Here is a 72,089-nt window from a genome sequence, read left to right as displayed (position 1 = left end):
TAAATAGGTTGAAAATATCTCACAGTTGATTCTGATATATATATATCCCAACTTCCTAAGCTCTATCAACACACACACTGCACACAAAAAAGTGAGAGGAATTCTGATATGAATCAATGATATATTTCATTAATATTTCCATTTTTGCCTCCTTCTATGAATTGCTTACACACACACACACACACACACACATTCATGTGCATGCTCTCCTTCTCTTTCTTTCTCTCTCTCTATCTCTCTCTCTCGCTCTCTCTCTCTCTCTCTCACACACACACACACACACACACACACGCACCATAAAGGCATTTTTCTTTGGGAAGAAAAGCAATAGTGAAATAGTGAGCCATTCAAATGGTGGTGGTTGATCTTAGATGAACCCAACCATCCAAATGCCCCCCTTGTAGTCCAACAAAGCTCTGAAGAAAGATGATGCTACATTAAGTCTATAATTTTATTTATGTATTCTTTTTTCATTATGAAACATTATCATAAGGGATGTTCTACAGATATGTTAGTAATATACTTATGGAAAACATCTTTATATTTCTCCTTTTGCCTTCACAATCCTCTATTATATAAATAATAAAGATTATGTAGCACAGTTATTGTGTCAGCTCCAAAGGGACATGGTGGTTTCATGTGGGATGTAGCAAACTCCCAGGGCCACTAAATGGACTACTTGAGAAAGCCCAAGCTTTCTTATTGAGAACTGAATTCGTCTGATGTCTGTCATTCCTTATTACTGTAATCTTAAGAAGAATAAGGATGTCTTTGGTTATTTGAGGCAGTAATTTCTAAACCTATTGCTTGCTTTATTTGATTCAAAATAAACATTTTTCTCTATTCCCCAGCACCCATCCTTTCTGAAAACAAGAATGTAAAAAGAGATGATCTGAAGCACACCAGTGGAGATAGCTGAAATCCCTGACATCCATTGCTTGATTATTGATGGGTAATCCGTGTGCTAGCTGGTCATCTAAAAGGCTAAGAGGATTGAAAAGAACCTCAAAATAGTTTTAAAGGTTCACCAGACTTAATGGTGTATTTCTCAAGGTCGTCACAAGCCGTAGGATGATAATTATCTTGTTCTCAAACACTCAAGTGGTATTATCAATATCTAAGTAACAAGTAACACTGGCAGAAGGGTAACAGTTCGATATTCTTAATAAAGGATCATTACTCTAAATTTCCTAATAAAGAATTTGTGGTAGTCCAGACAGAGACTAAGTTGAACTTACCTTTGTGCTGTAAATGAAAACTGAAAAGATGTTTAAAATATTAACCTATTTAAAATGACTACAAACAGTTTAAACACTATTGATAAACTCATAAAGACAGAGTAGAATAGGGTTAGGGAGTAGAATAGAGGCTGGGAGGACAGGGAGGAGAGTAACTATTTAATCCATTAAATTTTAGTTTGCAATGATGAAAACATTCTGGAGATAGACAGTGGTGATGTTTGCACAACAATGTGAATATGCTTAATGTCACCCAAGTGTCTATTTAAAAAAGGCTAAGATGGTTCAAAATGGTATTGAATGCAAAAAAAGGTCTTTCTAATCTTAGTTCAGCTATTATGTTTTCTGAAATAGAACATGTGAGCTTTTAAAAAATATACTTTAATTGTGGAATATTCTCTAATTCAATTTTACCCACCACAAACATTCATTCCAGATAATGAATAGATAGAAGACATGGTGGTCAAAAGGCCTGAGTATTCCGACTACCAGGACTGAGTTCTCACTTTATCAGTTTCCAGCTCTGGATGTTGGGCAAGTTTTCTAATTTCTCAATATCATATCATTTCTTTGGATAAAATGATGTTTATAATGGTAATTTACCTCATGAGATCTTTGTGAGATTTAAGCGAGTTAGTATATAGAAAGCTTTCTGAATAGTGCTTTATATATAAAGCACTTTGAATAGCTCCTGGCATACAGAAAACTTTCAAATAAATGTCGGCTTACACGTTCTATAATGGTAGAACAACAACTAAAAAAAAAAAAAAAACAAAAACAAAAAACCCTAAACTTTCTAACTGCGTAAGACAATTTTACTGACAAAGTATGAATGGTTATTTTTTTTTAAATAACCTACAAAAAGTAATGTTAATAACTAGCAAAGAAATATGCCAAAGAATTTACAAAAAAATAATAAAAACCATTTTAGTTATGTGTGTTTTAAAGTTTTATAGGTGATTTATTTTTCCATTGTGTGATGATTCTGTAACACAGGAATAATATTTATTTATGTATGTCCTCTAAGCAGTAGACCACGTAGGATATCAGCCGTTGCCACTTTTCATTTGCAGATTATTAATAGGCAACCATTTTAATTGTTATTTATTTATTTTTAAAATTTAATGAAGATATGAATAATTTACAATTTTTGCTATATATACAAAAATGGAATATTTAACTTGCAATGTATCTAGCCATCTCATTTTCAAAAGCATATCCAAGGGACTTTATCACAGGAAATATTTATGTAAAATGTGAATGAGTATGAATATGAATATTGGGAGTAGCCATTACCTATTAGAACCATAATTTTTTACAAAAAAAAGGAAATACTATATTAGCATCACCACAGGTGCCCTCATTCAACTGACAGTAAGTCAACTTATCAGACCAAAATAAGGAACAAGGTGGGGCTGGAATCCCATGAGAATAGAAGGGTGATCACTGGTGCAGAGGAAGGGGACTCAGGGGAAGGGAGGAGGGACGGGAAGAGGGAGAAACTGTGGAATGAAATTGACCAAATTATGCTGTGTACATATATAAATATACCACACTGAATTTCAGTTTTATGTGTATCTATAAAGCACTAATTTCTAAAGACTATAAATAAAACAGAAGGAAGACCAGTAGAAGAAAGGGAATGGGTGAAAGGAGGAGGGGAAAGAAGGGGGAGTACTGGGAACTGAAATGGAACAAATATATTCCATGCCAGAATGATTATGTCAAAATGAATCCCACTATTATGTAATACAGTAAAAAAGTTAAAATAAAAAATTAAAAAAAAAAAAAACACTAAAATCCAGGTGTAGTGGCACACACCTATAATCCCAGCAGCTCGGGAGGCTGAGACAGGAAGATTGCAAGTTCAAAGCCATCTTCAGCAACTTAGCAGGCCCTAAGCAACTCAGCAAGACCCTGTCTCCAAATAAAATACAAAAGAGGGCTGGGGATGTGGTTCAGTAGGTAAGCAATCCTGAGTTCAATATTTATTTTACTTTACAATGATGCAAAAGCAATTGCATTCAATACAAATTGTACTTTGAATATCAATCTTTACCTGAAGTAGTTATATGTGGCATGGTAGCCTCTCCTGATGCAGGGCAGTGACAGGGATCCATAGTTCTCAGTCAGCAACGTGATCATTATAGAAAACAACCTATGCTTTACAGTTACTGTGTTGCCAGTATTTTTTAATACAAGTATTCAATAAGTTACACGAGATATTCGACAGTTATTATAAAATAGGTTTTGTGAAGATTTTGGCCAACTGTAGGTTAAGTGTTCTGAGTGCATTTAAGGTAGGCTAGGTTAAGCTATGATATTCAGTAGGTTAAGTGTATTAAATGCAGTTTTTACTTTAAATATTTTACATTCATCATGAGTTTATCTGGATATCACTGTAATGTAAGTTGAGGATTGACTGTCATTCGAGATCCATAAATATTATTGAGGGGACTAGCTTTCCTTTGAACTGACACTAATTGCTTATTGCCTATACCAAAATTTTCTGCAACTGTTGACAAACCAATAACAAGGGTACACAACAAGGAATGAGACCATTTCTTCTACTAATCTTTTAAGCAATTTCTCCTACATATCTTGGCAGGAAGCCTGTAACAGTTTGAACAGAATTGTGCACAATATGGGCAGCACAGCCAAAACTCATTAAGTGTCTTTGTCTCTTGCATCCTGTGAAACACAATATTGCACCCCTGATGAGCAATGCCTCCAAATGTTATGTTAACATTAAGATCACCAGAAACCATTAATTTACCAGTCAAATTACATCTCTCAGAAGCATTTAGACAATGTTCCAGGGAATGATTTGCCTATCACCAAGTATAAATGAAATTTCAATGAATGCTTTCCAGGTGGACAGACACAGGTTAGGAGACGATTCTAGAATATGCCTAATGAGTTTATTACAGGATGGAATCTTTTAATTTAAACTAACACATTTTATGCACATCTTATGCATTTTTCCAGGTGCAAACAGGGTTTTCATAGCATTCTACCTTCATTCAAAGACTACTGTATTTCAGAGAATAAAGGTAAGGCTTTGATGTTTAGTTCCACCGCCTGATTATTTATGCTTAGTGCTGGCTCCATACTTTACTCTGTTCCAGTGCTAGCATTCCACATCTGTATTTTCCCATGCAGTAGGTTAGTGGTAGAATGCCTTTCTTATCTTAGATAAAGCCTACTACCAGCCATTTCCTTCTCTTTCTAACTGTTCTTGAAAATATACCCATCAATGAATTATCTCTGACTAGCTGGAAGGCAGGATGACCTCCTCCTAACATCCTTTCTTAAACACTCTAAAATGGTTCTTAACACAACATGCAGGTATCTGTCTTTATCTACATGTAAATATATTTATTATCTAAATTTATATTTTAAATTGTACTTTCTAGTCTGTCCCTGATTATAAACCAAAAGTTATGAGACTCTTTGCCTGACTTGGCATGGAAGGTAGATTATTACCATATAGCAAAAGTCATGTAAGAATTAGCATGGCAAATCATAGTCTATGAAATTTAATAAGCATAATAGTCAATCTTATTCAGGAAAATACAAACATGTTGTTTTTCTCAACATTAGTGATTTCTTCAACTAAATTATCTAGTGTCCTTATTACCTATATTTATCTCAGACACATTTTGGCTAATAATTATACAATTCTTTATCCTTCAGTGACAAAATTAAAAAAAAAAACAAACTACATGACAACCTGAGAAATAAGGCAAAAATTGATCCTCAAGTCAGGGGGAAAAAAAAACCAAATCAACAAAAAATTAGATCAATTTAGTCACTGACAATGGACAAGGCCGACACATACAGGTCAAAATTCAACTGCATTTGATCTAACAATCAAGAGGTCAAGTTTTCCCTTTGCCAATTACTAAATTCTAAATATATCCGGGATCCCTTAACTCAATTTTTATAAATATATATATATATTTTTTTAAGGTAGACCATTAAAACAGTATTTATTGATTTGGAAAATAATTCCAATTTAGAAAATAGTGATAAAGTGGCAAATTTTTATTGGTTTTGTTTTTATAGACAATGTGCTAAGATATAAACACATTTTGCATGTACAAAGTCTGCTCATTATGAGCAACACCGTAAAAAATATAGTCTTTTTTGATTTGCCAATAAACAGCATTAAAGAAGGCAACAAATAAAATGATTTATACAAGCAACTGAGCCCATCCTTCAAAGGAATCCATAAGAAGAATAGGCTGTGTCCTACAATGGTTAGTTTTGAAGACCTGGGAAATGGCAATATTATAAGATCAGCATTCTTTAGATTTTGTGACTCATGATTCAGAATAAAGTCTGAAACAAAGGAAGGCTTGGAAGAGCTTCTCAGAAGCCAGATGTTATGGGAATTTTGTAGCAACTGCAACTTTACATTATTAAAAAATGTTTTTAAAGTCCCAATAAAGATCAAAAAATACAAAAGTTCATATAAATGTTTGCCCCCAAAATAACAAAGTTAGACAAAACAATCAAATAAAAAGCCTGGAGGAAAGACACCATAGCTTGAAGTCTGAGATAAAACATGATTGAGGATTGATGATAAAATATGACTGAGGATTGATCTTCAAACCAGACTGCCCGGGGCCAAGTTCTAACTCCAGTGCCTTCTAGCTAGATGATTACAGAAATTTTCTTAACCTCCCTCTCCTCTCTCTCAACTGAATAACAGAGATTAATAATTGCACCTACTTCCAAAGCTTCTGTGTTAAAATCTATGTAGCCCTTAGAACAGTGCCAGGCACATAGGAAGTATTGTATAGTTAATATTATTATTACTGATAAGCATTCATGTCACTAATGCATTTCCAAAAGCAAGAACACATTTGCGTTTATTTCTGCTTGTTTCTGGCATCCTTGATAAAATGAGACCTCTTCTGGGGAAGAATTCTTATTATTAGAGAAGCAATTGAAAATCTCCAACATGGTTAGTCCTCAGGTAAATAATGGTATCACACTGAAAGTTAAAGTTAACAAAAGAAATGTGGAAATATTCAAAGTGCTGAGACAATAATTTTGAAAGTTATCTGCAAAAGACGGGGGTGACGATATCTAATATGTCAATTATTGTTTCAGTGCCAATTAAAGGTCACAGAAACCTACAAAAGGCTATGAATAGTCCACTATATATTACTAATCTCGATAAATAGAGATGGCATTATTTGTATGCAAATTGTGCAAACAGACTATATTACAAATACATTTCTATAGCTTAATTACCCATTTTACTGCTGCCTGTCTAATGAACAAGGGAACACCAATCTTTATTATTATCCTACAGGATTGGCATTTGCTTTAGAAAGTAGTTGTCAATAGAGGAAAGGAGAGCTCACAGAAGCTAGCCACTCTACTAATCAACTCATTTTCTACTGACACCAGGACTTCAAAATTGCCCAACATGGAATCAGAAACTGGTATCACAGTTTTTTAAATACTCCAGGCATGGGATATAAAATGGCTAGCTAGGAATGTGCTGGCAACAAATGTATTTTGAGCAAAAAATATTTCAAAACCAGTTTTATTTTGTCCTAATATTTCAAACTCTGCCCAAATACTTCTGCCATGTAAGTACTCCCACTGGAATGAGCAGGGTCAAAGATATTTCAAAACAGTGGTATGATTACAAGGAACCTTTTGCAGTTGTTCCCTAAGGGGAAAGTTTGTGTGCAGATTTTTCACCAAAGATCATTGACTACAGGTGCTAATAAGGTAACTGCCATCACCATTGACTACTGTTCATGTATACTTAACACCAAGTGTGGGTAACAAAGTGATAAAGTATAGAACATGCCATCATCACTATAAATTTTCAATTCTTTCCTAAGGGGTCAGTTGGCATTAGGAAAGAGTTGGCATACTATCCCATCTACGTATGATATATCAAAGTGCATAAATGTACTCTACTGTCATATGTAACTAATTAAAACGAATTAAAAATTTAAAATAAATAAATAAATAAAGGAATCAGCTAGCAAACTCCACAGTCCCCTCCAGCACCTCTTCTGCTGTAGCTTCTAGAAACAACAAATGCCACAAGGTTCCTGGAGATGAAAAGGGTATTGCAAGTTGGATGAGTGCCTCCTTTGATGTCTCTTCATGCAACAGGCCTCAACAGAACCATTTCTTACACTGATTATTTTTGATGCTATTCTATTTTGAAAAGACTTCTCTGACCAAAATTTATGTTGAAAATCACAAAGATAAGGTAGATATTTATCTGTTCCCTTAACACATTATTTATCTGCATTTCCTTCAAGGGATAGACCAATTGTTTTTCCTTACAGAACATTCGTTCTGTGAAAAAAAAATATATATTTTAGACATGCAAAGGTATTATTTTCCAGATGAATTATGACAGGATTTTTGTGAAAACAGTATATTGTATACATGTAGAACACTGATTTTGCAGGGATTTGGGAATCTTACCTTGAAGAGAAATTCCACAGAAGACCTTATGTTCAAGATCACTCTAGATAAATGAAAAATTGATGCAGTTATCTCCTAGAGACAGCTTTTTTAAAAAATCACCTTTAGTCATTTCTTCAGATAACTTATATAAAATGACATGTGGAGTTTGATTCAACTAGAAAACCTCATTTTCCCGAAGTGTTTGACAATACAAATAACTTTAAATAAACATAGAAGAAATATGAAATATTTCTACATGAAAATAAATTATATAATATTAGAACATTTAGTGTTTTCAATTCTAATGATTTTTTAGATAGATGGGTTTTATTTCACTTTCTGTGTTATTGAGAAAAATAATTATTAGTGATAGATTAATAAAACAACTTTGAAATCATGCATCTGACAGTTTAAGATAAAGTTTATGCTACACAAATTCAAATTTTATTGCCTTTTTAATAATTTGTAAATCATGTTGACACTTTTAAGGAAAATGTCCCTGCTATCTAAGTCCAAATTTTACTGCTTTTTTATTTCTATTATGTATTTTTGGAAATGGAAATCTTTTGACCTTAAAATAACCAAGTAATAAAATAAAGTAGTAAAAGAAATTGAAAAGCTATGCATCTGACTCTTTATTTCAAACCATTAAGATGAAAGTTAGGAAAAAAAAATGTGATGACTTATATTCATTACCAATAGAAAAAGGGAGTAAATCCCTCTTTTCACACAAAGTGCACTAGAACAGTGAATGAAAAATGGATAAGCTCTGACTGGTCCAATAACTGGATAGTTATCATTGTACTGGTATTTTTAATAGCTTAGCCCAGATGTCACTAACTTTATCTATTTTATGTGAGAATTAATTGACTATTCCCTAAACCTATTTCCCAAAAGAGTGCTTACTACTTTAGGAACACTACAATACAAACATTGTATCATAAAGAAAAATAGGAAAAGATAATGTCCTCCACCTTTGAAATCTCAATAACACTTCAACGTTAACAATGACCTATTTCTTATATTGGGGGCAACATAAATATTGAAAAATCTTGCTTTGGAAACAAATGCAGCAACGTAGCTGAAGAAATAGGCCACAGATGTGTCAAATGCCTTATAGAAAGAAAATTACAATAGAATATGTAGAAACCCTTTATATAATAAATTCTTTAACATTTTTAAAGAAGGCTTTATTATTGGTACTCAGTATTTCTGTAATTGGCATGCCATTTGCTAATCACCAAGGACAAAAAAAAAAAAAAAAAAAAACATGCTCATTTCTATGACAACATTATGTTAAGAGGCTGGAAGTATAAAACCTTTACTCTTAATATTACTTACTACATATATCAAATGAAGTAGAATTCTGAGAAGTAACTACTTAAAATCTGTTTCCGCTCTGGGCTTTATTCCTTGTAGAGGAGTTAGACTTTATTCCTCTTTAAGCTCAGTCTATGTTCAAACCTACTTAGACATATCAGACTTCTCAGAACTTAAATAGGAGATGGCATTATAAAGCTTTCCTAGTAGCAAATATGGCTTCAAGAAGATCCCAAAGGAAAATCCTGTCAGAGGAGGATTCTCTAGGCCACCCTCTTCTAATTCCCTCTCCTTCCAGTAACCAAACCAAAAAAGAAAGGTCACATTCCTTCCACTTACTTAGCCTTTGGGTTAGACTATTGGAGATAACTGTTATCTTTTCAGAGTTGCACTTTGGGTTTCTCCCCATATCAATTTGCATTATTACAGCTATTATTTTCTATTTCTTTAAAACTTATTTTAAAGGAAAATGTGAAGTCCTCACCTATTGAGCAGATCCAACTCCTAAGCTCAATATATTTTTATATTCTGTGTATTTATGATCAAAGACTGACCTTCAGTTAAACAGTACAAGAATTGAATAAAGCAAAGCATAAAAATATACATTGCAATTTTATTTAGATTTTAATGTAGAAGGCCAAAGATTGTCACGTCACGTAAGGGAGAATTTCTGCCTGTTGACAGATCAAAGTGTATTTTCTCTGACTAGTTCCTTAACTGAATTGAAAATATAATTTGGATCATTTCTTGAATGTACCAAAGCAACTAGTAAATTCAGCCAATCAGCCATAAGCAGTAAAACACGAAATTAATATAATTTGCATTAATCATATCTATTGCAATTATGTAAATGTGGCTGAGAGAGTTCTGTGTCATTTTACTATGCTACTTTTGCTTTTAGAGAACCCATGGATTTCTAAACTCAAAGGCACTAGGAAAGAATGCCTGAAAGAACTTGACCCTGTCATCAGCTATGTTCCCAAATGACTTGGATATTAACAGACTAAAAGCCACATCTTGCCTCACCTCACAAATAAAGCTGTCGTTTGACTCTAGTATAATACTCTGGTTAAGCACAATTAGATAAACAAGCATAATTTATCCCTTATATTACATTATATTAAGAGTCAGTGAACTGCAGCTCTTCATTTATGTACAGGGGCATGAAAAGACAGGAAGTATTGAATTGTCTTTCAGAGTGATTGGCCCTCGAATCTATTTTTGCAGATGAGTTCTTTGAGATGGCTTTTGGATAAGGGCTCAAATTATTAAACCAAAGTGCAATAGCCCATGGCGAAGAAAGACTGTGACTATGTGAATGAAACAAAAAACCTTGGGGGCGAGAAGAATGCCTTAAAACGAGGATAAGAAAATTGTGTGGCTGTCACTATAAAAATACAACATCAGGAACATCTATCTCTTATTGGCTTTGCAATTTTAAGTTTTACTCAAAAACTATTGCTCAGCCATGCCTTCCTGTCTCCTTATTGCAGAGATATATCTCATGTGATGTAACAAGAGGAACACTATTAAGGAAGCTACTCAAAATAAAAGGTCTCTAAAAAAATAATAGTTTCATCTGTATCAAGCCTTCCCTGTGGAGCCATAGTCAGACATGAGCCAAAGGCATATCATGTGTCTTCTTTCTCTTGTACAAACTGAAAAAGCAAAAACATTGGAGAAAAGGACAACAAAATCAACACTGACTCTGTCAAGAAAACATCATTATTTCAGGACAATTATCAAATTTTACCAAATGGATTCACCCCAAACTTTGTATTCTTGTAAAATGATCATCTTTGAGACTAGATGTTACTATTCAACTTGTGACTTGTGTTCAGTTTAGACTCTCTGGCTATTTTATGTCACACATTTGAGACAACCAATGGACTCCTTCATATCAGTACAAAGCATCAAAACCATAACTGGTTGTTCTTCTAATCAGAGGTAGCTCAACTGTGAAGTGATCAAAGCAGCCACCAAAGACTCTACCAATGAAGATATGATCAATTTCAATTTCACCTTACGGAGTGAAGGATAAAATTTAACTTTCCCAAGGTTTTCTAAAACAAAACTTTGCCTTTATAAGAATTCTAAATAAGAAGAAAACTATTATACTGCTCAAGCAAGAGCATTATGAAGGCAAGTAATAAACTTTCACTTGAAATCTCATTAACTCTAGAACCACCTTCATTTCAGGTAGATGATATTAGAGAAAAGGATTAGCATCAGACCAAATGAATTATATCCAACCATTTTCAGTTCAAAATTCTGTTATTTTATTTCACTCACCAGATTTAAGATTAAATCAATTTCTTGACGTATGTAAATGATGATAAATGACTTAGGAAAAAAATTCATATTCTCAATTCTTAAGAATTTAGCCTACAGAAATAATACAAAAAACAACAGCATCAAAACAAACATGTAAAATTGTGTCCTGTACATTACTATTTTAAGGGGTAAATACTTCTACATGCTTGTCAAGCTATGCTATATTCATTACAGGGCATATGACATTGCTTTTAAAACTATGGAAAGGTATATGTTGTTATATGAAACAAGAAAAAGACAACATTCAAAGTTGTTGCTTCTATTTGTTCACCTCAAGGTGCTGTTAGGGGACAGACAGATGAGGGTGGAGGGAAAACGAAGTTAAGAATAATTCTAACCAGGTGTGGTGGTGCATGCCTGTAATCCCAGCGGCTCAGGAGGGTAAGGCAGGAGGATAGAGAGTTCAAAGCCAGCCTCAGCAGAAGCAAAGTACTAAGCAACTCAATGAGACCTTGTCTCTAAATAAAATACAAAATAGGTCAGGGGATGTGGCTCAGTGGTGGAGTGCCCTTGAGTTTAACCCAAAGTACCCCCAAAAAAGAATAAGAATTCCATAAAATGGGCCCACTGCACTGACCCCCACATGCTTTCTTCACTCCCACATGCTTTCTTTGCCAAACAGAAATTTGGCTGCACCCCTGCCTGGCCTAAATGGGCAGGATATGTCACATTCCTTAGCAAACTACCTGTTATCTACAAGGAAGTCCAGGCAGGAAATAACATTGATAAAAGAGATAATTTGAACGGAGAGACATTTGTGATTCTTCACAGACAAGATTCTGGAAGATAAGGATAATGCCTTCTAACCACAAAACCTGTAAAAATGATTAGCAATCCATTTGGAACTGCTCAGCATGGGCTAAGGGAACCTAGTATTGTCAAGGTAAAAGGTATTTGAAAGTCAGATGCCACCCTGCTGTCCATCAAAAGGCAAGAAAGAGGTGGACCTGGGCAGGACTCTCTGGAAACCTCCCTGGGATACCTAATAAAACTGGAGTGCAGGAGAGGCATGTTGTCCCTCTTCTCTCTCCAAGGACTCATTCTCTCCACTGAGAGTGTCCCCTTTCCTTTTCCTATCCCTTCAACAAACTTATTCTTTTTTTTTTTTTTTCCAACAAACTTATTCCTGTGACTCTGAGTGACGTGTCTGAAATCTTTCTGACTGGAGCACAAGAATCAGGGTTTGAAGAGAGGGCCTCAGTTTCTCAAAGGCCCCAGCTCTGCAACAGTTCTATCTGGTGTTCTCCAGCTAATTCTTAGAAACTACTCACACTCTGGCCACGCATTGTTCCCTAATTTGTCAATTTTGTGCTACTGTTAACTTATGACTTCAATCGATTTCCAGTAAGAGGCAAAATAACTTCCTCTGCTATCACCCACCATTTTCTCACTTCTTCCCTATCATTCTTCTAATCCCACTCACACAAAATACATCCCACATACTTTGTTCCTCTTCTTGTATTCTGAGGTCAGAAATTTGGGAGTCTTTTCTTGGCCCCTAAAATTGTTTAAATTTTAAAAATAAAATATATGTCAAAATCCTGAGTACCCCTCTATTCCCTGCACCAGGCCTTTACACAACTAAAATTGCCTCCCTACTCATTTCTCTGTCTCAGTCCCTCCCCAAAGTAACTTATGCTCAACTTTCCCACAATATGCTCTTTCAATATGTTTCTGATTGTGCAATGTTCTCTCACCAGGGAAATAAATTGTGCTCTATATATGTACTATGAATTGAAATGCATTCTGCTATCATGTATAACAAATTAGAATAAATAAATAAATTTCTTAACAGATACAACTAAAAAAAATATTTTTTTTAGTAAGAGAAGTTTAAATAGTTTGTGTAGAGGCAAGAACTTCCTTGTACTGTTCATTTTCTCAACCACCTCAGTCCTCACTGTGATGCATGATGGTCTGTGCTGTCACTCACTCCAACCTACTCTTCTCTCTCCTAGATTCTGCACTCACCAGAATCCCTGCCTGCTAGGGCTTTCTTATTTCATTTGTTTCACTCTCCTGTGTCCCCTTTTAATTTAAGATCTCAATTTACCAACATCTAATTTCATTTATATGTGCATCTATTTTACTATATCATGATCTACTCTGGTCAGACAATGTGGTATAGTGTATATTTTTTGTAACCCCAACTATATTACAGTACCTGGTAATTAGTAAAACTTAAGTAAAATATTGAATTAACAAATGAACTAATAAATAAATGAAAGTCTGAAATGATGTAATATATGCATCCATGTGGGCAAAGCTTGGAAGTAAATGTGAGGAAATGAAAATAATTAAGTTGTGGTAAGTAGATTAAAAACTTTTCTTTCTTTCTTTTTTTTTTTTGGTGATTTTTTTAAAAATCACAATTAAAAAGGAAAAATCTTTAAAATTTATAGTAAATGCATACTATAGAAATTTCTATTGATAAATGAATGCTGATTAGCAATGCTGTTATTGTTCACAGTATTGCCAACTTTAGCATATACTAGTGCAATACTAGTAGAAGTTTGGTTTGATTTCTTTTTTATTTTGTTTTGCTTTAAAAAAAAAAAAACTTTAAACCAAATAGATTTCGTGTATAAAGAATGGCCCAAAGTCACACTTTCAAAATCATTCAAGATTTTTCCTTGTTTAAAATGGACAGGCAATCTCTAAAAGGTTGGCTTAAGGTTCTATCCTAAGTGACAACCTTTGCTAGTTCACATATGCTATTCTGTCTATACACAGAATCTGAAATTACAAATGGGAATGAATCACTCATCAATCAAACATCAAATACTAACAGAATCCAGGAAATGTTATGCATTTCCAAATTTATTATATCACTTTACATATCCCAAGATTCCTAGCATATAAAACACCATCTAGTGAGAGACAATAAAATCATGGTTTCTTAGATTTGAAATTAATGTATATATGTGTGCATAGATATAAAGAATAACAAAAACATTCTATCAGAAACACTCTTTTTAATCCTAATAATTAGTCATGTAGCTCAACTGATTCTACTTTCCGTAAGAATATCTTTTGCTCTTGACTTAATCATTAGCTAAAGTTATAATAGGGGAGAAAATTCTATTACTATTGATACATCAATCAATATAGCAGAAGATATCTAAATATTTTTAGAGCTTATTTAAACTGTATCATAGTAGTAAGTTTCCACTCTGCTGGATGAAATGCTCCCAATAGGGTCTAAGAAGGTACAAAAGATCATAGAGATCATTTAGTCCGGGGCTTCTAATTTTTTGCACATCTTGTTACACATAAAGTAGAAATAGTTATGCAGGATACTACAGGAAGGGAGTGAATACATGGTGAACCACTAAAGGGACAATACTCTTAAATAAATCTTAGACATCAATATTTGGAAGAGTTTGTAAAACAAGCCATACAAATTGCAAGTATGTTAAAAGCTGTGGGGGGAAAAAAGGCATATATTCACATATTAAGAGAATATTTCCCTAGACTGTTTATTTACAGAAATTTAAATTTATTAACAAATTCTACCTCATAACATTTTAAATATCACACTTCATTTCTTTTTTTTTTCATTGATTCTTCTTAGTTACACATCATAATTCATTTCAAAATATGAGTATCTGAGCAGACTTCAGCCTCAAATGAACTTTTCCTCTCCTAAAATTTTTCTGATCACATCTTTCGGTCACAGCACCAAAAAAAAAACTAACGAAAACACCTTCTCCCAGAGCTTTCTGGTGCAAATATCCCAAGGAGAGCAGTAGTTGCTTATAAGATTAACTTGGATAGTTAATCCCTTGATCTTGATTTCATTAAAATTGTCAGTTGTCAAAACTGTACTCCTCTGGTCTGCATCGTTGATAAAACAGAATCTGTTAGACTTCCCTGTCTACCTGTCCTGTACGAAATTAATGTGAATAATCTCTTCATATTGGAAGAATACACAAAGGATATTTCCTTCTGTCAGTTCAGCCCTCCCAGAAAGACCCACATACTGTCATTGTACACAGAGTTTCAGGATGTGTTAGGCACCACTACACTAACAGCCTCTTTCATTCAGCTGGCTGACCAGCTTCTCATTAAGGAGGATATTGTAGTGGGGTGGAGCACGACACAATGGCTCCTGGGTCTGCAAAACTACCCTTTCCAGATACAAGGGGCATTGCTTCCAGGGGAGACTTAGAGCAGTGCCTGGGCCCTGCCTACCCCATATAAACTCTTCTGCCATTTCTATAATTAGATTAAAAGATATAAAAGCTGCCACATAATGGGAAAGCTGAGTACAATGGAGAAGCCCCTTGCATTCCACCATTTACCATTCAACATTTTATAGTAGCCCACTTATTTACAGAAGTGTGCTACTGCTCACTGCTTGAAAGTTCCAAGCTACTCCAGTCTCAGAATAACGAGATGGGAATAAAATAATTTGTTCTGGAAAAAAATACCTCCTAGCAGAAATCATAACTTTATTATTTGTTATTTCATACTTTTCTTACCTTGCAACAAATCCTTTTGAGAGCCTACAATGTGCTAGTTTCAATTTGGCTAACTTATCTCTAAAACGTAAATATTTGATATTACAAAGGAGGAACTTGGAGCTGTGCTGGGAGCCATTAGCCAAGTAGGTATGACAATTTCCTTGCCAGCGTACCCCATATTGCTTAGTGGAAGGACTCGTGGAAATAGGACATTTTGCAGTGACATTGCACGTAGGTGACCTTGCTCAAGGACCAGGGCGGATTAGGGTGTTCCCGGTTTAGGATAATCGGGTTTAGGGCGTTCCTGGTTTAGGTTCCAGGTTTAAGGTTTAAGATTATTCCTGCTGGGAATAGGGCGTATCCTGCTGCCTGAGTTCCCCTTGGAGCTGTACTTAATATTAGGTTCTCCAGAGAAAAAGAACCAACAAAATGTCTGTACAGATTAAAAGAATCGAGTCACTGTTTATGGAGGCTATGTCCCAAAATCTGCAGTGAGAAAGTTGGAGACTCAGGAAAGCAAATGTGTGTGCCAGTCTGAAAGCCAAAAGGCTTTGAGATCCAAGAAAAGCCTGTGTTTTTTAGTTTAAGTCGAAAGGCTAGAGGAGGCAAAGGTCCCAGCTCAAAACATTCCAATCAAAGGAGCGTCACCTGTTTTGTTTGCTCTATTCAGGACTTCAACTGATTGGATGAGGGCCAACCCTCACTGGGGAGAGTAATGGACTCAGTCACCCAATTCAAATGATAATTTCATCCAAAAACACCCTCACAAACACAGCCAATATAATGTTGGACGGAATATCTGGGCATTCTGTGGCCTAATCAAATCGTTAACTAAAATTAACCATCACACCCATCAGGTTTCCAGACTGAATGAGTCCCACACCAGTGACAGTCCTATCCCACCATTTCATATATTTCATTGATGTAGAAAGGGAACCCTTGCTCTCAAAGATGGCATTTCTCAGAGTAAATATAATGCACATTTTCGTGCATAGCCCAAAACGTTATGAAGAAATAATGGGCATTAGCATAGCCCATGAGTATAGGGCCCAACCTGTAACTTGCAGTGTCATTATTCAAAGCCTTATTTTGCTTTGATTCCTCAAAATAAGCCACCCAATTTCTTGTGAAACTACTGTTATTTCTGCAACCTATAAGTCTACATATTGTGATTCTTCCCCAAAGGTATGCTTACTTGGTAAATCATATGACAGCAACCCCATTTGAAAGTGCCCTGAAATAGTCACTTGGTGTAATGCTTATACTCAATATAATTACATGTCCAACCTATTAGATTTGAAACTCAGGAAATTGTTGCAGACTTGTCATTTTTCCCTTGCTGTCTCATTTCTATCATTATTGCTAGCTCAGATTAAAGGTGACAAAAGTGCCAAATAATGTGGAAGCTGAGTAAGTCTGAGAAGTCCCTTACACGTCCCTAGAACAGGAAATACAACCCCCATCATTGTTTATTTTGACCTACAAATTTATTCTTAAATAAATTTATTCTTGAAAGCAAGATACATGTAAGAAGGACATCCTGATTTATTTTACTTATGAAAAAATAGACTAATGGCATAAATTTCTGTGAGAAATTATCACAAATATAATGTTGCATTATTTCAGAAATGATTTGGAAAAATACTCCGCTTTGTCCAGGAGCTGAAATAAGTTATCCCAAGCCTTTTCCATAACATGCATCCAAGTTATTCTATAACCTTGAGACCATATGGGAATCCGACAATGGAAGTCAACAATTTTATGTTAAAAATATGAGAGGTGTTTAGACAGAGAACAGATAAGTCTTCTCTCTGGCACCAATATTATTTATATCATGATTGAGAACATAAGCTATCAGTGTCTCATGGAAAAAATGTATAAACAAGGGTTTTGAAAGCCTAACTAATAGAAATGTGTAGCTATCCTGGCAAATTCTCTTTCTCTAAAAAGTCCACTTGGCCAAAAACGCCACATTAAGCACAATAGAAGGACCAGTGCATAGACCATACTACTTTTACTTTCTTTAAAATAAAAAGAAAAAAGTAAAATAAATATTCATGTAAAAAAATGTTTTAATATATTAATCTTTTTATCAATGCAACCATACATACTCTGGTTTCTCTTCAGATCGTACAAATCTTTCGCCTTTTCAATGCAACCATACAGTCTAATTTTTAGGTTTTTGTTGGTTGGTTGGTTGATTTTTTTTTCTTTTCTTTTTTTTCCCTTAGGAAGGATGGCACCCATTTTAGTCAGCTTTTTCGCTGCTGTGACTAAAAGATCTGACCACAATAATTAAGGGGAAGAAAAGTTTATTTGAGGGTTCGTGGTTTCAGAGGTCTTAGGCCATAGAATGCAGGCTCCATTCCTCAGGGTTCAAGGTGAGGCAGAACATCAGGAGGAAGAGTATGGCAGAGAGAAGCAGCTCACGTAGTGATTAGAAAGCAGAGAAAGATTCCACTTGCCAAATTCAAATACATACCCCAAAGCCACGCCCGAATTCCCACCTCCTCCAGCCACACCCTACCTCTTCAGTTACCACTCAGTTAATCCCTAACAGGGGATTAATTCACCGATTGGGTTAAGACTGTCACAACATGAGAAGGTACTCTTGTACTTTCTTGCATTGTCTCACACATGAGCTTTTGGGGGACACCTCACATCCAACCATAACAAGACCTAAGCAAACAGAAGTATCAAGGGACCATAAAATTCATAATGTGTTCCTGCTTCTAGCACCATGTGTGCCCTATGTGGCCCTGACTCCCCAGCCAGATGACTGCAATAGGGGTAGACTTTTGACCTAAGTCTGGCTCATCAGATTCTGTCTTATATGAACTTGAAACCCAGTGTTCAACTTGTTAGTAAATATTTGTTAGTTTGTAGGGACCTTTACCCTTGAAGGCCTTGGTACAGTCACATGAATGAAAAATTGAAGACAGACTGCAAGAGAAAGAAAAAAAATAAGAAGAGATAATGTAGCTAGAGAATGAAGACAATGAGAGAGACTTGGAAATGTTGAGTTGCTGGCACTCTCCAGTTCTGCATAGGACTTCAGGTTAATCATCCAGACCTTACCAGATTCTGTAAGGTGTCCCAGTGTTCTTCCATTTTTAAAAAAATTGATTTGTCTATGATGTTTGAAATTAAATTTCTGTAATTTTCATATACCAAGTACTGCATTAGTTTGCTAGGGCTGCTATAGTAAAGTACCGTAAACTGGGTCACTTAAAAATAGAAATTTGTTGTTTCACATTTCTAGAGGCTGGAAATCTGAAATAAAAATCTCAGCAAGGTTTATGGTTTCTGAGGGCTGTGAGGGAAAGAGTTCTTGAAGCTGTTTTAGTTTAGATCTCAAATGTATCCCAAAGGTCACGTATTGGGGCCCAGCCTCTTTCTTTCCCCACCCACCCACTTCCTGGCGACCACAAGGTGAGCAACTTTGCTCCAACACACACTCCTACCATAATGTTCTGTGTTTTAGTCAGTTTTTTCACTGCTGTGACTAAAAGATCTGACCAGAACAGTTTTAGGGGAGGAAAGTTTATTTGAGGACTCACAGTTTCAGAGGTCTTAGACCATAGGAGGCAGACTCCTTTCCTTGGGGCTCATGGTGAGGCTGATCATCACAGTGGAAGAGTGTGGCAGACGGAAGCAGCTCACATGATGATCAGTAAGCAGAGAGAGACTCCACTTACCAGATACAAAATATATACCCCAAATTTATGCCTCCAATGAGCAACTTCCTCCAACCACATCACACCTGCCTCCAGACACCACTCAGTTAATCCCATCAGGGATTAATTCACTGATTCGGTTAAGGCTAAAGTCCAACCACTTCTCCTCTGATCCTTCTTGCATTTCCTCACACACGAGCTTTTGGGGACACCTCATATACAAACCATAACATTCTGCTTCTCCATAGGATCAAAAAGCAACAGAGCCAAGCAACCTTGGACTGCCTCTTAAAGCACAAGCCAAAATAAATTTTCCTCCTTTTAAGTTGATTACCTCATGTAGTGTTTCAAAACAAGAGAAAGCTGACTAACACAGGCCATTCTCTCTGGGTTGTAATTGGCCTTCTCCCTACATCTCTTGACATCCCTCTATGCCTGTGTCCAAAGTTCTCCTTTTTGTAAGCACACCAGTCCTACTGCATTCAGATGTTCCCTAATGATCTCACTTTAACTTAATTGCCTCTGTAAAGACTATCCCCCAAATAAGAGTCTATTCTGAGGTATTATGGCTAGAACTTCAAAGATTGTGTGAGATAGTGGTACAATTTAATCTTTAACAAGCAATACCTTAAACAAGAGGATGAATATAGGTTACTGTAAAATGGTCATTTACAGTATGTGTGTATGTATATGAAAAACTTGAAAACTGAGTGTCATTTTAATTGTAAGTTAGAAAACAAATAAAGAGATATAGATATAGATATAGATACCCCCTTAGTCTGAGTTTGCCTATAAATTACTTTAGGTCTTAAGTTTATGTAACAGGACAAAATATCTCATAAAAACAAAAAACACAGACTCTAGAGTCATACTGCCTGAATTCAACACCTGTCACTGTTACTATAATAGTCACAGGCAAGTTACTTAATTTCCTTGTATCTCATTTTCCACAACAGTAAGTTGAAATAAAAAGAGCGCCTATCTTTCAGGTGTCTTATGAAGATTGAATTAGTTGATATGTGTGAAGTGCTTGGCATAAGGCAAGAACTATTTAAGGGCTTGCTGTTAATTTTGGACAGTCTGAGTTTCAATTATGCACTTGCCTTTCTTGATAAAGTTTGTCCTTTAAGATAGTCACAAGGTAAACCTCAGATGATGTCTGCCTCCTCTGTTGAAGTCAGGAGTACAGACTTATCTTGAGGCCAGGTTGTCTGGGTTTAGATCTACTACTTACTTCCCTGGGACCATAGAATATCTTGCTTCAATTTCCTCTCCTGTGAAATGGAGACAAATGGTACCTACTATAAGGAGTTTGTTGTCATAATTAAATGAGTTAATTTATGTAAAGCACTCAGTACATGCTGAGTGTATACCCAATGTTATTACCATCATTACCATTAGATGAATTAACCAGGTGGCAATACCTGACACTGACCAAAGTGTCCAGTGACAGAGAACTGACTCTGATAAGGTTCCTGGCCAGACCACTGCTGTGCCCTACAGAGTCTTTTGAATTTTTCAAATACTCTCTGCTTTATTGGAATTTATAGTCAGGGTGAGAACTCTAATCTGTGTAGCTTTGGTCTACACATAAACAACATTGAGTTTTCTTTTTTGGTTTGTTTCAAGTATAACTTTTTTTAAATATTACAAGAGCAGCGTTTGAAAAACATGAAAATTGAGTATGTCATTTTAATTGTAAGTTAAAAGACAAATAGAGTCTCCATATAGAATGTCTGTAACTATGTGTCAGGTAATGAAAAACTGCTGGATAATTATTCCAAAAGAGTATTTTAGCCTTGTTCTTCAGAGTGAAAAAATGATGTACAAAGAATTTCTCGATAGTTATGGGGTACATAAAATCACTTGAAATTTGTTAGTCTCCCTTTTGGGAAGGGAATATAATTATAAATTAGATGAAAATTGATTTCCATCAGGTAGGAAACTAATAGTATTTGTAGATATTTTATATCAATTTGAGGGCCACTTTCTTTGAAATCTCTACTTATTATATAAAGTAAGCAAGAATTACCTGGAATTGTGCAAAACAAGCTCTGATTTTATTTTCATTTCATAGCAAGCAAATTGACAATACAATATTACATTGCCTACAATATAGAATAAGCAGAAAATTAAGTCACACATTTTATCAAAGAGATCATTTTGACATTTTGAGATTCTCTAGTTATTGCTATGAGTTGATTGTCCCCAGAGATTTCATGCATTGAAATTTGATCCTTATTGTGAAGTTCTGAGAGAGTGGATATTCAGTCCAACTATAAAGTTTAGAAGTGTGGTCTTTGGGAAATGATTAGGATTAGAAAAGGTCATTAGTGTGGAGCCTTCATGATTTTACCCTGGAAGCTTTATAAGAAGAGGAATAGAAATCAGAGAGACACATACATGAATGTTGTTATCTTTTGCTATGTTATGCTCTGGCCCACCTTGAGACACTGCCAGCAAGAATTCTGACTATCACCATATGCAACCCTTTGTACTGGAACCTCCAGAACCATATGCCAAAATTAATATCTTTCCTTTACAAAGCAACCTGTCTCAGTATTTTGTTATAGTAATGAAAAATGGACTAATACAGTTGTGTAATTGGGGAAGTCAAATGCATAGCAATAACAAATTTCCCATAATGATACTAATTACTGTACAGTAACCATAACCTTTAAAGCACTGAACTTAATTCAAATAAAAATAATAGATGTTGTGTCAGTAGAACAAGTCTTTATGTTGCTTTGAGAGTTTTTTGTGTTTTGTTTTCTTTTCATATGTAACTGTTAGAGAAAACTATGTTGGATGGTAACTGAGATCTAACTATGCTATCTTCTATTCTGTATTATTTATAATTTGGTCCAATTATTAAACTCATTTTGGAAAATATCATATTAATTAAACATATGTTAGAACCAGGCACAGTAGCACACACCTGTAATCCCAGCTACTCAGGAGGCTGAGGCAGGAAGATCACAAGTTCACAGCTAGCCTGGTAACTTAGTGACACCTGCTCAGTCTCATAATTGGGGGCATAGCTCAGTGGCAGGACACTCCTAGATTCAATCCCCAGTACCACAAAAATAATAAATATTTGAAAACTTATTCTAGATATATTGGCAAATTTATACCACTTTACAAAAAAAAAAGTTTTTTAAATGTGCATTGTATTTCAGATCATTATTTACTCTGTCTGCTTTTGGAAGTTGACCACTTTGGGAGAATTTAGGCAAGAGCAAATGAAAATGCAGTCCAGGCTGGAGCTTGTAACGAGTGACATTTTCCTATGTCCGTTTGTGTCTGAGTCATTTTCTGTAAGTAAACAAACAAAACAAGCCTGGGTGAATCTTCAAAAATAATTAAGAGAATTGGAAGCAGACACATAGCTAGAATATCTAGAGGATCTCTGGAGTAGGTGACATCATGACTTGTAACAATCTTGTTAAAAACATATTCCTGTTGAGTATGCCAGCGTTACTGGCTGAGTTTTGGAAAGTGTGCTGACTCAACTTCGTGGCTTTAGTTCATTCCCCCAAATGTTTATACGGATGATTTTTCAACAGAAGACCATCTAGATGGCTGTTGTCATCTGAAATTATTCTAAGCAGCTAAATCTTAGCTTGACAATAGCCACCAACAAGGCAAATACATCTACTCCCTGGCCTCCATTTTTTTCTCCTCTCCAGTAGTCTCCTCTTAACTGGGGAATACATTCCAAGTCCCCCAGTGGATGCCTAAAGCCATGAATAGTACTGAACACCATACATACATACAAATGATAAACTTTAATTTATAAATTAGGCACCATATAAGGTTAACAATAATAACTAATAATAAAATGGAACAATCATAACAATATACTTCAAAAAAGCTCTGTGAATGTGCCCTCCGCACTTCTCTCTCTCTCTATCTATCTATCTATCTATCTATATATATATATATATATATATATATAAATGTCTTATCGTGGCATATATACACAATGGAATATTACTCAGCAATAAAAGAGAATAAAAACATGACATTTGCAGGTAAATGGATGGAGTTAGAGAAGATAATGCTAAGTGAAGTCAGCCAATCCCAAATGACTAAATGCCGAATGTTTTCTCTGATATAAGGAAGCTGATTCATAGTGGGATACAGAGAGGGAGCATGGGAGGAATAGTTGAACTCTAGACAGGGCAGGGGGGTTGGAGGGGAAGGGAGGGGGCATGGGGTAATTAATGATGGTGGAATGTGATGATCATTATTACCCAAAGTACATGTATGAAGACACAAATTGGTGTGAAAATATTTTGTATACAACCAGAGATATGAAAAATTGTGCTCTAAATGTGTAATAAGAATTATAATGCATTCTGCTGTCATATATAAATTTAAAAAAAATTTAAATGTCTTATTTTATTGAACTTGCCCATCTTATGATGATGTGAGATCATACAATTCCTAGGAAATTAGATGATGTGAATAACATAGACCTTACAACATAATATTAGGCTATTACATAAGAGTTACTTGAACATGAATGCTGCCATCCCACAATAGTTGATCTGAGAACCAAGACAGGTACTACATGACTAATGGGTGGGTAGTCTATACATTAAGGATACATTGGACCAAGGGAGGATTCATATCCTGTGCAGGACAGAGAGAGAAAGTACGAAATTTTAGTGTGCTACTCAGAATGGGGTTCAACTTAAATATGACTATTTGTTAATTTCTGTAATAAGTTTTTTCATTCAATACTTTTAGACCATAATTGAGTAAAATCGCAGAAAACAAAACTGTGACTAAGGGAGACTACTATACTCACCTCATATAGAAGAATTATGCATCCATTATTTTAGGATTGAATTAAGCAGCCCAATCAATGAGTTTTTGAAAAAAGACTGAGGTAAAAATTTTACTATATACTATGTGGAACCAAATAGATAGTAGATCTACAAATGTAGAATGACACACACAATGTGAATATTATTTGAATTAACTCCTAACTGCTTAACTTATCTTTCAGATAGATTCCCCACTATCCCAATAAAATAGCTGAGTTCATGTTAAGTATGAAACACCTTGGTACAAACTGTGCACACTACTTGCCCTAATTTTGCTATTGCATAATCAGGGTTAGAGTTGTCCTTTAAAGCCCTGTCCCCATTCTGGTGATCTCTCTCTGGGCTGACTCAGATTTGGTCCTGCTTTAAAATGAGCTGTCCAGACTTTTCTTGCTTTCCTGTTCTATGGGTCTGCTGAAAATGATTCACTATCATATACCCTTGGTCTGACTATCCAGGCTGTTGTTATAAGTGAATTGATATCTTTCTCTGACATTTGGACAAAGTCCAAATTTGAATTAAATGCTCTTTATGCCACTTAATGTAATTTTATAAGGAAATTTCAGTTATAGCATAAGGTCTAATGCAAATCTACCAAGATTTCACCTTTGCTGTGACTACCCCCTCCTTGATAATATGCTTTGAATCTCACAAATAAGATAGGGAAAGTTCATTCCTCATTTCAGAACATAGAGGGTCAGAATTTGGCTCATTTGATTAGAATAAAGATGAAATTTTCACTAAACCATGAGCTCTACTTGGCAAAGAAAATGAGATTTTTTTTTCAAAATGAATCACATCATGAAAGCCATTGGTCCACTCATTCCACCCTGGTATAAATCCTCTCTGAGTCCAGAGATTTATGTTTTCAGTTTGGCCTTTCTTTCAATTATTGGAGAGCTTTAATTTCTTTTCGTTGGGATTTTCTCATTTTCTTTTCCTACTTTCAATGCTCCGCATATATTACACACCTGTATTTGTCTTTGATAATGGGAAAAAAGACTCATCACTTTCAATGCTCACTCAACATATCTTCATTATCTTGGGAATATCTTCACCAAAATATATTAAAATGTCACTAGAGAAAAATGAATGCAGATAGAATATATGAATATTGCTGGGCTAGGTCTGTATCTCTCTCTCATTAGTCAGCATGCAGCCTCCTGGGTGAATGCCTACATTTCTAGCCCAGCCAAAACCACAACAAAAAAATAGATTGGAGACATCAAAATGAAAAGAAAGGGTCCATTTTCTGATTGTATTACCAATCAACCAGTTATTTATCAATTTATTTTTTTTTCCTATTCATTTCTTTTTCACATCAGAATCAAGCAAATCCCATTTGTTCCTTCACTGTACTAACATTTATTATTCACCTTCTGTATGCCAGCAGCTCTTCTAGACACTGGGGGAAAAAAGCATAAACAAAAATCAGTAAATTTCCTGGTCTCCTAAGGTTTGTATTGTACGAATAAAAGCCAGAGATAGACAAATATATAGTGTATCATATGAATGGTGAGAGAAAAGAGAAAAACTAACAAGGTAGGTGAGCAACAAGCAAGGTCAGACTGTGCCCTGGGGAAAGTGGGGATGCTGTGTTATCTAGGCAATATTCAAGTGGAAACTTCAAGAAAAATAATGAAGCAAGTCACATGAGATTCTGGGGGAATAATGCCCTTACAGAAAACTGCATGTACAACAAAATCCTTCACTAATGTGAACTGATCCACACTGGCTTGGGGGAAAGAAGTCTACTGTCAACTAATGAGCAAGTCAGAATTATAAATTCATTACAATATTGTATACTATTCCATTTTCTTGGAAGTTTTGCAAGTCCTTCAAAGATATTGTTCACTTACACCTCACTCATACTTTCTAAACTCATCCAACTTTGTATTATAGGATCAACGGCACTAAACTAAGCTTCAATATTCTAAGGTTGTTTTGCATTTTTTTTAACCAATAGAACGTAAATTAGAGAGGTTTTATTGTACTTAGTAGTCATTGGGTGACTTGCTAAGAAAATTTCCTCGACTGTGGTAGGACAAGGAACACAAGGACTTTGACCAGATGTCCTCCTTCTTATTTTACAGCTTAGATTTCAAGTGACACTTGTGTATTTTAAGTATAAACTGCTGCTTAGCATAGTAGTGTGAATGTTTTCTATAACAAGATGCTGTGATCTTTGAAAGGGAATGCAAATCCCTGTGCTCACAGGCAGACTCTAAAGGAAACCTGATAAATGCATTTAGATGTTTGAACATAAACAGGAAAGCAAGAGGAAGAGAGTACTTACCAAATGGAGTAGAATGCTAAATGAATGAAGTACAAGCTATTTTGTTCTTTGAGAGAAACTATGTGCCTCTATTCTATTCCTTTTTCTTTTGGTCTGAATTGAACCACTAAACGATTCAATTTATGCTTGGCACTTAGACCATAAACATTATGTCCTTTTCCTCTATGACTATAAGACAAGTAGGAAGGTGAGAGGAAAAGAAGCAAAGATTTTAGAGGTTCACAGCTGAATTCAAACAGAGAGGATAGGAATGAGAGGTTGTACTCTGATCACGGGGGTTTAAGCCAGGCATGGTGGCTCATGCCTATAATCCCAGACGCTGAGGCAGGAGGATCAAAGCCGGCCTCAGCAAAAGTGAGGTCCTAAACAATTCAGTGAGACCCTGTGTTTAAATAAAATACAAAATAGGGCTGGAGATGTGGCCCTGGATTCAATCCCTGGTACCAAAAAATAAACACTGGGTTTCAGGTGCCATTTAGTCCTTTAAATTGTCAACTTCAATAGAGATTTTTCTTTAAAAATTATGTATTTGGAGTAGCAGCAGATGAATTCATACTGTAATATTAATATTAATAATTTAAGATGCTGATTTCCTAAGGTTTTTTCATAAGATTAAGAAATAATGATCAAGAGCCATAGGAAAATCTCCATCTCAGTGATGTGAACAGTTAAAAATGTTATATTTGCATTTTCCCTTTATTCTCAGTGCCTCCTTTAAAAAATTGAATACATGGTGCATCACCTTCTCAATTTTGACACATTAAATAGGGAAGGGGAGAATAATCGTTTTTAATTGTTGAAACAAAGAGGACTTAGATAAAATTTCAAAGATCGAAGTGAATTAGTGAAACAAAGAAATGATTTATGTAAAAAATTCACAGTGGTGGTTATTGTGGTAAAATTGTTTTGTTAGATTTTATGCCTATTTCAGACAATCACCTTGATTCCATCTTTACTCTTCATGAAGAGATACAGGCTAACTAATTTGTGTAACATATATTATCTATATGCGGCTCTCAGTACCATCATCTGTTTAATCAACATTTATGCTTGGTTGACTTTTCTTAATTAAAAAGGGAAGATTAACTTAGCCATTAATTTATGATCTAAAAGTATAGGCTTCCACCTTGCCAAACAAATATCAAGTGCTTGCAAATGGCTGCGATTCCACTTGACTGATTTTTAGTGACAACATGGCATAGTGACCTTAAAAGGGATAACATAGTGTTAATGTACTGTAAAAATACCTTGGATGATGTTAGTGAAAAAGAAGTGGAATATGCTATTGCATCTTTACTTTGATTAAACTGTGTTAAAAGTAAGAAAAAGAGGGAATGGAAATAAGTAGAAAACCTAAAGTGGCTAATTTCATTGTCATCACCAGAAGCTGGGTTCAACTAGATTCAAACTCAACTGAAATTTGCTGAATGCCTACTATGCACCAAGCAGTCTGACAAGCTCTTTCGTCTTCTTTCTCTCTTTATATCACATCAATCCTTTAAGAAGGCTATTATTATACTCATTTTATATAAGGAAGAGATCATTTTCAAAGAAGAGTCTCATAATCACACAGCTTTCCAAGAAATTGAAATGTCAGCCAGGGTTTCTGAATTTTTTCATGTATAATTTATAGCACACAAGGGTTTTTCTTATGCATATATATGTTTATTTTTTAGTTATAGATGGAGATAATACCTTTATTTTATTTTTATGTGGTGCTGAGGATCCAATCCAGGGCCTCACACATGCTAGGTGAGTGCTGTACCACTGAGCCACAACCCCAACCCAAAGGTTTTAAAATAAATAAACATACTGAAAACCTAACTAGTTTAACTACCCCATAGTTTTTTGAAAAAATGCATAATGTGTACTATGTTTGATAATATACCAGGCATCACTATCCTTCTTCCTAGGGGAAGAAAGCCACAAAATAGGAGTGAAGAGTCTTTTTCTAAATTCCAGTTATGTACCTAAAAGCAGAGATTCCTAAAAGAATTCATATATCATGAATACCTTCTCTGGTGGCATTTTTAAGACCATGAAGAAAATGGAAAAAAAAAAACAAAACAAAACACAAACACCAGCATAAACAAACAATATCACAAACATTCTCATCTTCCATTTATTCCCCTTGTATTCCATTCATCTTTTTTAAAGACACTAGAGTGTTTTCCCCAAAGAACTCTTTTATCCCCACTCCCTTTACCATTTTAAGTTAGGTATATCAACCTGTAACTTTAGCAATTTTAGTAAGCCACAGCTTTTGTGTGCTCCAACACAAATATGAACAGACTTTGTTTTTTATTTCTGTTGACAATCTATCTTTCGTCAGTTTAATCTCAGGACTCCGAATCATAAACACAATGGGGCCCAAATAAATTTTTTCCTCTCTACCAGTTTGGCAATGAAAAGAGCTCTCAGGACCTGTGACCAATCCAGAAGTCTTAACTGTCAGACTCCCTGACCTCTGCTCCATGTTTAGTTGAATGAAAGCAGTAAGAGACCTTCCTTGTCTTTTCTTTCCAAGATTAGCAGGAGAAAACAGTCATAGGAAACAATTCTTTGAGTATGGTGACTCCTGGTTTGACTACTGTTGCTACAGATCCTTCCTCTCCCAGGGATAACCATGTGTTCGTCGGCTTTTGATCACTGTGAAAAAATACCTGAGAAAAATAACCTCAAAGGAAGAAAGATTTTATTTGGGCTCATGGTTTCAGAGGCTTCAGTCCATGGTCATCTGACTATTGCTTTGGACCTGAAACAAGGCAGATTATCCTGTGACAGGACCATTATCATGTGGCAGAGGAGGCTCCTCTCCTCTTAGGTGGTAGGGAGCAAAATTCCTTCAAACTGATGCCCCCTGTGACCCCCTCTTCCAACTGTGCTCTACTTCTTAAAGTTTTAACCACCTCCCAGAAGTACCACCAGCTGGGATCCATATCTTCAACACATGAGCCTTTGAGGACAATCCAGATCCAAACAACAACAACCCTTGAGTTCCATTGGTTTTGTCTACTGAAATCTTGGCTTGGATTTAGTAAGAATGTTTTCTCTCAGGTTTTTCACCTCCCAGGGTGTGCAGATTGTAGTGTCTGTACTCAAAGACAGCCAACCATCAGGTTGCAGGTGCCAAGAATTTCTAATCAGCAGAACAGAAATCTGGGTTGCCTGGGCACCCCATTTGTAGCTAGCATCGTACCAACCATCACCAAATTCCAGGGGATTATCTAAGACTCACTCTTTCCCTTTAACCATCTTTAGAAGTGAATTTGGATTTCTGGGCTATATCTTTTCTTGTGTTCATGTTTAAGTCATTAAAAGGCTTATTGGTTTTGAATCACATTTTAAAGCAAATACACCTTTGGAGATGCTAAATCATCAGTAGCCAATTAACAGATCATTTGATTTGTAAAAGCTTTTATTTTCTCAAAGAATTTTTAGACAGGCTTTACCCTAAACAATGTCTATTTGTATTACTAAAGATCAAGTTGCAAAAAGGGCAAAAAGTGTTATGGTTATCCTAAAAGCATCCCTTAGCAAAATTAATTAGATTTACAGCAAAAATTAAAACTCACAGAGACCATGAACCCTCCCACACACAGTTATTCAGTAGTCATGCTCCTGAAAAAAATGAATATCCTCCTCACCAAGATTAACAAATGGCTAGGCCCTCAGCTAAGCAGTCCTGTAAATAAGAAGTTGGGCCATTTAAAGGCTGAGGTTCAGGGCCTGATAAGGGATGTTTTTGAGGCCGTCCTGCTGAAAGTTAGCTTGGCTAAAGTGGAACTATGTAATCAGAAGAAGGGAAAACATCCCAAAGTCTTTGTCAAATAATTGATACACAGACTCCAAAGATACACAGATCTAAATGTAGAAGCCCTTTTATTTCCACCTTAGTTGGAAATCTTCCTGACGTCAATGTAAAGAAACAATTTCATTTTAAATGTGGTGGCATGGGCAGGCCAATGCTATTATTTATGTGGCCACCCAATTTTTTGAAGTTAGTTTACAAGAAAACAAGGGGGGGGTGAGAACTTAAAATTAACAATTCTTGTTTAAATATTAAGTTTTTTGAAAAAATAGGAATATGACCATAGGAATAAATCAAAGCCTACCCATCTTTCTTGTGAACCACAAAGCTCCCCCTGTTCATCTCAAGAAATTTGTAGATACTATAAGAAACCAGGACATTAGAAACATGACTGTTCTATACTTAGAAAAGAAAAACTTAGACAACAGTTGTCCCAGACCACAGGTCTCCTCACAGTCAAGCTCCTCTGAATTCTCCTCTCAACTACGTCTCATCATTTTGCCTACAAAATCTTTACTCTTAACCTAAATTATTCCTTCTTCCTCCACCCAAATATCTGGGTTGTTTTTAAAAATTGCTTATAAATTAACTCCAAATTTCTCAGAAATATAGAAACTAATCCAAATGTTTTTTCCTAAATCACACAGTTTAGGAAAAGTTTTGGTAAATAAAACTAACTCGATATTATTGTCTTAATAAGAACCAGGAGCCGGGTGTGGTGGTGCACACCTGTTATCCCAATGGCTAGGGAGGCTGAGGCAAAAGGATCTTGAGTTCAAAGCTAGCCTCATTAAAAGCAAGGTGCTAAGCAATTCAGTGAGATCCTGTCTCTAAATAAAATACAAAATGGAACTGGAGATGTGGCTCAGTGGTTAAGTGCCCCTGAGTTCAATCCTCAGTACCAAAAAAAACCAAACAAACAAATAAAAAAAACCCTGAAATTTGTACAGTTGTCAGCAATACACATAGTACAGTTGTGCAATTTTCATTCTACCTGAGGTTACTAGTCAAGTTTGTGTTATATCTTTTACATGTTTACAATTACAAAGCTTATAAATTTCATCTTAACTTAATCAAGTTTTTGTTGTGATAATTGGTACTGAGAAGTGGACTCACTATAACTAATGTGACCACGTGGTTTGGAAGTCTTTGGAACTGGTTCATGGGAGAAGTTTGGAAATGCAAACTGGAAAAGGCAAAGCTTAGTAGGTGATTCTGGTAGGAGCTCAGAAGACCAGAATGCTGATAAGAATGAAGAAAGTAAACTCTGCTTATAATATTTCAGAGGGAAACAAGGATTCTACTGAGAATTGAACTACAGGCCATTTGTGTTACACTCTGACAAAGGACTTGTCTACATTTTGCCTATGTCCTGAGACTTCATGTGAGGCCAAATTTAAAGGTGATGGACTAAGTAATCTGACAGAGGAAATTTCCAGGCAGCACAGCATTCAGATGTCGGCATGAGTATTGCTGGTGGCTTTTAGCCAAGCTAACTGTGAAAATCAGAAAAAGAAAAGAGAGTAGAAGGATCTTTAAAACTTGCAATTTAACCAGAAAAATGCCCGTAAAATTGGGGCCAAGGAAAATATGGTTGCTGAAGACATTACCTCCACTAAATAGAAGCTATGTACTTTGCACAGGGACAATAGGAAGAACATCAAGGGCATCTTAGGGATCAGCAGGACCATACCCTATCAAGGATCAGGAATGTGTAAATAAAAATTCCTTTGAAAAGAGACCATGGGCAAATCCTGGTCTCACAGGGTTGCCCAAGAAGATACTTCCCCCAGGATTTCTTTCAGCAGTTCAGCAACTCAGTCTCTCAGAGGCCACTGCAACAGTGATCTAAGGGGGCCCACTACTGCTCAAGCTGGTGGCAGACCCTGGTGTTATCCATGTGTGTTTGTTCTGCAGGAATTCAGGGTGCTGGAGTTAAGAGGTCTTGGAGGCTTCCACTAAAATTTCAAAGGAAAGTCTGTGAGATCATCACACAAATGTAGCAGGGTCCAAATCCCTTCGGGTAGCCCCTAGGAGAATAATGCATATAGTTGTGAAGGTGAAGATGAAGCTGGAATGGAGACCACATGGATTAAAATATGCCAGTAACATGGAACAACCATCAAGGAAAGCTGCTGGTTGTGGATAGAACCAGTCTAAAACAGAGACCACATGGACTACAAGCAGCAAGGCCAAAATGGTGGGACTTCCCAAGCCCTTTGGATATCATATTCTGCCACCAAATGCCTCAGATGGCAGACATGGAGTTACAGAAAATGTTTGTGTAGGTGAGTTTTAGTCTTGTTTGGGTCCCATCCCTCTTTTAGGCCCCTATTTTTCCCTTTTGGAATGAAAATATTTACACACCCATACACACTCATACACGTACACACATACACACATGCTAAGTTGCTTGGGAAGCACTGTCAAATAAAAAGAGATACTTAACCTTCTTTAAGTTATATTTATATGAATATATGCTACAATATAAGTATTTAAGAACTTGCATAATGTTCATAGAAATTGACAACATCCTTATAGTCTATGATATATCCTGATATAAGGTTATTAGTTAAAATTCCATTTAATATCTTCAAATGCTATACACCACAGAGATAACTAAATTTCCTTATTAATTGCATTATAATAGACTTCCATTAGATCCTTAATAGTTATTTTAAGACTTTTGTCATTCATAAAAAGTTACTATTTCACTCTGATGATTTTTAGAAAGCTCTTGAAATCAGATACAGGCTAAAGTGCCATGTCTTCCCCAAAAGAGAAAGGAGTCCCATGGAAAGAATATGACAGGTACTCTGGGGTATAGCATTCTGATGACATTACCAAAATAATTTTAATATCATCACTGAGCTTAAAAACTGATGATATTCCATTAGAACTAATGGAGATGCTGATAGGTTCATAAAACCATGAACCTAAGATCAAGCAGAACAAGAATTAATTACATGAGACTGGATGAACTGATAAAGAATGATTATGATTTCTTTTATGACTCTTGCTTAGAATATGGCTGGTTCTTTAATGTTTTATTTTTTGAACTTAACCTTTTTTCTTTTCTCTTAAGCTACCTGGAAATCAAAACAATTTTGCATATTATATTTCAGCAAACAAAACTGAAGCATTTATATTTTCCCTTACCTGATCATTCCAGAATTTGAAAACTTTTATTGAGTATTAATTCATGGCAATATAATTATTTTTGTAGGTTTGATAATAATCTCTTCTCTCTATAAACAAAGGATGTCTTCATCCATTTTATTCTGCTATGACAGAAAACCCGAGACTGGGTAATTTACAAAGAATAGAAATTTATTTCCTCATAGTTCTAGAGTCTGGGAAGCCCAAGATCAAGGGGCCAGATCTGGCAAGGGCCTTCTTGCTTCATCATCACATGGCAGAAGGCAGAAGGGCAAAGAGAGGTGAAAGAGAGAGAGAGAAAGCAAGAGGGGTCAAATTTATTCCTATGATGACTACAATAATCCCTTTAAGAAAGCAAACAGTGCCTCTTTGACTCAAACACTTCTATTAAGCCTTACCCCCCATATTTGAGAATGATATGTATAGAATCAGATATAACCAGGAACTAAACTTGGGAAGTCAATTATTATAAAATCCTCTTGGAAAAACTACTAGAACCTGGATTATAGAGTTCCTAGCTATGACAATCAGCTTTCTGTCACTATGAAAAAAAAAATACCTAATCAACTTATAAGGGGAAAAAATGTTTATTTTGGCTCACAGTTTCAGAGGTTCCAGTTCATGTTCACTGGGTCCTGTTGCCTTTGGGACTCTGGCAAGATATTAAATACATCATGGTGAGAGTACATAGCAAAGCAAAGCAAAGCTGCCCACCTCACGGTGGTCTGAAAGCAAAAGGGAGAGAGAGGAAGAGCCCAGGGTTAGGGTTATACACACCCCCAATGACCTGACTTCCCCTAATTAGGCCCCATCTCTTAAAGGTTCCACCACTTCCAACAGTACCATGGACTAGGGACCAAGCTTTTAACACAAGGACCTTTGGGGAAGAGTTCAGATCAGAAGTGTAGCATCAGCAGTACAGATGAATAAGAAAGATTACTTCCTGGAAAATGTAGAAACCTTTAGACATTTAAGGGACTTTAAGACGGTGGAAATTTGGCCATACTTCCAAAAGCACTATACAGATTTAATGCAATTCCAATCAAAATCCCAATAATATTCCTCATAGAAATAGAAAAGGCAATCATAAAATCATCTGGAAAAATAAGAGACCCAGAATAGCTAAAGCAATCCTTAGCAGAAATAGTGAAGCAGGTAGCATCACAATACCAGACCTTAAACTATACTACAGAGCAATAGTATCAAAAACAGCATGGTATTGGCACCAAAGCAGACTAGTAGACCAATGGTACAGTGTTGAGGGCCACAGCCGAGTTGGGATGACTCATTGCATTTTGCCAGAAGGGGGTGGTTGAGAGGTGACACCAGCGAGCCATTGAGATGATGATGGTTATGTTAAGCTGTGTATTCAATTGTGTATAGACCTTTGCTGTCAGCAATAGAGCGGCTTGGGCACCCACCTGCTATTTTGGAGTTCCTGTTGAGTTCTCCCGGGGTTCGGAGAGAGTGCGCGTGGAATGAGGGGGAGGCTGGGAGAGTTCCCGGGAAGTGGGTGTGGAGTGCTGGTGGAGTTCGGGTAATAAAGTTTCCTGTTTGAACATACAAGTGCTTTGTGGTGGCTCAGTTATTTGTGCCCAGCCAGACTGCAGCATTTGGTGGCCTGTGCGGGGGAACGCCTGAAGCTTGGGGGTAAGTGAAATTGCTCGACCCTGAAGGAGAGCGAAAGAATGGGTGACCATTTCAAAAAACAATGTGTTCTTGTTTTGATTTATTTTGTTTTTATTTCAAGTTGCCTGTCCCTAGAACTTTCTCTGGCAAACTGGGGAAAATGGTTGGCTCAAGGTTTGAAGTTGTTCGCCCCTGAAGAAGAGATAATATTAGACCACAAATATACATTTCAAGAAAATAGGAAAATTGATACAATGCATTTTTGTTCCGTTTTTGTTTCATTCTGTTTCGGTTTTGTTTTATCTTGTTGGGTTGCGTTATCTTTATAGTAGATCAGAAATTAGTAAAAAACAAACCGAAAGAGTGTTAAGTAAATTGTTAGAGGTTCAGACTATGGTAGAAAACATGTTAGATCAAGTAAAAGAGAAGGTCTCTCGAGCTAGTCAGACAGAGGAAGAAAATTTAAAGGAAGAAGGACTATCAGGGAAAAAGTTACAACAGGAAACTTTATTGCCCGAACTCCACCAGCACTCCACGCACACTTCCCGGGAACTCTCCCAGCCTCCCCCCCCACACACACAAACTCTCTCCGAACCCTGCGAGAACTCAACAGGAACTCCAAAATATCGGGCACCCGAGGCCAGCAAGAGCCGCCCTATTGCCGGACAGCAAAGGTCTATATACAATTGAACACACAGCTTAACATAACCATCATCATCTCAATGGCTCGCCTGTGTCACCTCTCAACCACTCCCTTCTGGCAAAATGCCATGCGTCATCCCGACCTGGCTGTGGCCCTCAACACTGTACCATTGGTCTGCTAGTCTGCTTTGGTGCCAATACCATGCTGTTTTTGATACTATTGCTCATCAAAAAAGCTTTCTGATAAAAAGCTCAGCTTTTTTTTTTTTTCTTTTTTCCTTTTCTCCTTTTTTTTTTTGCAAATTTGGGAGTCACTGGAGTTCTTACTGGAATGTGGCCTATCGCTGCTGGTTGACAACTCTGAAATGGAATGTCTCCCAATGGCAGTGCCTCCCCCTCCACCCTCCCTGGGACCACACCAACAACCAGCTACCAAAGCCCAAGTTCTCACTCCCAGGTTCCGGGAGGGTGGGAGGGACCTTCAGGCTGCTATCTTCGCCATCTGCTGTTCTAACTTGGAAATACGCTCATCTTGATTGCAGATTGTGTCTTTTATAGATTTGATCTCTTTTAAAATTTCATCCAACTTGGCTTCGTTTTGCACACTAGTCGTGTCTGTGGTTTTCTTGGGGACGTTGATCAGGTCACACTTCTTGTTTGCAGTGGGCTTGCTGTCCAGAATGTTCTTCTTGACCACTTTGAGATCCCTGTTTTTGCCTGGAATGTAGCCGTGCTTCAAGGAGATGAGTATTGGGTCAGCGTTCTTCCCTTCAAACCACTCTTCTGCCTCCAGCGCAGCCTCGGGGCCTGCCGTGTCTGGGTACAGGTCATCTTGGAAAAGGTCAGACTTCCTGGGAACAGTCATGATAATGGGCTCACACTTTCTCTCATGCAGCTTGAAGAATCTGGCAATTTCACATTTGTTAACGTCAAGTCCTCTCTTGGGCATGTAACCCATGCCTCTCTGAGGCTCCTTGCCGCTGAATGTGTTGAAGTAGTGGACATATGGGGATTCATCTGTGATCTCAAAAGTAGCGAATACTGCTGTCTCCCTTTCCACATAAGTAAATGATACTGGTGTCAGGATCAAGTGTTATGTGACTTGTTGAACTCTTAAAGACAAAAGTGCTACTGAAGCCAGATTTAAAGTTAGGTAGTCAGTGTAGTTAGATAAATCCGGGTCTAATATCGAGTGAAATCTAAAATGGAGGAGGCCATGCTGGCACTGATTCCGGGAAATGCAGGACAACTCAAGGAATGTTAATGAAGTCCGAAAAGGCCCTAGGCCAAAGTCCACCTCAAAGAAATGTTAATGAACAGCCCCCAGCAAAAAGGTGCTGACTCAGAAGTCCTTCCTGACCAGATTACTTCTTTGGCCCACCTGTGTCCCACCCCTAGGTCCTTCCCACCTACATTCCATCACCAAAACTATAAAAAGGGGAGACAACATCCCTTCCACGGATTCCACCTCTTGGGTCCCCTTCTTCCTCCGGGAGAAGTCTTTTCTGCTGTCCTTTAATAAACTTCTAATTTCTACTCTGACCTTGCCTCGGCATGCTTCTTTGGTGTTATTCTTCAACATTGGGGAAGCAAGAACTCGTCACCAGTCAACAGCGGTATCATATTGGAGGTCCCAGACCGAGATTCTACACCGAGGTAAGTGCACACACCCCATGTCTGTTTGAGGTGCATCTTTCTCTCTCTTTCTTTCTGGAGGGTAAGGTGGGCACCCAACGGCTACTTAAACGCAATTAGTGCAGCCGCCACTCTTCAAGACTCGGGTGAGAGGTTTCCCGGCCTAGGCAGCTCTCAATCACCTGTTCAATACAGAGCAGGCATGTTGGGTTCTGCCAAAGCCGCTTCCAACTTTTCTGTCTGGGCCTGGAGAGCAATTGGCGTGAGTACACAGTGTCCCGAATCCCGATCTGCCTTGGATGCGTGGAGGTGGAGGAAGGAGTTTGGAACAACTGCGGAATTCCGGTCTGGGCTACACTCAGACGATTCCTAAGGTTCCTTTCTCTTGAGCCCCCTTCTGACGGCCCTCAGGGGTATCTAGGGTGATCGGTAGATGAATGGCACTGAGGGAAAGCCCCAATCACATTTGCCTCCGTATGGGCCATGCAACACTCCCAACCTCGCATCCATTCCTCCTGGATGCTCCCCTTCCTTCGCAGGTCAGAAATGTTAGCAATTCAGGTTGTAGGACTGAGAGAAAGGCATGGGATAATTAGCAAAATCTGCCCAGGTTCCCTAAGATGCATAGGTAACTTGAACTAGTCTGTTTTACCGCCCCAATGTTTAAAATGTGTTGTGTTCCTTAAGCTGCTAGAGAGGCATTTTTAGAATCAACTCCTCCGGTAATCTGCTACCTTACAACCAGTAGATATCCCTTAACACTTAGGCGGCTCCTTTAGTCTACAGAGCAAAGGCAACAAAGAGCGCATGTTTCTCTTTTGCAATGGGTTTTTAGTGGCCGGGAGGATAAGCAGTAATGCCCTTAAGTCTGAATCCTCCCAGGGTCTCTGGCACAGGGCAAACTGAGACCCTAGCACTTTGCTAAAGGGGACCAGAAACCCCTTGGCAAAGCAAGGTGAGAGACGGGTTTTCTGGACCGTTTAGGAAGCTCAAACTTAGGGAGACATCCCTAATGAGAACAGTTTTCTCTGGCACGGCGTGGGCGCCTGAGTCCTGTTTTCTTCTCAGACTGGAGCTTCTCTCTCTCCAATATGCCAGGTGCACCACTAGCCTGCGTATTGAAAAATTGGGATAAATTTGAACCTCAGACGCTCAAGAAAAAGCGCCTCATTTTCTTGGCCTGGCCTCAATACAAACTCTCTGATGAAGAAACCTGGCCACCAGAGGGAAATATCAATTTTAATACAATTTTACAGTTTGATAAAATTTATAAAAAAGGAAATGGTGTGAGGTGCTGTATGTTCAGATTTTCTTTGCTCTAAGGGAAAATCATAAATTATGCCAACAGTGTAAAGTAGACTTAGCTATGATATCTGCCATGAAGAGAAAAAATCTTGGACTCACTGAGGAAAAAGAATCAAGAGAAAAATTTGGGCCGATCAAAGTACATACCCCCTTCCCCCTTCAAGACCTAAGGCAGATAAAAACTGACTCTACTGGAAAGTTAGGAGATATGCCAGATTGCCTGGGATTGGATCTATCCAAAGGAGCTAATCCTGTAAGTAAAAGGGAAACTGAGGGATTCCCAGCAGCTGCCAAAGCCATTTTCGCTTTGGGGAATTTCCTCATTCTTCCCTGCACTGTAAGGATTGCTCCATCTCTGTCCACTTAAAAAGAAGGGACACTGAATGCAGTAAAGTCAGTCACACTGAGACCCTTGATTTTACACCTATAGCTGCCCCTATGTGAAAACATCTGGTCCACTCATGAGGAAATCTATGGTGCCACTGATAAGAGTCATAATTAAATGGAAGTTCAAAACCTGGAGAGATTTTTTTCTTATCTGGTCTCTCTATTTTAAAGGTTATTATAGATTGTTTCTTGGGGATGATTTTGGCTAAATGTGTGTCTAAAAGATGATTTTTTTATTGTAACATCTGGTATCTAAATGAGTTTGAAGCATTGCATAATCTTGCAGTTAAAAGTTGGGGTTAGGTAATTGTTTAGTTTGTGATTCCAGATAAATCATGCTGGAGAACTTAAATCCAAGTTGGCAAGTAACTCCCAATCATTTAGTTTTATTTTGAACTGGGTAGCCTGAGAAGATTTCACTAGGTGTACCAGTGCATTAACTTGGGCAAGGATAGTAAATTATGATATGGTATCTGTTCCCCCTCCAGTGTGTAAGATTTAGGAAAAAAATGTTGAATTGGAACGTTGGTCTGGCTTATTGAAATAACATTGAATAGCAACAGTCTTAAATTTTTAAAGCTTAATTTTGGATATACATGGTAGTGTGTGGTTCTCTTTTAAGATTTTTTCAGGTGATTTAATGTAACTTAATACTACTTTAGGAACTTCAGAACAAAGGAAGTGACTTAATGATCCTAAAGAAATTTCTTCTGATGGTAGAGATCCTATTTTCAGTTTTGTGTGAGCAAGTTTTTCTAGTGTAGGAAAATGTAAAGGTATGAAATTTTGTAAATTGTATCTTAAACTTGTATCATAATTTTCAACATCCAAACCTGAAAATTGTGACTTATGGTTAAAATGCCTTAGGCATGAGGTTTCTGCTCAGAATTCCAGTTTTCCCAGTTCCTTCCAGACCTCAGCCAGGACTTAAGTTGATATGCAAATAGAAGAAGCCTGGGGCTCAACAGAGGGCAGATTTCAGGCCCAAGAAAAAAAAAAGAGTTAAAGTATCTTTTTACCTGAACTCAAACTAGACCCCAAACAAAAAGTAAATTATATGGTATTTACTAATTACTGGCCAGTCATCTTTTTTTAGGACTCTTGCTTTTTCTTAGATTCTGTATTTTTTTGAGCTCATGATTTTGATCCTACAGACAAGTTAATGTTTTTCTGATAAGTCCTATTTCTGATCAACTGTGGAGTTTTTAAACATTGCAATGTGATTTCACCTAAAAAAGCTACAAGGCCTTTACTATTGTGTTGTGTTACACTTGTGTTAAGTGTTGTATGTTGGTATGTCTGTGTGTATGTCCATATATCGTGCAGTGATATGACAATTGACAGATGAGGAGCGCTCATGAAAAATTTTTTAAAAAATGGATCCAAATATCTTTGATTCACGTGATTCAAATGGTTCAATTTAAATTGGGTAAACAGATGAAAGTAAAGATGTCTTTAAAATTAAGCTTATAAGTTTTTCTAGATGTTCAAAAAGGCCCTAATAAAATGTTAAATCTGCTTAAATTCAAAAATTTACAAGTATTGTTTCAAAATGTGAACAGAAAAAGTTTAACAGATAAAAAGGAGAAACTAGAAGGTTCTAGATATGGATTTAATAGAGGGAAAATGTGTTTCTGGATAAGAGTCTATATGATTAAGTAATTAAGAGGGTTTAAGTAAATGATATAAAAAAGGTCTGTGTAAGTTGCTTATAAGTGTAAGTTTTTGAGCAAGTAATCTGAAAGAAATTAAACAGCTGGTTAAACAAGTACTGTTTTTAGAGAATTGTACCATATTTATTTAAAAAGCTAAACTTGATTAATATAAAAACATCAATGTAATTGTGGTGTTAATGTGTCCATATCTTCCAGGTATACAAGTCTGTAAGGTAGAAGTTTTAAAAGAGCATTATATCAAGCTGGTGTTCTCAAGTTGTATGGTAATTTTAGGCTTAAAAAAGAAAAACATGTTGGAGATTTATTTATATCATTTGTGTTCTATAACTGGACTTGTTATCAATAAGATATGTAAAGTTCTATGTTACTTTTTACACTGAGATACAATTTAAATGTATTTTTAAGTTAATGAGAGCCTAATCTTTGTGAAGGTTTTATTGCAAAACACAAAAGTACTTTGCTACTTTTCTACAAAAGGTTAAAAGCTTTCAGTCTTTCTTTAATTCATGTTTTAGATGTGATATTATATTGTGTTAGCTAATATTCATGTGAACTTGAGCAACAATTTATGTAGGCTTTGTAAAATGATGTTTAAAAAGCAAAGATCAGTTTCAGAACTACAGTACTCAAGATTTATGAAGAACCCCGCCTTACTTGAGATAAGGCTCTGTCCCATCTCACTACATGTGAAAGTGACTATGAAAGAAGTAGGCCAGATTTCAGTACAGTTAAAGTTGTGTCCAAAAGTAGTTTTTTGCCAAGATTATTAGGATCTCAAACAGGGAATTATGATGTATAACCCTGCCAGAATTCAAGGTAGCTATTATATAAGCTAAATGTTTTTACTCTTGATAATTTTATTTTGTAGTTTTCTTAAATGATTTAGGATTGTCTGTTAATGTTTTAAAGAGGTACTGCTTTAAGAACACAACCTGGGTCAACATAAGATAAGGAGTTATCACCTACAGGATAGAGAGATAGACATTAAAGCCCAGTGCTCTTTAATATAAGGCTGTTAACTTATTTGCTGGATGTTTAAGATTAAGTTTTAAAATTAAAGTTAAATTTAAAGGGCCAAGAAAACCAATATTTGGCTCTTGCCCTCTGAGTCAGTCTGAATCAGGGAATAGGGGACTTCTCCAAAGGGCTCTGCAACTCTAGGCCACATAACCTCCTGATCAGGGAGATTAATGAGACCAGTGGAGGACAGAAAGCCAATCAGTGCATTTGCTGTGAAGAGGAGGGTCATCAGAAAAGGGAGACATCCCTGATGCTTCCAAGGGAAGCCACATGGTCAAGCAAGGCCTGGACCCATCCTAGCGCAATGGCACTAGCAGAACTGAGAAGCTGCTGTGAAGTTCCCGAGGACTCCCAGGGAAGCTCAGCTGATTGTTAACAATAGATAAAAACAAAAGTCAGTTTGACTTGCTTCATCTTAAACACTTAGCAAAGACAGTCAAAGCCAAAGCACAGCTGTTCCTGGACATTTTAAATAATAATAATAGTTAAATGTAACTTCCAAAACTAAGTAAACTGGAGGCTACAAAAGAGATTCTCAGACAGGAATGCCTGATAACTATCAAAAGGAACTGCCAGAGTAGTTTTTAGTTTAAGGCCTTTATTTCTAACTTACACAGGTAGGCTTAGTGTTTGCAAGTATGGTTATCCAGCCCTAAGTAACAGAATTAAAGATTTCTCTATTAGACACAGAGGTCATACTAGTAAAAGGATTTTACAAGACCAGATGACATTAAATTATTAAACTGTATCTTAAGGAAAAGGACATCTGTAACCCTAAAAGTTAAATGTTGTGTTTACATCCCTGACATTTCTGGCAATGTGACAAATGTCCTTAAAGATTTACATGCTCGGATAGAAGCCATGTCCTCAGCAACTTTGTCATGGAAACAATATCTTAGCTCCTGGTTCTTGGTACTTCCTGGTGGAAAACATTGTTAGTCTTTGTCTTTGCCATCATACTCATTGGCATATTCCTGTGCTATGGTGTTTATTGCTGCATCAATATGGTTCCAGTACTAATGAATTCTTGTTTCTCTTATAGACCATCCACACTCAAATGGCCCTCCAGCCTATTACTTCTCAATCATGGACCACTCGATAGACCCGATTTTTAAAGGGGGACTCCAAACTGCTTGCCCCACATCGTCCCTTTTCAGCCTGAAGAAGCCAGAAAGATCTTCTTCGCCCCCCTTCCTTACAGCAGTAAGGAGTTCCCAACTTAGAGGGGGGAATGAAGCCAGATTTAAAGTTAGGTAGTCAGTGTAGTTAGATAAATCCGGGTCTAATATCGAGTGAAATCTAAAATGGAGGAGGCCATGCTGGCACTGATTCCGGGAAATGCAGGACAACTCAAGGAATGTTAATGAAGTCCGAAAAGGCCCTAGGCCAAAGTCCACCTCAAAGAAATGTTAATGAACAGCCCCCAGCAAAAAGGTGCTGACTCAGAAGTCCTTCCTGACCAGATTACTTCTTTGGCCCACCTGTGTCCCACCCCTAGGTCCTTCCCACCTACATTCCATCACCAAAACTATAAAAAGGGGAGACAACATCCCTTCCACGAATTCCACCTCTTGGGTCCCCTTCTTCCTCCGGGAGAAGTCTTTTCTGCTGTCCTTTAATAAACTTCTAATTTCTACTCTGACCTTGCCTCGGCGTGCTTCTTTGGTGTTATTCAACATTGGGGAAGCAAGAACTCACCAGTCACCAGTCAACAGCGGTAACACTACTTTTAAAATCCCAGATATTCTGAATTTTAGAAAACAAACCAATTCCAATTCAGTGTCATGCCCAAGTACTTTTTTTTAAATGAATAGGGACCAATGCCACATTGCTTTTTATATTTCTTTCTTTTTTTAATGTTGCCAAAACCAAAAGTAGCTTTTTTTCTTTATATTTTGCTACTTTGCAGTATTTGTGTGTGATTTTTTTTCCCTTAATTTGAAAGGGACAGCACTATGTATGTTTATAAACTAGATGAAGATATTATTTTGCATAAACATTCATCTGAGAACAATCAGAGCAGTAGCCACTGGCAGCACAAGCCTGGTCATCTTAATGACTGCGGAAGGAAGACTTGAAGAATCATGTGGACCTTCTCACTACCCTCTCATTCCGTTGAGTCTTCTGATCCAAAAAAGTGTACATCGTATCTCTTCCCTTCTTTCCTTTCTCTTTTCTAGAAATTGGGTGGTTGTACCAGAATGGAATTTTGCTTCTTGATTCTGTGCTTCAGATGATTATAATCTAACCAAACTAGCACGTGTCCCTGCAGTTTGTCACACATAGGCTCTGTCACATTCATCACTCCACACCTCACTGCTCAGGCTGCGGTCCGTACTTGACAGGGGCACTCGGACCAGAGCATGCACATGTTGTTGAGTGTCCCCTCTTGCCTGTCTCAGCAGCTTACCTGGCTCTTGCGATGTGCTGGGCAGGGAGCTTGGAGGCGAGCAGCCCTGGTGGCCTGCCACTGTCCTGAGCAATGTTGGAGAAGGAGCAGCTCTCCTTACACCCACAGAGCTCCTGCCCTCCCTCCTCTGTCTGCTGCATGTCCCTGGGGGCCCAGCAGTCGTGCCCATCTTCCTGCCCTTAGCCCTAATCACATTCAGCAAAATGAGGCCAGAAGATGCTGTTGAGTGTTGAGACTGAGGAGAATGGCCTAGAACGAGGCAGAAGAGGGAGTGCAGGCTGGGCCGTAGCTTTCACATGCATGGACATGCCTCTTCGCCCCCGCACACAAACCAGTTCTCCAGCTCACAGCTGTGTTGGGCTGCAGAGGCTTCCTGGACCCGGAGTGAGTCAGAGACCAGTGCTAGTCACCTGTTCGTTCTTAGGCTAGCTGGAACTTTGCTGCACTTTCATGATCTCAATTACATGTTTGCAAAACCAGACTTGACGAGCCTCTGTTCTGGAAGGGCTGAGTGTGCCTGAATGAGCTGTGGAGTGCACGGGGCCGTGGGGGGACCTCCCTCTCGTGTGTGTGTGTGTGTGTGTGTGTGTGTGTGCACACTGGGGTGGGTACGGGGCTGACTGGAAGCCGTGTGGCCAGGGAGCCAGGATGAGGCAGAGTATGGTGGCAGCCAGTTGGAAGGCCTGGCCCCACTTGATACTGTCCCAGCAGAAAAGGTACCATGTTCTTAACCAACAATATTGGGGTTGCTGTCTCCACAATTTCAGGGCATCTGAATGTTGAGTTTTGTGTGTATGTACGTGTGTTTTTAATATAGAAGTGGATAACGAGATGTAAAGAAAACAGTCATCATAAGGACATAAGTCAAACTTACATTGTTTTTTTTTTTTTTTTATCAATGTAATCTGCTAAAGGACCTTCATTTCTAAGATTCAGAAATGTTTTAAGGTTCTGATATCAAATTAAGTAAAGAATTTTTGTGGTTGGTGGAACCCTATAGGAAAGGTGATTCGAAGAGAAGAGGGAGGGCGAGGCACCTTCACCCTGACCTTAGTTTGTAGCTTCTGCTTATTTAATGAATGGATGCCCATCCAGGCCCAAGGAATGCCTGAAGCATTGTGGATTATTTTCCCTGTTTTGTCGTTTTCTTCTTTTTTTAAAAAATGCTGTGACATCCCAGAGGAGGACAGTGAATTACTCCTAGATTGGCTCTTATAGAGCACCATAGTGTTCTGTCAAAACACTTGCTTCCATTTTCAAAGATAAAAGTCATTGATTACAAAAAAAAAAAAAGAGAGAGAGAGAGACTAACACACAAAATTACAATTATCTTATATTAGACAAAGGTGCCAAAAACATGTACTGGAGAAAAGATAGCCTCTTCAACAAATGGTGCTGGGAAAACTGGAAATTCATATGCAACAAAATGAAATTAAACCCCTGTCTCTCACCATGCACAAAACTCAACTCAGAATGGATCAAGGACTTAAGAATAAAACCAGAGACCCTGTGTCTAACAGAAGAAACAGTAGACTCTAATCTCCATCATGTGGGTTAGGCCCCAACTTCCATAATAAGATTTCTTTGGCACAAGAATTAAAATCAAGAATCAATAAATGGGATGGATCAAACTAAAAAGCTTCTTCTCAGCAAAAGAAACAATCTGTGAGGTGAATAGAGACCCTAAATCTTGGGAACAAATCTCTACCCCTTACACATCACAGAGCACTAATCTCTAGAGTATATAAAGAGCTCAAAAAGTTAAACACCAAAAAAAAAAACAAATAACCCAATCAGTAAATGGGCCAAGGACCTGAACAGACATTTCTCAGATGATGATATACAATTAATCAACAAATATATGAAAAAATGTTCATCATCGTTAGCAATTAGAGAAATGCAAATCAAAACCACTCTAAGGTTTCATCTCGCTCCAGTCAGAATGGCAGCTATTATGAAGACAAACAACAATACGTATTGGCGAGGATGTGGGGGCAAAAGGTACACTCATACACTGCTTGTGGGACTGCAAATTGGTGCAGCCAATATGGAAAGCAGTATGGAGATTTCTTGGAAAATTGGGAATGGAACCATCATTTGACCCAGCTATCCCTCTCCTCAGTCTATAACCAAAGTATTCAAAAACAGCATACTACAGAGAGACAGCCACATCAACGTTTATAGCAGCACAATTCACAATAGCTAAACTGTAGAACCAACCTAGATAAAATGGTATATTACTTAGCAATAAAATCATGGCATTTGCAGGTAAATGGGTGGAGTTAGAGAAGATAATGTTAAGTGAAGTTAGCCAATCTCAAAAAACCAAATGCTAAATGTTTTCTTTGATTTAAGAAGGCTGATTCATAGTGGGATAGGGAGTGGGAGCATGCCAGGAATAGAGGAACTCTAGATAGGGCAGAGGAGTTGGAGGGGAAGGGAGGGGGCATGGTGTTATTATGATAATGGAATGTGATGATCATTATTATCCAAAGTACAGGTATGAAGACACAAATTGGTGTGAATATACTATGTATACAACCAGAGATATGAAAAATTGTGCTCTATATGTGTAATAAGAATTGTAATGCATTCTGCTGTCATATATAAATTAAAAAAAGAAGAAGAAGTGCTGAGAGCCATAGCCAAGTAGGACACATGGCATTTTTGGGTTGAAATTGTTCAGAAAGGTGACCCTGCTGGATTAAGGTGGCTCCAGGTTTAGGGTGGATCCTACTGGATTAGGGTGGCTCCAGGTTTAGGGTGGATCCTGCTGGATTAGGGTGGCTTCAGGTTTAGGGTGGATCCTGCTGGATTAGGGTGGCTTCAGGTTTAGGGTGGATCCTGCTGGGAATAGGGTGTATCCTGCTGACTCAGGCACCCGCTCCTTGAGTTCCCGTGGGGTTCTGAGAGAATTGGTACGCAGAGCCCGGTGAAGGGAGTGTGTATCTTTTCCCAGAACGTGTAGAGGCCGGTGAGAGTTCGGGAATAAAGAGTTGCTGTTGTGGTGGCCCAGTTATTTTGTGCCCAGCCAGACTGCGGCAAAGAAGATGGGAATTCACCCAAATTTTTAGTACTACAAGTGAAGTCTGATTATGAGGTCTTACCTTGGCTTCCTAGCCTCAAAAGCCTTTTAAAATTTAATGCAAGATTCTTTATAAACTTTCCAGAAAGCAAACTTAAGTAGGTCTAGGTGGCACAGTACTATTTTTTGTGTATTTATGTAAATGATCAGGTCATGAAACTAGACTTATTTTGTAAACAAGAGTCATCTAGCTTTAATTATCTTGAATTAAAATGGAGATTATTTACAGAGAAAAAAATGTTTCAATGGAAATCCACAGCTCACCTTATGGGTCATCAGATTCAGTCTCATTTAATGCCTGAGATACTTTCACTGCATTGTAAACTGATTCCTGTTGCTTTAGCATATTTTCAGTAATTAACCTGTAAGGGTCCCGCGAAAAGTCGGAGAAAGAGACCACCAAGTGACCACTCATGCAATTGGCAGAAGGGGGGATTTATTGAACCAGCATGCTGGGGCTCCGTGCCCACTAAAGAAGGGAAAGCAGCCCAGAGCCCCGAGCAGGGGCTGAGCACTGCTTAAGTACACTTTTTGGGGAGGGCGGAGGGCTTTGTATACATCAGAACAAATCATCATTAGGCGCGGGAAAATTGAATAACATCTCCTAAACATGATTGGTTCATTCATTGGCGGGAACAGGTCAGGCTGGAGTGATAGGTCATTCCTAAGGAGGGGGTTACATTTAAACTGATTGGTCCAGGCCCTGCAATGCCTATGTGTGACCACACAGAGCCCTTATTACTGGGCAGTTCCAAGCATTGTGTTAACAGCTACAGAAATTTAACTCAGACCTTGCAGCTTAGAAACTTTACAACACCCGGTCTTTTACCCTTTAACTTTTACGCTTTAACTTCAATTTCTTTTACCCTTACAAACCTTTTAATTTGTCTCCCACTTTCCCGATCTGGCATCAGAGAGACTAACTCTTTTCCTGAACCCCTGCAAGCTGAAGTTGTGTAACTTGATAGAATTTCCAAGGATTTATCAGCAACATAGTATGGACCACTCAAAGTTTACCAGAATAGTATGTTTTCCATATTCTGCTCCAGGAACTCACTGTAATTTTGACACCACTACTACACTAGCATCCTCTTCTCCCTTCTAAGCAAACTTCATGCCCAATATCTAGAAACCTCTCCATTGACTACTCTCAACTCACAAACAGAACAAAGCAAACAGACCCTGGGCTATGGTCTTTTCCAAAAATTAATCCTTGCTTTTGTTTTGTTTTACAGAAATGTCCCTTGTTAAATTGTTACTGAAAGCTTGGTCCTTGTCACCATGCCAAAGCATGCTAATTTAATAAGGAGGACACAGTTTTGAGAAAAAGGAAAAGAAGGTTTATTGCTTTGCTATCAAAGGAGAAGCCCAGGGGACTCCTGTCCCAGAGGCCGTGGTTTTCCCCTCAGGAGGAATAGGAGGCTTTTAAATAAACTTTTCAAAAGTTGCATTCCAAGTAGGGGTTCCCAAGTGAGCATGCTGGTGTGTTAGAATTCAACTTGTTAATTCGGGAGAATGTGACTTCCTAGATCTTCTGGCTGACATCTGCTACCTATGGTGGGTGTTTGCTCTAAGACAGATACCTCAAGCTAATCTTGTTCCCTGCCCCAAGGTTAGGGAGTGGGAGAGGAAGAAAAGGAAAAGAAAAATAGGTCCCTTTTAAAATAAGCAATAAGGAGTCTTCCAAAGGTGAAGTGGACCACTGTTACAAAATGACTGATTATATTCTACCGCAACCCATACCACCACTTCCTGGAATGAGACACAACTTTCTAACTGCACTGACTTATTTCCAGACTGGAGCACAGACTCAGTAGAATATGGGCAAGGAAGCAATCAACTGCTTATTTATGAAACTTCCTGCATAGTTTCAGATGGAGAAAAGGATGGGATCCAGAATATACTATTGTAATGATATAAAGTTTTTTTCTGAGTTTCCCTTTTCTATCTAATAGCAGAAATTCCAAAAAGAATCCAACTATCATAAATTCCCTCTGGGGGACTTTTTTGGCTATGAAGAAAATGGAAAAAGACCACTTGCACCTACATAAATAAACATGATCCTAAACTTTCTTATCTCCCATTTGCTCCTCCAGGAATCCATTTATATTTCTTAAAGAAACCCACATGTTCTTCCCATAAAAACCCCTCCCCACTTCCTTTTCCCATTTTAAGTTATATATTGTAAGCCTTGAACTCCAATTGGCCACTTTTTTGTCTTTTCCCATATTCATATGAATAAACTTAGAGATTTTTTATCGTCTAGCTAATCTGTTTTTTGTCAGATTGATCTGGTTGCTTTAATCACTAAATGGGAAGAGTTTTTATTCCCTGACAGTAGTTAAGCATTCAGTTCTGCTAAGAGTGGGACCAGCAAATTTAAAGAGAACAAAATAGTTAAAGATGCCTACTGAGGACAAAGAGGCAAAGGAACAGAGGAGAAATGTTAAGAGGACAAGAGGGAAAGAGCATTCTTTGGTACTAAAGAAGACAGGGCAGAACTTACAAACTAATCACTGTGCAAAAGCCAACAGACTAATCATTGTGTAAATAAATATGCAGTGTGAGGCTCGGTAAACTAAAACAAATTTCATCTCTTCCATAGGTCATTGAAAAGTGAGTGTTGGAATGAGAACTTAATGTTACCTAAAAACTATTTAGGAAATAACATTCTCATCTAATGACAGTATTTATTTCCTTTCAAAAGAGTAGGATGAAAAAATTCATAAGTATTCCTACATGATCTTAAGGAAACTTCCCATATGAACTGGAACTCTCTAATTTCAGGCTCAAACTAAATCTCATTTGAGATGACCATGACCCTTCAGAAGAATTATGATCCTGAAATGAGAAGCCCTTGGCCTTCATCTATACAGTGCATGCATTATTCATTGTGAATGTCTATGTTTTACAACACATCTTGACGGTATGAATTTGTTTTCTAGGTCCAGCCTGATATAGTCAGCACCTTGGACTTACAGAGCTAGTAGGTCTAAATCTCTAAAGCAGATGCAGTTGCTGTGACCTAAGGCCACAAAACATGAGTATTCCACATACTCCTTCACTACTACTAGACACACAAAGTGCCAGGGGGCCTGTCATTTCCTAAGGTCAAAACACAGGCCAGGCCAGCTGACACAGGCTGAGACTGTGTCCCAAGACTTATGTCCACATTGACCTTCTAGCCCCACTGTTAAAACAAAACCTCTCTTTGGGATCAAAGACCCATCTTCAGATTAAATGAGGGTGCAAATGTGAAAGTTTCTATTTCAGTGCTAGTTACATAGTCCTTCCTCAATAAATGGCTGTGGAAAAAAATGAGTCACATTTCCAGATAAAGGGCCTACTCAGTCACAGAAAGGCCACCATACTGTGGCCCCTTCAGACCCAATGCTGAGTGGACAGTTCTCTCTCCCATGTTCATGGACAAGTCCAGAGCTTTGACACCAATCTTTCCACTTATCTTGCCCCATGGCTTCCTAGAACTTGCTCCATCAATAATCCTCTATTTGTTGAGCATTTTCAATCACTGTTCTTTATTGTCTTTTCCCCTCAGGCAAAAATTATGGTCAAGTCTCTTACATAAAAAATGACCCACATTTGACTCTTCCTGATTTTTACAGCATTGCCTCATTTTCATCCTTAAGTCTGGTGTATTCTAGAAAGAGGTTTGTACTCATAATATTCTTTCTGAGCAACTGTTTAACTTATTTAAATCTATCTTTGCCCTTACATCTACAAAAGTAAAAATAAAAAATGTGGCATCTGAGAGAACCACAAACTTTTTAAACTTCGTAGTTGTTAATTTCAAGAAAAAACTGTTCAAAACTCAAGCAATTTTTAAATTTTTTTTTTTTTTTTTTTTTACTTAGCTATACTCATCCGCCTGGCAGTCATGGAGCTTCAATTACAGAAGACACTCCCAGCTTTCTCCTCCTTCTCCTCTTCCTCTCTCAGCCTGTTCTAGCTGTTTTCTTCTGTTCTCTCTTAGATGTTGCTGTTTCTCATAGTTCTTTCCCTGATCCCCCTTCTTTCCTCAGTCTGCAGACTTTCCTTAGATGATAGCAACTGTCTTCACAGGCTTTATTTCACCTATGTCCCCAAATTTCTCTCTGCAACGCAGTTACTCTCTATAAAATGAGTACAACTCCTTCTTGACAGGTGCTCTAGGGAAACTTTAAACTCAACCCTTCCAAATGGAACATTCCTTTAAATATTCATCTCCAGCAGAAATTTCAAACCTCAAGATTTTTCCCATTACCAAAAAACTCCAAGATTTGTCTGTTCTAAGTCATAAATTTGTCTTGAATATGTCTCTTGCCCTTGGTCTCTACCATTCTCCCTGAGCACTTTCCTTGGACAGTTGTGATACCTCACAACTCAGTCCCTTGGTTCCTAAATTCTTTCTTCCCCCTTGACAATGTCTCTGAATTCCAAACAGGAAAAAAAAATGAAAACAGAATCACTTCTATTCTTCTACCATTTACTCATTCATTAAAGAAATCTTTATTCCTTAATATTACTTAATGGCAAAAACATAATGATGAGCTAGTTATGGTATATAAATTTGTGAAATTTACAACTAATGGAAAAGAAAGACAAGCAAACAAAATATTACAAAAGTAGCAGAAACCATGTGTTTGGGGGTGGTATGTATATAAGACAAAGAATAAGTGACTTTTTTTCCAATTTTTTTTTAACTGATTCTCCTTATACATGATGGTCAGTTCAACATGATGGTAGAATCCATTTTGGTAAAATTATACAAGTATGCAATATATCTTATTCTAATTAAGCCCTCATTCCTGTGGTAGGCACAATGGTGGGAGTACCTTAGGTGTCTTCATATGTGTACTTAGGAAAATTATGTTAGATACAGAAACACAGATGATTCCCAAGTCAAAATAGTTCAACTTATAATTTTTCAACTTTGCAATGGCACAAAAGCAATATACAAATATATCCAGTAGCAACCATACTTCAGACATAGAGTTTAGAATTTTCCTGAACTAATACTATGCACTATATTCTACTGTCACCATGCTGGGCTGCAGCAGCAAGCTGAGACTCACATACCGGGAGTGAACAACCACACTTCATGGCCTACGGTTTTAGTAAGCTAATACTCAACACTCGGAAAGTTTAGCACATATTAAAAGCATTTTCATCTTACAACATTTTCAATTTACAGCAGGTTTATTGAGACATGACCCAATTCTACGTATCAGGAGAGGCATTTGTATTAGGAAAGGGTTAATAGAGCAGATGATGGTGCACTAAACTGTTGAGGAAGGGAGAGTTTGGGAAAGCCCTGTGTTTCACCTAGATGAACCAAATTACTTGGGGTTTCTTATATCCTTCAAAATTCCTATATCACTCTGCTAGTTAAAATGTCTCTCTCTTGTACATTTGGTTCCTTTCTACTAAACCAATGCAAAACTCACGTACTGTAGGAGGCCATCCTGGGGTGTGATTTGAGTTACCTCCCTGGCTGGGTGAGAGGCGCTTGGATACAACGGTGTTAAAGCCATCTCATACCCTTTCCCAGGTCCCAGGGGCTTGTCCGTGCGGAGGCATGCCTGCCACTGACCTGAAGACCCAATCACTGGCCCTGACCCTGGGATGCTGCCCCCCTTAACCTTCATTGGATGGGATTTTCCCTGGAATTTTTCTCGCTAGTCTCTTCTGTAAACCTTGCCACTGCATTAGGTGGCTGGAGGTGGGAGCTAGGAGAAGCCCTCTCAGAGCTGGGGTTTAAAGGTAAATGAGAGTCTGTCTCTTTAATTTAAAACTCACTAGCAATTTCTTATGCATCGAACCTTCTTTTATGAAGCTCGCGCTGGTCGTGTGGCAGAAAGTACCATGTGAACCTCTCATGACACTCATAAGACTAAAGTATACTCTTCTGTTTGAACTATAACTCACTTAAACTCCATTCTGCATGTGCTCCCTCTTTAATTATTTGGAGATAAACATTATGTGGTTTTCATTTTTGCATTCTGGTTTCTGGCATACAACCGCAATATCTATCATCATATGTTGAATGCCTATAACATACCAGCTATTTGTTGTATATTATCTTAAATTTTCACTATAATCTATAAGTGTGTCATGCTTATAAATGACAAAAACAAGAGTCACAAAGGCCATACTTTCTCAACTCAGTCCAGTTTATAAGGAATGAAGCTGGGATTGAGAAGTAGGTGATAATCCATCTCCAAAGTCTATAGCCTTGTAAATGAACTAAAGAATCATCCTGGTGGGAGGTACTGAAGGAATGCTGAAATGATGAATAGATTTATTAACTAATTAATCAGCGATAAAAAATTAGCATAAGATCCACACCCACAAGTTTTCTCTATTTATAATCTTCCTGCATATATTCTAACCATCTGCTTGTTAAGTAACATACATACATGCAAAAAAAATGCTTCATTTTAAAAAATAAGAGCTACTACCAAAGCACTATCCAGATTTAATGCAATTCCAATCAAAATCCTAATGATATTCCTCATAGATATAGAAAAAGTAATCAAAAAATTCATCTGAAAAAATAAGACCCAGAATAATTAAAGCAATCCTTAGTAAGAAGAGTGAAGCAGGTGGCATCCCTATACCAGACCTTAAACTATACTACAGAGCAATAGTAACAAAAATGCATGGTACTGGCACCAAAATAGACTTGTATACCATTGGTACAGAATAGAGGACACAGACACAAACTCACATAAATACAGTTATCTCCTACTAGACAAATGTGTTAAAAACATATATTGGAGAAAAGATAGCCTCTTCAACAAAAGGTGCTGGGAAAACTGGAAATCCATATGTAGCAAAATAAAATTAAACCCCTATATCTCACCATGCACAAAACTCAACTCAAAGTGGATCAGGACCTAGGAATTAGACCAGAGACCCTGTGCCTAATAGAAGAAAAAGTATGTCCAAATATTCATCATGTCAGATTAGGCCCCAGCTTCTTTAACAAGAATCCTAAAGCACAAGAGATAAAATCAAGAATCAATAAATGGGATGGTTTCAAACTGAAAAGCTTCTTCTCATCAAAAGAAACAATCAATGAGGTGAATAGAGAGTCTACAGAATGGGAGCAAATTTTTACCACATGCACATCAGAAAGAGCACTAACCTCTAGGATATAAAGAACTAAAAAAACACTTAACACCAAAATCCAAACAACCCAATCAATAAATTGACTAAGAAGCTGAACAGACATTTCTTAGAAAAAGATATACAATCTATCAACAAATATATGAAAAAATGTTCAACATCTCTAGCAATTAGAGAATTGAAAATCAAAAGTACTCTTAAGATTTCATCTCACACTAGTCAGAATGGCAGTTATTAAGAGTAAAAGCAACAATAAGTGTTGGCAAGGATGTGGGGGAAAAGGCACACTCATACATTGTTGGTGGGACTGCAAATTGGTACAACCAATCTGGAAAGTAGTATAGAGATTCCTTAGAAAACTTGGAATAAAACCACCATTTGACCCAGATAGCCCACTCCTCAGTTTATACCCAAAGGACTTAAAAACAACATATTACAGTGATGCAGCCACATCAATCTTTATAGCAGCACAATTCACAAGAGCTAAATTGTAGAACCAACCTAGATGTCCTTCAATAGATGAACGGATAAAGAAACTGTGGTATATTTTATATTATACACACACACACACACACACACACACACAATGGAATATTACTTAGCATTAAAAGAGAATAAAATCATGGCATTTGCAGGTAAATGGGTGGAGCTGGAGAATATCATGCTAAGTGAAGTAAGCCAATCCCAGAAAACCAAAGACTGAATGTTCTCTCTGATAAGTGGATGCTAATCCATAATGGGGGTGGGGGGAGTATGAGAGGAATAGAGAAACTTTGGATAGGGAAAAGGGGAGAGTGGGGAAGGGAGGGGACATGGAGGTAGGAAAGATGGTGGAATGAGATGGACATCATTACCCTAAGCACATGTATGAAGACACAAACGGTGTGACTCTACTTTGTGTACAACCAGAGAAAATGAAAAATTGTACTTCATTTGTGTACTATGAACTGAAATGCATTCTGCTGTCATGTATAACATAAATTATAACAAATTAATAATTATAACAAATAAATAATTAACTAAAAAATAAGAGTATCTATATATCATAAGAGTCCACCTAGAACATAAAATAATAATACAATTGAAGGTAATTATATAAGGCAGTACCAAGCATAAGAGTCATGCTGAATATCCCTTATCTAAAGTGCTTTGGACCTGAAGTGTTTCAGGTCTTTTTTATTTTTGAGATTTTGGAACATTGAGATATCTTGGGGCTGGCGTCAAGTGTAAAAAGAAAATTCACAAATGTTTAATTTATACTTTATACACATAACCTGGAGAAAATGTTATACAATATTATTAGTGTGCCTGTATTTTGATTGTAACCTGTCATGGGAGATTAGGTCTGGAATTTTTTACTTATGTCATCATATCACTGCACAAAATTTCAGATCTTAGATTTTTGGATTAAGGATGATTGACCTGTATTATTAAACATGAAAAGTCTTCTGTCCAGATAAGAAAAAACCTCTTTCTTAACAACTTGTTTCTTAATGAAATAACCATTATCATTAAGTAGACTTCAGAAAGCTATTTCCACTTATTTCAGATAGCTTACATAATATCTTCATTGAAGCATACTATCCTAACATCCTTTATTTTAATTCCTTCATCTTTTTACATCAAAACATCCAAACAAGAATAAGTCATGTGTTGGGTTCATTTGGTGTTTACCTTACCTGGCAATCCTAGAAGCTAGAAGAATGATAGTGATAGACAATTGTTATAAGCACTTTATACCAATCTTTCATATGCAGGTTTGTCATTCATTTGACACCTTGGACACCCCCCCCCCCCAAAAAAAAAAAAAGCTGATGCTGGTTGGACTTAATATTTATTTAAGCTTCTCATACCCACATAGTTAATGCCTAATAAAGTTCTGATATTAACTTCCAGTGGTTTCTGTATAACTAAAAGTATGTTTAAGCATCTAAATCTAAGGAAGTGATAAGCCAAAACCATGTTTTTTAATGGTGGTGTCTTAATCCCAAAGACCTGTGAATAATTACCTTATTTGGCAAAAGGGATTTTGCAGAGTAAGTTAAGGATATTGGGATGGAAAAATTACACTGGATTATCAAGGCAGGTCCAATGAAATCAGTGGGGTCCTTATAAGATGGAAGCAAGAGGGTCAGTGTAAGAGAAAGAGATAGGAAAATGAAAGCAGAGAACTACAAGGGAAGATCAATTAGAAGCTGCTTACTTAAAGATGAAGGAAAAGCCCCAAGCCAAGAAATGCAGGTATCCTGTAAAAGCTGCACAAGGAAGAAAACAGGTCGTCCCCAATCTTCTGACTTAAAGAACTTTAAGATAATACATTTGCTTGGTTTTAAGCCAATTTGCTGTAATTTATTACCATATTTCAATAGGAAATTAAGATTAGGGGCCTTAACATGAAAAAAGATTCTCTATTTTCAAACTCCCACTTGTTCATCACTGGTTAATGGCAGAGACTTTTCCTTACACAGTCAATTAAAGACTCAGGTTCATTGAGACCTGAAAAATCACAGGTCGCCAGAGCAGGAAAAAGAGAGTACATGGAGATCTCAGACTCATTTTTCTATACTCCAGTCTAGAATATGACACATGTCACTTCTATTCATTGTCCACTGGTCAGAAGGTCACATGATCCTGTCTAACTGCAAGGGAGCTAGGAAATGTACCTCCTGTAAGTTTGGGAGGCAAAAATAACTGGATATCAGTGAGCTCTGGAGATGTCTACCTAGCCTCACACTTGTCAGGAAAGATAAAGAGAAATGTTTTTCATCTGCCCTGGTCTAGATAGATTCTTCTCTTCCATAGCTTCAGGTATACCTTCTATGCCAGTCTGTGCTGGAATGATCTATGTCTTGTATTGCTAATTACAGAGAATTCTCAATATCTGAAACTCTTCACACATACATGTTAAAATCTCCATTAACTTTCTTCATCTCTAGCTATTGCAAAGCTATTCACAAAAAAATTAAGGAGTCTGTTTTTCTGATAGTGTGTGAAAAAGCACTTATAATAGAAACCATGCTAGTCCTTAACATCTCTTTACTTCCCAGCTTTATTGTGCTCTGTATAATACTTGCCCCACACTGGAGCAGAGAGAAGAGATAATCCACTTTTTCTCTTTATAGGAGAGAACAATTCACAAGTAGGTGAAACCTGAAAATAGTGCCTCAATACACTGTTAAACATTAACCCCAGGAGAGTTCCCAAAAGAAAGGAATGTTTCTACTTAATGCAAATTTTATCTGATTTGTGTGTATCTTAAAATATTCTCATTTGAATGTGACATGACTCTGTACATAATTAAGTGTGGCCCATAAGAAAAATTATTTTAGAAGTGATTATTTAAAATGAAGAAAATATATTAAGGCCATACTAACAGCTATGGTAGGTGGACTCCTAAGATTGACACAACAGTGACCTCTGCCTTTTGTATAATTGCAGGTTATCTTTTCCCTTTGATTATGTCCTGGACTTCTTGACTTGCCTCTAATTGACTGAATACAGTAAAAGTGATGGGATGTCTCTGAGTCTTTAGGATTTAAAAAATTGACTTTTCACAGGCTTGCAGATGATCTACCATTTTGGAGGGTTGGGTGCAGCAAGTTGCCATGTTGAAGAGGCCATGTGGCAAGGAAATGAGGCCAGCCTCTGGTCAGCAGTCAGCAAGGGATTGGGCACCCTTACCAAGAACCCCAATGAATTGAATTCGACTGATAACTACATGAGTGAAACCAGAAGGTGAGCCTTCCTCAATTAAGCCTTGAGACTAGGCCACACACAACCCCAGAAGACACTGTGGCTACAGCCTACAGCCTCTAAATTTGGGGCACTTCATTTCATAACAACTGATAACAAATACACCAGGGGGTTGTTTTGAGGGTTTTTCTTTTCTTTTCTTTTCTTTTCTTTCTTTCTTTCTTCTTCTTTTTTAAATATATTGCTCCAGCATGTTTGCTTTTTCCTCTTCTAATAGGTTCGGGAATAGTAAGAAAAAGTCAAATGGAAATTTTAGAATAAGATGGTATGAGCAATAGTAAAATGCAGATTCAGTGTTTCTTAATTTTCAAGAACACACACTTGGGGATGGAGATGTAGCTCTGAGGTAGAGCACGTTCTAGCATGTACAAGGCCCAAACCCAGGGGCCTTGATCCCAGCATTGCACAAGTAGAGACGGAGAGAGAGAGAGGGAGGGAGAGAGAGAGGTTGAGAGATTTATTTTTAAAAATAGTTGCTCTTGAATCAATACATTAATATTCACCCAAAACGTATCTACAAATTTCTCCATTTACACACACATACAATCTCATTTACACCTTAGTTTACAGAGATGAACTATTAAATAAAGTGAGTTAGACACACACATACACACACACACACACTCACACACACAAAGCTTATTGCATCCTTATTAAAAAACTCTCTTTGTTCCCTTCTTCCTAAATAATAACAAAGTTTCAGAGGAAAAAAAATTAAAAAGAAGGATAATCATGATTTGTGATAAAGACTTGGGATGATTTTGTTAGATTTACACCAATTAGCACAGATTGCTTTCTCATAAGAAGACTCAGCTATGTCTACAAACAATGTAATAATTACATAATGTCCACATAGTTTCTTTTTTTTATTTTGATAATAGAATTACACCTATCTTTAAACTTTTAAGCATATCCAAATTTTTAAAAATATTTTACACCTTTAAGTCTTAAAACCTTGTCACATAAGAAAAAAATAAGCTGGTACATGAATATTAGAGAAATCAACTTTCTTCAGAGCACAGATAGAGTTATTTTAATCATCTGTTAACATGATAAAACTGGCATAAATGTATATAATCAATAAACAAATAAAATTTAGAATATATCAATTCCAATGCCATATATTTTTTTAAAATAAAAATGGTTTCTAAAGGCAAGTCTGTATTGAAAGGGGAAAATGCATTTAAGAATTGTTAATTATTGCCTATCTATGAGACCAAAAAAAATGCTAAAAAATGTTACATCCTTAATAATCTACTATATCAAGATATTAAGGCATTTTAAAGATAATGAGATTTCTGCTTAATAAAAAGAAGTCATATTAATCAGCAAACCATTGGAACAGAAAGCCATTCCAAATCTATACACTTCTCAGTTCAAATTCAATGCCATGAGAAAAATATTATACAGCAAAAAGCTCCATATTTTAGATCCAAAAGTTTCAGTCATAATTGAAAGGAACCCTCCTAACCCATATGAATTCGTCCCTACATATATTTCAGAGTAACCTTTACTCTAGTTTCAAAAGTTAGAATTTTATTTCCAGTGGTTTTTGAGAGCTCATGTATTGACACGTTGTAGTTGTTATAGGTGAAAGACAACAATTTGAATTGCAACTTGAAATCAATTGGAATCCAGCCTAATCTCTTTAGAGACGACTAAGGCCTTTAAACATCAACAGCAGCTACAAATTCAACACTCCAAATGAAGCTTCTCCCTTGCAGGAAAGAATAACTTCCAATGAAAGACAACTTCTACAAAGTAACACATATTAATTAAACAAAAAATTTAACTTTAAAAGTCACACTGATCAAAATTATTGTACTACACATTCACACTATCATCTGAAATTAGCAAGTAAGGATTGAGAAGTTTGTTGATAATTAGGTCTTTGGGCTTCTACATTATTTAAAAATAGAGTTTGCAACTCTAAAATTGGAAAAGAGTAGCTTTATGAAATTGTAGAAAATTTAAATCCCAGACTTAGTTTTTCTCATTTGTTACATGGGAACTCTGTACCAATCACTATTGCTGTAATCAAAGCGCTGCAAAATTGATGACTGAAAACAACAACCACTTATTATTTTCTTTCAATGGGTGGTTTGGCTGAGCAGGTCTAAAGTTCTGGACCATGTTTACCTGACCTCAGATGAGCTCATGTATGCACCTGCATTCAGCAGGCAGTTAGCTGTAGTTAACTGATCTTTATGGAATCACTGGGAAAACTGACCTTCACTAGACTCCTCTTCCATTTCTCCTGCAAGGGCCTCTGCCCATAGCAGGGACAGGTGTCTACAAAAAGGAAGCATTCAGGCTCCTGCTTGTATGAATTCTGCTTCAATCCCATTGATCAGAGCAAGTCAAACAGGCTAGCATCAGCATGGGAAGGTCACTAACAAAAGGGTGTGGATGCAGAGGCATAGGCAATTAGATACATTAATACATTCATGTTATCATCATCTTTAAGGTCCTTTTAATATGCAATTGGATGAGTGTAGTGTTGTTAGTTTTTTATTTTAAGAGGCCTCCCGGACACAATACTGGAAAATACACTAGAGGATGAAGAGGGAATGAAGGAGATTGAAAATCAGCTACCTTTTCTTTGGTAATAAGGCTCTGTGCAATTGGCATTGAATAGCCTATATCCCCAAAAATATTTAATGAGTGCCATAAAACTGACTGATCATTCATTTTCCTAAATATTATTCTATTAAATAATTTAAAAACAACATAATAATCAGGCAAGGAAAATTCAAAGAATAACCATGTTTAAGGAATACATGACTACATATATTAACATTCACTTCTCATTCTTGTTCATATTAAGAGCAGAAGAAAGGGGAAATGGAAAGAAAGGATAATATAGTAGTTTTTAAAAGAAAGAATATTGAGGGCTTTATTTTGCACATTTCCATTAATGCTCATCAGGGATCCATTATAATATCAAAGGGCATCTTTTCCTTGGGGGTAGTTATACTCATAGTCAGCAATAATTTGGATCAAGTAAGTTGCACCATAATATCATCCCCAGCAACTCTTATAAACCACAACTAGATAAAGGAATTCTTTCCTTATAGACCTCTTCTTTTTGGATCAGTGAGGGAACCTATTAAATTTCAGCCTCAAATTATGCCCATAGACAATCTTAAAATCCAAAGTCATAAGGCATAATCTTGCTCATTGGTTAAATCATCCAATAATAAAATGCATTTCTTCCCTGTTCTGAAGAATAACCCTGAGAACTAAGGCTTAGTAATGAACAAAGCTATGCAAGCACATATAAATTAAAGTTTTGCCTTTGTAATAAGTCATGATATCTTTGCTTTTAACCTTTTCTTTCTTCTTTTCCTCTTAGGGAAGGTCTCAAGTTTTTTTTAATAAACACACTAATATTGATATAGTTGTACCTCTATACAAATTGTTTAAAGTAATGTTCAACTTTATAATCCTAATTTTCTAGTAATTTCTCAATTGGGTTAAAAGCTGTAACCAATTTTATTAATGCCTGAAAAGTTAAATAACTTGCCAAGGGTCAATCAGTCAACTATTCCAACAAGACAAGAAATCTGAGAGTTTGGCTGTCTTAGCATTTATTTAACTAATCTACTTATAGGAGTGCAGTAATAGCTGGCCTTTGCATATACAAAATTTCTAAAAGGCTCATCTTAAATGAATCATCTTAGTCTGTTTGGGCTGCTACAACAAAATATCCTATGTAGGGTATCCCATAAACAATAAGAGTTTCTTTCTCACAGTGTTGGAGGCTATGAACTCCAACATCAAGGTGCTGGCAGATTTGATATCTGATGAGAAGCTATGCTCTTGCTCATGAATGGTAGCTTTCTGCTATGTCCTCACATGGTAGAAAGCTTATGGGGTTTCTCTCTGGCCTCTTAAAAGTGCACTAGTCCCATTCATAAAGGTTTTTGCTCTCATGTCCTAATTACCCCCCAAAGGCTCCACTTTCTAATATCATCCACTTGGGCGTGAGGATTTCAACATATGAGTTTTGGGAGGGATATAAATATTCATACTATAACACACATCATTTCAGTTTTGTATCCTACTTTATAACATGGTTTTATTTAAGGTAGCAAAAAAAAAGAATTATTTCCCAGATAATTTGCTAATCTTCTTTTCTCCCCAATCTGCATGAATACTGTCACGTGCTGAAGCTACAGCCTCATCCTTTGCTTTCAGGAACCTCTATCTCAAGGTCATGTGTCCCAGTTCAGGAAACTTGACCCTAAGCCTACTGTTCTCTACTGTCTCTATTATTCCAGCAACTGAAATTTCATTTTCTCTAAGTTAAAATCCTAATATAATTTTGTGTCTTGCCTATTAAACTTGGAATTCCTGACTTTTGAATTATTCGGAACTTCAACACTCATTATAGATACATTGCTCGCTTTCTCTATCAGGACCTAAATCTTGAAAAATTCTAGAGGTCAGCTTCAATTTCACTGAGATTCCACTTGGAAAATCAAATATGTCACCTTTTTACCTTCTATTCGCCTTTCGGTGAATTGTTTTTGCCGTATCATGAAAGTTATTGAGCCTACATTTATAAAATGGAAACAGAGATAAAGACAAAAGAGGTAAAAGTTTATGTATATAAGAAAGGACAAGAAGATAACTTGCAATTAAATTCTGAAAATGATCAGAATCTGCTCACAAGTTCTGAAGGCCTTTTAAACATGCCTAAAGTCCTGGGAAAACATCATCACACTCTTAAAATGTCATCATAACAAGACCATTCGCTACATTTCATGTCACTACACAGGTCCATTATCTCAGAAAGTCCCTCCAAAGTGGAGGTTGGGAATAAAACCAGGTTTGTGTAACTATCATTTAATTAATCAAACTGGAAAACATTCCTTTGTTCTTAATTAACTGTTAGTTTTCTGGTGGGGACCCCTTTACTCAATTACTCCTTGGAAAGTTTTCAAAGACAGAATTTTGATTGGGGTTGGAGAAAGAGGCTGCATTGCCAATTAGGACAACAGAGAATGAATAGTGGTGGGAAAAGAAGAGGAAGAGAGAGATAATTGAAGAGGAGGAAAATATGTTTTGCTTAGCTAGCAGAAGCAATGCAAATCTAGCAACCCTGACTTTCCCCTTCATTCCTTGTTTATAAAACTAAAGGGTGAAATACATTTCAGTTTTGGTCACAGGTTAAGGTGGCAAAGAAGACGTCTAATGGAAGCCCCCTGCTGGCCACTCTAATTTCTGCCCTATTTGCTACTTAAAAAAAATTAAAAATCCTCTTACCTTATCTATATTTAAGACATAATTTATCCTTCTATCATTGAATTTGATTTCTTTCATTTCTCATTAACTAAGTTCATTATTCAAAAATAAGTTCCTTAAGGCAATTCTATAACTTGTCTGTCTTTGATCCTAAAAAATAAATCACTTTTCAAGATGCATATTTTATTTTAAAGTTGCATTTAAAATTATAATACTAGTAGATATATTTTGTTATTTCTATCTTAATCTGAGGGGAAAAAAGTTTGCTTTGGTTATCTTAAACTCAGGAAGTTCTTTAAATTTAAATAACATTAGAGTTTTGTCCAAAAAATATATATATATTTGTCCTTCCTTATTCTAGAAAATTAGCAGTACTATACTTAGCGAAAGTCTTGAGGTTGTATTTGGTTCACACTATAATTTGATCCTGTGATGAAGTCAATATAGAGAGTTAATTTTTTTAGAAAATAGAACTCCTGACCCAAGTTTGCCGCAGTCTGGCTGGGCACAAATGCCGCAGTCTGGCTGGGCACACAATCACGAGCCACCACACAGCTTGTAGATTCAAACAGCAACTCTTTATTCCCGAACTCACACCAGCCGTCTACAATCACGTTCTGGGGAAATCTATGTTCTCTTCCCAAATTCACCTCCACTGGGCTTCTATCTCCCAAAATATACTGTCTGAATCCCGTGAGAACTCAAGGGGAACTCAGGCAGCAGGATACGCCCTATTCCCAGCAGGAATAATCTTAAACCTTAAACCTGGAACCTAAACTGGGAACGCCCTAAACACGATTATCTTAAAACCGGGAACACCCTAATCTGCCTTGGTCCTTGAGCAAGGTCACCTACATTCAATGTCACTGCAACATGTCAGCAACATGGGGTACGCTGGCAAGGAAATTGTCATACCTACTTGGCTAATGGCTCCCAGCACAAGTTGTTCAAGAATGTAAATTAAAATGACAGAATATTTCTCTCTTTCCCTAAAGCAAGCATTTTACTACATTATCTATTATAACTTTCTTTCTCATGTCTAACAGAAATCTTAGCATCTACCAAACATGGGTAAATATTTAAAGACCATTAGCAAGGCAAAAGCAATAATATAAATTGGCGTCACTTACATTGAGTCTGTCGCATTTTTAAAAGAAAGTGTGACTAATGAAACAGAAGGGTTCTCATGGAGACGTGTGCCCTGTGATGACTAGCAACACAGAGCATTTATCTTCATTCTATCCAAGTACCTGCTGAGTGGAACATTTTGGCACCTGTGAAAAGTGCAGGGGAGACTAACAGTCATGTGGTGTTGACTTCACCTTTGTTCAAGCTTTCTTTACCTGATCAGCCCCTTCCTCATCCTTCTGTCATTGACTTTGAGAAAAAGTGTGGACTGGCCATTTGACATCCTCCCTCCAGAACCAAGGTTGAGACTACCACCACACAGAACTGTGTTCCTGAGCTAATTTTAAGAACATTATCTCTCAGAATTAGTGGTGTGAGCATAAATCTTGCCAGAACATGCTAAACTTTTCCTGAGATGGACTCCAGTCAACAACTTTATGACAATCTTTCTAGACTGAGCTTTGCCTAATATCTTTAACTTCTGGTCATGAGATAGTCAGGAGACTGGAAACATAATTGAATGATGTTTTCAGACTGATATCAAGAGTGTAAGCCAACTGTGTCATCCAGAAGGTTCCAAAGTCCAGGGTCCATTCAGGGGCCAACTATAGCAGTTCCCCTTCCTAAGTCCAGGAGTTTTCCCATCAACAGAAGCCCACAAGGGAGTGATTCCCAAAACTAAACTTAAAAAGACTACAGCCAGCCCAGATAAAAGTTGAACAAGAAAGCAAGGTCACCTAAGAGTCCCGAGGCAATTGGAAAAGTCCCTGTGTCTGATACACACTGTTAGAGGTGGTGCTGCTTCACAGATGTGTGGAAAGCACTTCGAGAAGAGCACAGGGGTGGAGCCAAAATCTGCATACTGAACCAGGGAAGATTTGTTTGAGCCTTGGGTGTAGAGAGAGAATGATGATTTCTGTATTACTTTTGTTTATCTGAATTTAAAAATAGAAGTTTACTGTCTCTGATTTGACTCTATCCTGCTCTTGAAGTTGTTCAGTGGTAACTGAAACTTTTCATTGCAGAGGTGCTCCTGAGGGGGGCAACATTGAACCTAGTCAGGGATGTCCCCTTCTCGGCTATGTGTGGCTTTCCTGTGCATGAAGAACGGAACACCACAGCCTTCAGACAGGACCTCACTGACTTAAAAATAAAAATGTCCCCATGCCCAATTTGGAGCAAACCAGTACTGTAGCCCCTATATGCATCTTCAACAGAGAGATTGTGAGAAGAAACTAAGATCACATATGTAGGTAATTTTCATGATTCAGGTTATTACTGAAACCAAATGCTGTTCTGAATCAAACAACCCTAAAAGTTGATGCACAGTTTTAATATCAGTTTAATCAAAATATTCATTAACATACAATAATGCACATTTCCTTTGTATTTTAGAGTATATATAGCTTAAATATTTCCATATAGAGGTGTGCCTGGCAGACAAAACTCTCAAACCTTCCTTTCAAAGATCTTTATTGCTCTGATAAATTTGGGGGTGGGATGAAATTTCTTTTGCTTTTTTTTAGCACTGGAGTTTGAACCCTTGTTCATGCTAAGTAGGCCATCTACCACTGAGCTATATTCCCAGTCCCTAATTTTAATAAAAACAGCTTTTAACTTAATCACAGAAAAATAAAATTAGTTTTTAGACTCTGAAAGAAAAACAAATATATCAGATTATAAACTGTAAATGCCTTTCTCAGACCTCCATCTTATGACAGACTCACTTCCCTTAGTAATCAGGTAGTATTAGGAATCTTGAGAAACAGTTTATGGTATGAAAAATTTATATATTTACACATATATGGATATATGTGGATATTATTTTTATATATAGATTCTAATAAATCTATATCAGTATTAGTATTTTAATACTGTTAAGAATCACTCAGGAGGGCTGGGGATGTGGCTCAAGCGGTAGCGCGCTCGCCTGGCATGCGTGCGGCCCGGATTTGATCCTCAGCACCACATACAAACAAAGATGTTATGTCTGCAGAAAACTAAAAAATAAATATTAAAAATCTCTCTCTCTCTCTCTCTCTCCTCTCTCTCTCTAAAAAAAAAAAAAAAGAATCACCCAGGAATTAATACAAATAGGAAATACACCCTGATAGTAGAATTTTAATAGCTATATAAATATAATTTTTGAGTGAATAAGAGCATTTAGTCTATACTTTAACAGATTGACATCCTTGCTGACTCAAGAATTTTTCCTCATGTACTGATGGCCACATGTTGATTTCCAGAGGTTTTTACCTTCTCTTGTGCCTCCCTCTGAAATTTCCCTTGGCCTCTCACAGCTGAAATTTCCACTTCTCCATTCCACACTCACTAATCAACTGCTGTGAACTTGGCTTGTATCTTGATCTCAGCTCTCTCAAAAGCTACTGATCATCTCCTAAATGCAAAAATAAAATGACCTTCTCTCTGTGCCCATTATACTTTGTATAATATTTGATACTGTTATAATTTGAACTGTGTCCCTCCCAAATGAGTCGAAGTCCTCACTCTCAGTGCCGCTGCATGTGACCTTATTTGGAAATAGAGTTGTTGCAGATGTAATTAGTAATAGAATGAGGTCATACTGGAGTACGGTTGGCCCCTGATCCAATATTTCTGGTGTCCTTATAAGAAGGAGTCTATCTGAAGACACATACACAGGGAGAACACAATGTGACACCCTGAACAGAGGCTGAAATTATGCTGCCACAACCAAGGAACACCAGAAGTTGCTGGCAAACCACCAGAGGCTAAGAGGCAAGGAAGATTCTCTTACAGATTTAGGAGGGAGCCTGATGCTACAAAACCTTAATTTCAGATTTCTAGCCTCCAGAATTGCGCAACGATAAATTTCTGTTGTCTTAAACCACCCAGTTTGTGGTATTTTTATATGGCAGCTCCAACAAACTAATAGTTACTATTGAACAAATCTTTACTCAGTACTTCACACACTTTTTAAAATATGCTCCTGTCCACAGGGTTATACATACAACCTTCTTCCAGGAACCCTGCTGCGCCATTCACAGGACTCTTCTCTCTCCCTCATGTTCTGAGGTTCCTTAAAATACCTCTAACAATCTTAGAGTATCACAGATATTTTAGGGCTTCAAGTATACATCTGCAGTTTAAGCATCTCCAAGGCTCGTGGGACAACCTATCGGTCATCTTTCCCTGTAGCTCTCCAGTCAATAACATTCAGAAGCCTCTCCCACTCTTTTGGAGTCAATAACCATTCTTTCATCCAGACCTCTAAAGCTAACGTTCCCCTGGGAGGTCTGCAGTGAGACTTGTCACTTCCTCTATTTTTATAATATTCTTAAAAACAAGAAATGCAGCTTTGTGAATCTCTGTCCCCAAGATGAGTTGGACAAGTCTTGAAAACGCTGACTAAATTGGCAAGATTTCCCTTTCTCTTCTCTCAGTCCTCTCATTGTCTGACTACAGAGTCTGATAACTTCTGTAGCCCAGGATTGCTTCCAAATGGACCTCGGTATGGGAACAAGGCTTTCCATGTCTCACTTGGGCCCCAAGTGAGGGGAACGAAACCAGCTGGACATGCGTTTGGGAAGCTCCTCAGATGAGGAGACAAGAATGAAGCAGGGGACATCTGTCCTTGGGGCCATGAGAAAGGGATTCACTTCTGCTCACATTCTGACACTTGTCTTTTGCAGCTATAAACTAAAATTTTATCTTGCCTTGGGATAATTTTAACAGTATAATAAAGTTCTGAAATATTAGGAAAAATATTTTTTCACTTACTTATAATTTTTCTCATGAATCTTCTTTCATAAATGGATAAAGGAAAAACAAGGACACATTTTTATTTGGGAATTGTCAATCTTGACTTTGTTTAAAAATCACAGTATTGGGATAAAATCAAACATCTTTTATGAGGGCTTCCAAAAACCAATTAAAAACTTTAAAGGGAAAAAAATTTCTATATTTTGGTAGCCAGGGAAAAAAATAGCATTTTATGAAAAACAGCAAAATTTTATATAAGCCAAGGCAAAATTGATAAGTTCTGGGTCTCATATAAAATACAGTTAAACAAAGGTTAAATAAGAATTTAACCTCTAAAAGAGAAGACTATTAAACTTCTTACTGTTTCTGATCATTGCTAGAATACCAAAATGGTACTACATTGAAGTCATGAGACTTATTTTTTATACAGCTGTTAAATGTATAACACTTTTATACATATGTATGTGCATACTCATACACATATACATATATCATATTAAATGTTACAAAATTAACACATATGCTAAAACTAGATATACATGCATAATGACCATGACAATAAATTTGACAAAGTCCACAAAATATAACCCTTATTGTACCTGTGATACAATCCTACGAAACTATAACTGGGATAATATCTCAACTATTTTTCTACTGTGAGACACATGATTTGGAACCTTCATATGACTCATCTACTATTATTCCAAACTTCTGAAATTTAGCCACAGCACTAATCTTTTTCTTTGTCACTCAAAAAGCAAATCAGACTGCAAATGACAAATTTAAAAATGTTTTATTTTTTAAAAAAAATAGTAAACAATCAGGAAAGCTGAGCTTTTAACATTTAAAAATTATTTGCAATTATTGCAATATTTTATGACAGGGTATAATATAAAACATACCAACACAAGAGTAAAAATTACTATATTAACAAATAACAAATCATTGCAAGACTTAATTTTATTTTTTGAAGTAATTTTAATATAGGTAAATACAATTGGGGGAGTGTACAGGGAATTGAACTCAGGGGCAACTCAACCACTGAGCCACATTCTCAGCCCTATTTTGTATGTTTTTTAGAGATAGGGTTTCACTGAGTTGTTTGGTGCCTCACTTTTGCTCAGGCTGGCTTTGAACTTGTGATCCTCCTGTCTTAGCCTCCCAGAGCCACTGAGATTTGTGCCACTGCGCCTGGTTAGATAAATAGAATTTTTATCACATCAATAGACTAGAGGAGAAATACCATCTGACCACTTTGATAAATTCTAAAACAATAATGAAGAAAAAATGCAGTGACAAAGTAAGGTTAATATTTAAAAATGATTTACTATCTCTAATCAAATATGAAGAAATCAAGAAGCAGAAGCCTTCCTTAACATAATGAAGAATGTTTATCTCACATCAACAGCCAAAAAGGTACTTAACTCTGATTAAATATTAAAATGTTTAAGGCAGTAAAATTAAAGTAAGGAACAAGATAAATATGCTTGCTAGTATCATCATTTTTTGATACTATGAGAGTTTTTGCCAATTTGATAAGGCAAGAAAAGAAAAATGCAACTTCAGAAAGGAAAAGACAATTTAACATTATATACACATAATATATGACTGGGTTTTTTTTTTAATCTCTAAAGAATTCGACCTAGAAACTGAAAATACAAGAGATGAAAAGTTGCCCGATTATGAGTAAATTAAGAAGCATGAAAAGCTTTCTTATACACTAGAAATTGTCCTTTATAAACAATACAGGAAATATCCTATTTATCATTTATAATAGAAATGTTTTGATCACACAATACCCAAAGTAAACTTAGGAAATATGTAACACCTACATGAAAATAATTAGAATTTTTTAAAGAAAACCACAAAGGAAGATATAAATAAATAGAAGAATGTGATATTTTAGTGTGAGAAGCCACAACATGGCACATGAGAAGTCTCCTCAAATTATTTTAGAGATTAAATACAATTTCAATAAAAAAATTAATGAACTATTTTAATAAAACTTATTTTTATTATACAAGTGAGAATTGCCAAAATATTTTTCAGTAGGAATAATAATAGGGAGGGGACTTTGTTCATAGTACCAGATATATTCAAAAGATACAGCTATTGAGTGAATCTCCGCCACGCAGCGCAGAGGTCCAGACCCACCAGCCACTGCCCGTGCAACTCGGCGACTGTCGGCTGCCTGCACGCAGCCCCCGCTTCAGGGCGGATAGCCTCCGAGGCGCAGCAGGAGCGGTGCAGGGACTCTAGGAAGAGGTCTCTCGCCAAGCCTTCATGAAATAGCGAACCGGGAGCTGAAACCAACCAGAGACAGACCAGTCCCACACCTCCCTTCAGACACTCCGGCAAGGAGCCTGGGGCCCGCCATAGCAGAGAGGTGACATCACCAGAGTTCCGCCGACAGAATTCCTTCCCAGCGGAATCCAAGTTAGCAGCACATAGAGGGCAGAAGCTCGGCTCCGAGGGCACAGCTCCGCCTATTGGAAGAGAAGAAAATGGGATTCAGCCATAGAACAGGGGATGCCAGCATGGCAGAGATCTGATGTCATCGGAGAGCGGCCGAGGAGAGAACTTCATCGGTGCCAGCGGCGACGGAAACAGTTGGTCTCCTGGTAGGGAGGGTGAGTCACAGATACCCGAGTCTCTCTCGCTTTGTCGTCAAGCCAGAGGGGAGGAGCGGGGCCGCCGCCCGCGCCCGCAAGGTAGGCAGACCTGTGACCAACCTGCAGATCAGGCCCAGCGGTCTGCGGGCATGGTAGGAGGGGCAGGGCAGAGCCGCCGCCCGCGCCAGCAAGGTAAGCAGACCTGCGACAGACTGGCGGATCAGGCCCAGCGGCCTGCCAGCGTGGTACACACTTCACCCCAACTGGAGTAGGGGCAGAGCAGAGCCTTCGCCTGCGCCCAGATCAGGCCCAGCGGTCCGCCTGTGTGGTGATCAAGTGACCCCAATTGGAGTGGGGGCGGAGCGGAACTGCCACCCGTGCCCGCAAGGTGGGCAGACCGGCTACCAACCTGCAGATCAGGCCCAGCGGTCCCCGGGCGTGGTAGGAGGGGCAGGGCAGAGCCTTCGCCCCCACCTGCAAGGTAGGCAGACCTGCGACAGAACGGCAGATCAGGCCCAGGGGTCCGCGGGCGTGGTAGACACCTCACACCAATTGGAGGAGGGGCAGAGCAGAGCCCCCGCCAGCACCTGCAAGGGAGACTTTTCAACTATACAAGAGCAATATAAATATATAGGGGGGGGGAAAATTTCAAAAACACAACAGTTTCACCAAGAAGAAAGAAACGCAAGCAGTATGAAAAGACAAGGAAAGAAAGGACTACAAGCAATGCAGGTCAACTCAACTTTAGAAAAGGTAACAGCTGCAGCAGATGGAATGTCAGATAAAGAATTCAGGATATATATGCTTCAGATGATCTGGAGTATCAAGGAAGACATTAGACAGCAAAATCAGACAATGAAAGATCACTTCGACAATGAATTACACAAACAAATCCAGGAAGCAAAGGATCAACTAGACAGGGAGATAGAGGTTATAAAAAACAAACAGAAATCCTAGAAATGCAGGAAGCAATAAACCAACTTAAAAACTCAATTGAGAATACTACCAGCAGAGTAGAACACTTAGAAGATAGAACATCAGACAATGAAGACAAAGTATTTCAACTTGAAAAGAACATAGACAGCTCAGCAAGACTGTT

The 72,089-nt window shown here is 37.3% G+C and overlaps 1 pseudogene; it reads right to left on the bottom strand.

Annotated features, from left to right (window-relative positions):
- Nucleotides 1–36,240: 36,240 nt before the first annotated feature.
- LOC124083750 (coronin-1C-like) lies at nucleotides 36,241–44,028 on the bottom strand (annotated as a pseudogene).
- Nucleotides 44,029–72,089: the final 28,061 nt, after the last annotated feature.

The sequence above is a fragment of the Marmota monax genome, unplaced genomic scaffold (assembly GCF_021218885.2).
Source record: "Marmota monax isolate L192 unplaced genomic scaffold, Marmota_monax_Labrador192_F-V1.1 WCK01_AAM20220418_F8-fsc00016, whole genome shotgun sequence".
Taxonomy (NCBI): domain Eukaryota; kingdom Metazoa; phylum Chordata; class Mammalia; order Rodentia; family Sciuridae; genus Marmota; species Marmota monax.
This window is presented reverse-complemented; position numbering and strand designations above follow the sequence as displayed.